Consider the following 72,089-nt stretch of genomic DNA (forward strand, 5'->3'; position numbering starts at 1 on the left):
AGAGCCTTTTCATTCCCTGTCTTTTGTATAGGTTTCTTTTATGAGCAGAGTAATTTGCATTTGTCTTTAATTCTTAATTTGTCTTTGCATTTACTGTGGATGTAACATGCAGCTGAATTTGCATTTTCTTTTCACTTGCATTCTCATGGACTCAGGCTGTCTGAGGTGTAAACCATGGGAAGATTCAGGAGTTTGTGTGCTGAGCCATAAACCCCGCTGCACAGGCTTTATTTCCTCCTCCCCTTACTCTGAGTCGTCTTATTATATTTAGATGCTCTAATCAAACATAGTACATATTTTCCAATCCATTGGTTTCTAATCCTCATTAACAGAATATTGGATCTTTAAATAGCAGTTGTGTTCACTTATCAGAAGAAGCTGTAAGGTGATAATGTTAGATTCTATAGAAATTTTAGGATTTATTTTGTTCTGACCATGAATCAGTTGGGTGTATATTATGTAGCTTTCTAGTTCTCAGCTTCTTTATCTGTAAAAGGGGACTATTAATAATGTCTATGGCTATTTTACAGTTCTGAGGCCCAAACAGTGGGAGGGGCATGGAAACCTTTGAGGAGTGTGCGATTTGCACCAGGGTAAAGTTCAGTGCCCTAGAGACTCAGGCAGTACAACCCTGCTGAGCTCCATCCAGCTTCTGTTTAGCTGTTGATGGAGCTTTGGTTCCATGGAGTTTCACCAACAATGACCACTGTATTTCAAATCATATCAAAGTTTCCCATTAGGAAGGAAAAGGAAAAAAAAAAAAAAAAGACTAGGCTAAAATCCACCCACAGTCGCACACCAGGGGCTTCTCTTCAGCACTCTGAAATAACATTTAAACAGAAGGTTAATGTCTTCCACTAAACCTGGAGTCCTGATGTGCCTACAAAAAAGCATTAGATCTAATTACTCTTCCTAGAATGGCAGAGGCTAGAAGTGGCCCTATATATATATATATATATATATATATATATATATATATATATATATATACCAACATTCAATTACTCTTCCTAGAATGGCAGAGGCTAGAAGTGGCCCTATATATTCCAACATTCAATTACAGGGCTGTTCTGGAGAAATAGTTTTTTTTTTCTTATTGTGTTGTAGAATGTTGAGAAAATTGTTAGTTGCTTCTATTGCCCATTCTGTAGCGATATGTAATTGTAGCCTCTGTGAGAGGGAGGAGAATTTCAAGTCAGTGTGAACTCACCGTAGGGTAAGTAGAGGTGGTTTTCAACAGAGTCCAGTGGTTCCTCCTCACAGCTTCCATTCATTAGTGTTTATTCCTCGGTGGGACTTCTAGATTTCCTATAAAATTTACCTATTCCTGGAGGAAAGCCCATCTCTTTAAACCATAAATTTCCAGTTCATTTTGGATCTAGGTCCTGAGACATGTGGAGTTGATGGATTTCTCTGAATCAGAGGGTGAGTTTGACAATTCAAAGAGTAGAACTATTATTTCTCTTGCTAAGGATTCATTCACCCCAGTTCTTCTTGACACCCTTTCCCACTCAAGGAGCTCTTGTTTCTGGGTTTAGGGCAAGGGCAGATTTTAGATTACTTTATATAGATATCTGCTTTCAGTGGTTCGAGTGTGGGCAATAAGGACTCTGTTGAGAAACTAAGACCATTACTCTAGAGACACATCCTTGAACTTGGAGACCAGCAAATAACAGAAAAAAAGACTCAGGCTGAGGTGTCAGAAATGCAGAGGATATCATAGCCAGGAAAAAGAAAACAGAAATGAAATACAGTTATGGTTGATATACTGAAGAAAACATTTGTTTTTCTTTTTTCCTTTGAAATTTTGTAATGAATGTTAGAACGGTTGGGCTCAGGGGTTACAGTTTATTTTATAATTTAACAACAATATTTTGCTTTGTACAGAGGTTCTTCACTGCAATCTTTGTAAGTGTAAAATATATTGCTGTTTTCCTGGAGTTTACCAGAACTTTTTTTTGACACTGTTAACTATGAATCAGAACTTAGGAAGTAGATTTATTATCCTATTTACCCCTGTCTGTGTAGATGAAATGCAAATTTCCTATCAACTTATTTCTTTGAAGCAGCTGTACAACTTCTGTGGATGGGGACAGGCAATTTGTTCTTTAAAACTTGGCAGGTTTCAACTGGGCAACTCTGATTTCTCTTCTGACCTAATCTCTTACCCTAGGGGAGGGTCTTTTCTTTACAGATTGCTGACTTCCTTCCTGTCGTGCTGAAAAGCCTTGTTCAAAGATCTCAAAGCCTGGCTGCATCTCTTTCCTAATGAAGCACCCTTAGCTCAAAGCTGGGGGAGAAGGTCCATCTGGCTTCTGCCATATGTGTGTATGCTGTCAAACCAGTAAACACGGCAGAGTTTGCTGACAGTGAGGAGTTTCAGTTAGTCAGTCATAAATTAGAGATGAGATATGCTGTGTTCCTGCTGCTGCGGGCTTTCCTACCCCAGAAAGGAATCTCTACTTACCTTTCCTTCAGAAGGAACTGTGGATCAAGAAACAATCTGACAGGAAGCCACACCGAGTCAAATGTACATACACTCTTCAAACAGTGAGAATAGGAGCAGGATTGAAAAACCAAAATTATTTCCTAAGCACCTGATTTGTTTTTGTTTGCTCATGCAGTTGGTACACTGGCTCTTCTGCTTCAACACATATATATATCTAGTCAATCATGTTTTTTTTTCCCATTTGCGGTGGGTGTTGGGAACATTCCACAAAGAATCTTTAAAAATATTCCTGTGCTGGGTGAACATATGTGTATTTTCTTCCCCAAATGTGCTTTTTTCTTGTCTGATAATCAGGTAGGGAGACAATAATTAAATTTTAATGCATCTGTCTTTTTAAAGAGAAAAGTGCTTTCTGACTCTTAATGGCAAATTTCATTATTATGATCGTAATGCTTTTAGACTAAAGGGGAGTTTACATTTGAGCTGCAAGAAGCACAGCTAAGCTATTCCTCTAAGACATCTTTGTTTCATTTATGGGCTTGTGTTGAGGTGTATTTTAATGTATTGCATTTAAAACAGACGGTGATACATTAGGTTATTTAAATATGTTAAACCAGAATTGCTTCAGATAATTTTGCTGTCCATATCTGAAGGTATTGCCACAGGAAGGTTACAGTTTCTAAGATCGAGTCCCATACATTTGACCCTGAACACTCCTCTCACCCAAGAGGTTCTGTGGCCCCACAAATCTTCAAATCCTTCTGCTCTTAAAAAGAGTAAAATGTTAAGATACTTTGAATAATATAAAAAGCAGAAAACTATCACAGCCTTCATTTGATTAGCTCAGAAATGGAGAAGCCCTAACTAGCATTGTGTTTTGCTTCTCTGAGGTTGGAATTAAAACAGAAGAAAGGTGTCAATGGATGAGAAGAGAAGAGTCGTTTTCTAATTTACAAAAAAGGACTAATTTGGAAAAAGGCAGTGTTGTCTCCACTGTGGAAGTAAACTTTGAAATTGGAGGCCCTTTGGAATTCCCAGATTGTTACCTGATATGGAAAGGAATGACATGTATTTAGAAAAACTTTATGCGATGCATATACAGCTGATCTCAGTGTGTAGTAACACCAAAATTTAATATGTTGCCATAGAACATCTCCCACTCCCCCAAATTCAAATTTCAAAATATGCCCTTATTTGGAAATTGGATCTTCTTGCATATAATTAATGAAGGTGATATACTGGATTAGAGTGGGCTCTAAGTTCAGTAACTGATGTTTTATGAAGAGGACCCAAATACTCAGAGAATGTTGCGTAAAGATCTCTAGAGACAGAGACAGTAGGTGCTTGCCTACAAACCAAGGAAGGCCAAGGACTGTGGCAACCACCAGAAGGTAAGGAGAGAGGCCTGAGTCAGATTCTCTCCCAGAGTCTCCAGAAGGAACCAGCACCCATCATAGCGTCTCACCATGATTTTGTACTTTGGGCCATCAACTTTGGGGTAGTTTGTTAGGACAGCCCTAGAAATGAATGCAGTTACTTAACAATGTCATTCTGTGTGTGTGTGTGTGTGTGTGTGTTTGTGTGTGTGTGTGTGGTATTGGGGTTCCTCGAAACCCTTCTACCTCTGGGCTATACTCCCAGACATATTTTATACTTTTTTATTTGGAAACAGGGTCTCTAAGCCAGAGTGCGGCTGGCTCCGAACCTGCGCGATCCTCCTGTCTTCACCTCCCAAGCGCAGGGATTACAAGCATCCGGCATAACAGTGTCATTCGAATAGTTAAGAACCATAGCTTTAAGTGCTTTCCCAAACCAACACAATTATTTTACTGAGTTAAGCCACTATTAATATGGGATTTATGAGGACCTCCACAGAAGGGGTTTTTCAAAGAGGGAGTTTGGAGTTACCTGTGGCTAGGTCAGGGCCCACACTGTTCTCCATCTGCCCAGTACCCTATGTCAGTCTGTTCTCTACAGTGCTCCTAATGGAGAAGAAAGATGGAACCAGAGGGCATTGTCCTGTTCTCTGTACTTGGAGGACCTTTGCCCCTTGTTGAGAAGGATGTGATGTAGAGAATCTGAGGAGAGGGTAGTTCTGGAGATCAGAGGACTTGGTGGGCATCTGTGTGAGGTCTCCAGGTTAGAAGATGTGGAGTGAAGGTAAGTAGTCTAGCTGGGCCTCCCGGAGTCGCACTTCTAGTGAATGCATCCTATTGTCACTCATGCCTGGCTCTGATCCAAGACTCCTTCAGTTTGCACCTAAGAACAACCACAGCCTTATGATCAGAAACAAAGGGGCACATTTTGTGTTTCAAAAGACCAAGTTTTAGAATCAATTTCCCTTTGACTCAAATACATTTATCTTCTATTTAGCTGGCATCCTAGCCCTTCTTCATGATCTCTTCACTCTCAGATCTTTTCAACTGAGGGCTGACTTGGATGTAGATGGCCAGAGGACCTCCTCTTTAGGACCTTGTGGAAGCCAGCTGAAATATTTATCTGCATGGGATAGTTTAGGTGTGGTTTCTTGGGAAGTGGGTAGGCTTTGAAGGACTATAGAACATTATCTTGGTAAATAGAATTACAAGAAACCCAGCTGATCAAGGGAGAACCTGGAAGTTGTTCCTAACTCTTCATTCTCCCGTCACACCCCAGTCAATCACATGTCTTATTGATTCTTGTTTTTTGAAGATGGACCTGCATCTCTCCCTCCCTTTGGTCCACACAATAGTACAATCTGCCATCATCTCCTGAATCAACCATACCTGTTCAAACCTCCTTTCCTTTCCAGATCCCGACTCAGTGGGGTGAACCTTAGGTGTGCATATTCTATAAAAATTACATAGACAATTTTGGTGCATAATTTGCTCCTTTATTTTTTCTAAATGTGTGAAACAACTATTAGGGAAATGAAAGAGAGGAATAGAAACTCATCTGGGTATATATGTTAAGTTGGAGAAGGACCAAAGAAAAAAAATGTCCATCTTTTCTGTCCACCAACTAACTTTTTCCCTTTGTTCCCTTGGCACATTCCAGAATTTGTAAGTGTCTTTCCAGGGATTATGACCCTTTGTTAATTGTCTAATCTATAGGAGTGACCTCACCATGGCTGTCAGTGGCAAACCAAGGAAGGAGACAATTGAAGCTGGTAGAATAGTAAGGCTCTTTAAATTATAAACGGGGCTGACCTCTTTAGGGGTTTATATCACAGCAAAGTTTTCCTTCAAACTGTCTAACTGGGACTGGTGGCTGTCAATTTGCAAGAAAGAGGACCTTGCACTTGGCTGTGGTGTCACTAACTGTTCTACTTTATGTAGCACAGCCTTTAGAACATTGCTCTTAAATATATGTTAGGGTTGGGCTATTTAAAGCTCAAGACTTATGCTGCTCAGACATGAAGCACAACACTCCAACATAGCTTTAAGTTATGCAAATGGCTTCTTCTCAGTTGCTGCAAGAAGCTTTGTTTTGTGATACTGGCTTAGGGCCAAACAGGTAGTGTGAGATGAGTAGGCGGCCCTCCCACTACCTCTCAAGGGGAAAGCTTCAGCCAGGGCTGTTCTCAGACAACCGAATGGGGCAGAAACAAGTCTGCTGAGGGATGTGTTGGAAGGTGGCATGGTTTGGTTATGTGTAGCTGGCACCTGGCCAGCAAGAAGGAGAGCGCAGTTCTGATTGTGGCTGTGGTGCTGGGAGGATGCCCATTCCCTTCTCTGTCTCATAATCTCCTCTTGGTCCAAGAGAAGGGCTGAACTAAACCATCTTTTTCAAACATAAACTCTACTTCTCAAGAGCTTTATCATTTGAACATAAAAGGCCTCACCTCAGTGGACACCACACATTTGTATTCCAATGTCAGGTGAGTCTCTTTCTTCTTCTGAGGCTTAATCTGATTAATTTGGATTCTAGTCAGTCCCAACACATAGAAAATCCAGAGTCCCTTGTGACTTCTGTAATTTCCCAGGCTCATCACCTTGTCTGTCTCACCACTCCCATCTCTCTGGGTGCAAACCCAGCCTAGTTTTCATACAAAAAACCCATAGACTCTGGCACTTTCCAAGCCTTGGTGGTTTTTTTTTTTTATGACTGAGAAGGAAGAATACAGGGAATAATCACATCCTACCCTCTGTGGCCTCTTGCAACCTCCTGGTTCCATTTTACTTCTTCTGAATTTTGATTCAACCTTCTCTGTTTTTTCATGTTCCTTGCCTTCCATCACCCCAAATCACCCCTACTCTGCAGAACACTTTGGTTCTGGGTCGCAGTGGAGGGAGGTGGGGCTCAGACTCTATCTCTGAACTTGCAAGTCCCACCACAAGCCCCTGGCTGCCATTGTGATTCATCCCTTCTTAGAGAACTGTCTTGGTTCTACAGTCTCCTTGCTGCATATTTGATACCTTACCATGTGCTCAGGTGTATCATGCATATGGATACAATGAATGCTATGGAAATTTTAGAATGTACAGGTGGGTCCTCCTGCAGGCAAGCTGTGTGGTGTTATTAGCCCTGAGCTATATAAAACCACCAAGACTTTAAAGCTTGAATCTGCACTATTTTTGTACAAAAAGAGAGAGAGGGAAAAAAAAAAAGAGAGAAGAGAGATCTTGAAGGAGAGTGAAAGAAGAATTGGAGTGTTTAGGTATAGACATACAACTTCCAAAGTAAAAGGTAGAAAATATATAAACCACTCTATGAATATTAATAAGAATACTTTGCAAAGCACTCTCAGTTCTCAGAAGAAAGACGCTACATAAGCACAAACTTCACCTCATTAATCCTAACAGCATCCTTGTGAGAGGAGTGCCAAGGAAGATTCTCCATTTTAAAGATGAGGAAATGGAGAAAGGAAGAGATATAACGTGTCCCTGAAGTCATCATTATCTCTATTGTGAAGGCCCTGCAAAGTTCCCTTTTACAAAGACTCCACTCATCATGGCAGCCTCTCTGCTCCTGAGCATCCTTTACTGCTAGATGCTGTTAACCATTTCACTCGATGACTCCACCAGCCAGTCAGACTGTGAGCTCCTTCAGGTTGGAGCCTGGGTCCTCTATTTCTTTCACCTTGCTCTGTCTTACTTCAACCATCTAATAGACGATAAGGATTTAATAAGTATTCAGTGGACATTTGTTGACTGACAGACAGCATGGTGCGAAAGAGACAATAGTTTAGCTATATTTTTTCCTTTGATTTTAATTTTTAAATTAAAATTTAATGTTTAAATTAAATTTAAAAATTTTAATTTTTAAATTTATTTTAAATTTATTTTTAAATTTTAAATTAAAATTAAAAATTTAAAAGTTCCTTTAGAAATTTTCCCTCTAATTATTTTCTCTTTTTTAGGTATTTTTAAAATTATTACAAGTAATATGAATACCTTATATTTGTAGAAAATAAAAAAATAGACTTCCTTCTATCACTCTTCCCAAGTTTAATCACTGCTTTATGATAAGATTAGAGGAGCTTTAGGAATATACATTTTTTTTTGAGATGGGGTCTTGCTGTGTTGCCTAGGCCAGTCTTAACTCCTGGGCTCAAGTCTCTTGAATAACTGGGACTATAGGTACACATCACACACCTGGCTAATGATGTTTTCAAAAAAGAAACTACATGTGCATAGTGCAAAATTCAAAGGTATTTTCAGATGGTATTGTGTGAGAAGTAACCCTACAAGCTTTCCCAGGACCACCTGTCCATTCTCCCAGAGGTGATTGCCATTACAAGTCCCCTCTGTGTCCTTTCAGGGATGCCCTATGTTTCTATAAGTATATGTGTACATATTATTGTTATTCCAAATGGTAGCATATTATAGACAGTGCTCTGTACATTTTTCTCTTTTCTGAATGACTTACCTTGGAGATTGTTCCAGGAGTATATTTATGGTTTCTTCAATTACAGTATTCCTTTACCTGGACACTACATCATGTGCTTATTCTACTAGTGGACATTAGACTATTTTCTATAATTTGGTATTTCAAACAATGTTATGATGAATGTTTTTTTTATTATTTTTTTATTTTTTATTGGTGCACTGTATTCATACATCATAGTGGGATACAAACATTTGTAGACATACATGCACACATCGCCCAGTCAGCCCCCACCCGATCCCCACCCCATTCTCTCCCCATCTCTCCCTCCCATGCTTGGCTTAGTGGTTGACATCTAGTATTATAGCAATTTATCCAAAATTAAAAATGATAATCTCACATAACAGTTTCATTTGTCTGATACCAAGCTTTTGATGACTTAAAGATAACATTTCAATATTTCTTTTTTCTTTCTCTTTTACCAGAGAATATTTTTTTCTGTTATTTTAGGTGAAACTATCATATATTTATATATTTATTTTTCAGAAAAAAAATCTATCCTAATATGGAAAATGGACTCTAGATACCCAAAACGATCTTGAAAAAGAACAAAGCTAGAAGATATATATTTTCTGATTTCAAACCATATAAAGCTACAATAATTGAAACAGTGTAGTACTATTCTAAAGGCAGATATATAAACCATTGGAGTTAAATAAAAGCCTAGAGCTAAATTCTTCCCTATATTGTCAAGTTATTTTTGACAAGGTTTCCACGAACATTTGGTGGTGGAAATAATAATCTTTTAACTAAATATTGTTGAAACATAATAATTACATGGAAAAGAATAAAGTTGGACCACTACCTAATCCCATATACAAATATTAACTCAAAATAGATAAAAGACCTAAATATAAATCTTAAGACTATAAACTTTTAGGAGAAAATCTGGGTCATAAAACCTCACAACATTGAAATTGGCAGTGATTTCTTGGATATGATTTCAATGGCACAGGCAACAGAAGAGTATACAAACTCCCTAAAAAATAAAAAAAATATTGTATATCCAAAGACAATGTAAACAGAGTTAACAGTTACTAATAGCATGGGATAAAATATTTCCAAATGCTATATCTGAAGGTATATTAATATTCCAACTGGAAATCCTAAAAATTAACAACAATAAAGGCAAACAATACCATTTAGAGATAGGTAAAAGACTAACATAAATAATGAATCTCCACAGATAACCAATCTTAGTTGTCTGTTGGATGGAAACTCTTGTTTCTCTGGTTCTGGTGTGTGTTACCTATTTCTTCTTTGTAGTTAATCTCTTTGAGTATTTTCTCTAGTGCTGGTTTTGAAGACATAAATTCCTTCAGTTTCTGTTCGTCATGGAAGCTTCTTATTTCTCCATCTAATTTGATAGAAAGTTTTGCTGGGTAGGAAATTTTTGGCTGGAAATTGTTTTCTTTTAGAATTGGGAATATGTTACTCCAAGCCCTTCTGGCTCTCATGACTTGGTTTGGGAAGTCTGGAGTGATTCTAATTGGTTTGCCTCTGAATGTCACTTGGCCCTTTGCTTTTGTTGCCTTTAAGATTCTCTGCTTGGCTTCCACATTGGTCATTTTGACAATTATGTGGCGTGGAGATCCTCTTCTCCGATCCTGTCTAAAGGGAGTTCTATAAGTTTCCTGGACCTGTGTATCAACCTCTTGCTCTATGTTTGGAAAATTTTCTGCTATTACTTCCTTGAAGAGATTGTTGATCCCTTTGGTTTCACTTTCTTTCCCCTCCTCTATTCCAATTATTCTTAGGTTAGCTCTCTTAAAATGGGCCCATATTTCTTCAATGTCAGATTCCTGCTGTCGGATATTTTTTCCTAGATTAGAAACTATGCGTTCATTTTTGGAATGATCATCTTCTAAGAGCGAGATTCTGTTCTCCATGTGTTCTAATCGGTTGTTTGTGCTTTGAATTGAGGCCTTTACTTCATTAATTGCATCCTTTATCTCTTTTTAGCTCTCTCTGAGTTCTTTTCGAAGCACCTCTATTATTTCTACAGTTATTTTCCTGATTTGATCTTCTAGAAATCTCTGATTTTCTGTTTTATCGGGTTCTGATGTTGTGGGGTTGTGGGCATTCATTGCTCCAGTATTATTCCTCTTTCCCATGATTTCAGAAGTTTGTGCCTTCTCTGGGTTCTTCCCTTGGGTCACTATGACTTCACTTAAGGTGTTCTGGATCTCAAGTCAGTAGTATCTCAGACCCCACTACTCCTTTACTGGGTTGTATCACAGAGTCTCTGACCCAGAGAGTCAATAGAGGCTGCTTTAGACTGTGGGGGTGCCAGGTTGCAAGTTCTCCTATGGTGTGATATCTCTGCCACCGCCCCTCCCCCACTGGGTCAAGTCCCAGGGAGTACAGTACTGGGATTTCTCCTCTGTGGCCCACAATTTGACTCACTGTTCTTGAGTACGCAGATGTAGCTGTACTGGATTCGGTGAATTCTCTGCTGCTGCCGCCCGTGGCAATATGGCGCCGCTGCTATGCCCTCGTCCGTGAGGCTGGCGTATTTCTTCTTGGTTTTGATTTCCACTCTGAATTCCTGCAGCGTGTGTTGAGCTTAGCCACTGGGAGCTTTAGATTTTACCAGCGGCGAGAAATCCCGCCTGGCTGTTCTGCAGCGGCTCACCTCGGCTTGCTGTAGCCGTCCGGTGAAGTCGCCGCTGCTGCCGGCAGTATGGCGCTGCTGCAGCATCCTTGGGCGTGAGGCCGGTGTATCTCCTCTGTGGCTCTGAGCTCTGTTCTCAGTCCACTTTCTCTCTCTAGCCTGGTGATTTTTTTGTTTCTCTGGTGATGGTGTTTTCTGGCTATGAAAGGCTCTGATTTTGTGGTAATGGAGATTAGTTGTTAGCGGGGCTCTTAAGCCCCGCTTTTCTCAGTCGCCATCTTCCCGGAAGTCTGGTGAATGTTTTTATATATACATTACATTCATATGTGGTAGCATAGCTATAGAATAAATTTCCGCAAGTAAAATTGCTGGCTTAAAGAATTTACTCATTTAAAATTTTCATGAATATTGCTGAATTTTTATATAGGAAAAAAAGAGGTTTTACAATATATATTTTCAATCACAGTGTAAGATAGCCTGATGGATTTTATTTTATTTATTTATTTTTGTAGGGGGCTGGGGAATGAACCCAAGGCCTAGTGAATGCTAAGCAAGCACTCTACCACTGAGCTACATCCTCAGCTCAGCTAGAACATGATACATTTTAGGAAAGCTATATGTATGAGATAAAAACACAGGGAAGGAGCACAGATTAGATTGTAGCACAGTAGTATGTCCCTGTGTCCTGGCTGACGGCCAACATTCATGCTTAGAGCTTATCGTGTGCTGGGCCCCATCATGAGGTCTTACATTCATTAGCTAAAAACAACTCTGGGTTTCTGTGTGATTTTATTTGAAAGGACTTTAAATTTTTTAAACTTTGCTTAATAGTTAAAGTAGCTATTAAAAAGAACAAACATTTATTGAATATCTCCTGTGTGTCAGGAACAGATATAAACACTTCCTATGCTATGTTATTCAATCCTAGGAAGTAGGTATTATTATACTCATCTTTTTGATGAGGAAATTGAAAATCAGGGTAAGTAACTTACCCAAGATATACTATAGAATTAAAGAAGGCTTCTCTAACTCTCCTTCCTGTGCCACACTGGCTTTCTATAATACTTGTGTGATTTGGAAGGTTAAGGAAGCGCTCAGTCAACCAAAACTGTGTTTTTCTAGGGAAGAAGGCTATGAGTCCAGGAGTACTGCAGCAGTGAAGATGTCTGAATATATGCATTTTGAGCTTGTCAGTAGAAAGAGAAATTGCTTGGTAACCAGAGGGTATTTTCTGATGTAAAAATCTCAACTGTATTGCAGTTCTCTCCCACATGGTGAAGGTCTCAGAGACAGATATATCATCAAATATGATGACCCTGTGAAAGAAGGAGCAGATTTTAATCTCAGCATCATTTAAGGATTTGGCAACTTAGGGAAAGGGAGCATAACAGAGCGGAGCACATTATTTTCACATTAGGATAGAAAGCTGAACTGGGATGCTATCAATGGCCAGGATCTGTGCCCTGTGGTTATTGCTGTGTTGAAATCCTGTGGAAAGGGGAGTTTCACTTCCAGACACAAATTGACCACCAACAGAACCAAGAAGGCCTATGCAATCATCTGTTGGTTTTCCCCTACCAAAGAAAACTGTCAGTGAAATTTTACAGGAAGCCAGGGATGCCACTGTGCGTCTCAGATGAGGCTGTGTTCATAAGATGGTGCTGACTCGGATGGTACCTTTTTAATAGGGGCATTTTGCACAATGTACCTGGATGAGCAGCTTCAATCTGACTAATTGGCTTATTTCAACAGTTACTATGTTCTTGCCAATATGTGAATATCTCCATGATGAGTCAGCTGGAAGATACATGGGATATAAATTCGTGTCTTTGAGTACTACACAGAGAAAAAAATAGCCAGTCTTATTGGGCAGATAAAAACACATGTACATGAAAAGCAGCTAAGATACACCTTCAATGCATGTTAGTTCAGTATCTGCCTCATGGAAGGCTCTGAGCTAGGTATTTAGAAGAAAATGAAAAACAAAGTAGATCAGGTCCCTGCCCTACTTGTTTACATGCAGATGAGGGAACAGGTAATTGAGCAGCTATACTAAGTGAGAATTACAGAAATAAGTGCTAGAGGTACTCAGAGAGACTGTATCAGCTTGGCTTGGCAGGAGAACATGTTAGGTAGAATGTAGAAGTCAAAAGTGCATACTTCTTCCTTCTGCACAAAGGAATCTTCTAGTAAAAGGTGCGTGTGGAAGTCTTAAGTGCTACTGACCAAATGATTCCATCTTCCCTCCTTCTGGATTTGTGTAGGATTATAAAAACTTTCTTTGAAGTTAGATCTAGCCCTATAACTTGTTTTGCAAAAACAAGCAACAGTGATATGTATCATTTCTTACTGGCAACCTTAACATGCACATAGAGTTAACCACACCTGGTACTTTCACTACTGGGGAGATTCTCGTGGACACATGTGATAATAGGAAGTCTCTGTCAGCCACTGTCTTCAAAGAACCATGTTGAGCCAAGCCCCTTAGCATTTATAAGATACACTTCATGTGGCTGCAACCCGCTGCAGTTTTGGAGATATGTGTTTCTACAGCCCATCCTGACTCACGAGTGCCTCTCTCATTCATTTAGTTCTTGAAGAATAGTTATTAAGGAATGTTGAGCACTATTTTTAGGAGCTAGGAATAAATCATAGAAAATGATAGATAAGTTTCTTGTTAAAACATCTGTTTTAATTGTGGGGAAATTAGGAAATAAAGCTGGAGACAGAACAAACAAATAAGTAGAATAACTAGATAGACTTTAGACTTTAATAACTCATATCCAGGTATTGAGATTAGAGAATACTTTATTTATTTATTTATTTATTTATTTATTTATTTATTTATTTATTTTATGGTACTGGGGATGGAACCCAGGGGCATTATACCTCTGAGCTATTCCCCTAGCCCTATTTTTTATTCTTTATTTTGAAACAGGGTCTCACTGAGTTGCAAAGGGCCTCACTAAGTAGTAGCTGAGGCTGTCCGCGAACCATGATCCTCCTATCTCAGCCTCCCAAATACTGGGATTACAAGTGTGCGCCACCAGAGTCAGCTAAGAATACCTTTTTAAAGGGGGATATTTTAGACACTCTGGTCGAAAGTTCTCTCTGAGAAGGTGACATTTTTAGGGATCAACCAGATCAAACATAGTAGAGTGTTTCTGAAAGAGGGCATAACAAAATTCCTGAAGTCCAGAATGAGCTTGGCTTGTGTGAAGAATAAAAGGTCAGCATGGCTTGAGGAAGGTGTCTTTAGGGAGATGAATGTGGCACCAAATGAGAGAAGAAAGGGAAGAGATTGAGGTTGCAGGAAGAAGTTTAAATTTTATTTTATCTAAAATGGAAAGTCATGATGGTATTTTCAACAGGGGAGTGATGTGGTGTTAGCTGTGTTTATAAAAGATAACTGCACTTTCTGCAGGAGAAGGCCAACCATGAATTCAGAAAGGCCACTAGGAGACTACTGCAACCTTCTAGAAAAGAAATTCTGGTGGCTTGGTCTAGAATGGCAGTGGTAGAGACAGAATTGGAAACATTCAAGATATATTTTTTCTGATGGATTGAATATGTTTAAATTTTTGGCCTGAGTTAAATGAATAGTGTCATTCACTGAGAAAGAGAAGGTAGGAGTAGAATTAGGAGGGAGATTAGGAGGCAAACAAGAGTTCCGTTTAGATAAACTTAACATTCATATTAGACATCAATGATAACAAGAGTGTCTGAAGATCCAAGTAGATGTTAAGCCTGGAGATAAAGCAAGGAGTCATCAGCAAATAGATGATATTTGAAGCCATGAGACTAAGTGATGTCATCTAGGAAATGTGTGTAGATAAGAGAAGGAGAGCCTAGAACTGAGCCCCTAGGTTCTTCAAAAATTGGAGGCTGGATAAAGGAGAACTTATTGAAAAAGACTGAGAATGAGTGAGCAACAAGATAAGAAAAGAAAAAAAAAGCAGACAAGTGTGCAATGTTGGAAGCCAAGAGAAGGAAGAGAATTAAGAGGGGAAGAATGGTTAAGCATGTTGGCTAATACTGAGAGGCAGATAAGAAGGTGGATGTTTTCATTCATTAGGCTGTTGGATATTTTAATTCATTGGGTGATGGATGTTTTCATTTATTTTATTATTTCATTCATTCATAGAGGAGATTGTTGGTGAACTAAAAAGAGCAAATTAGTGGAGCTAAAGTAAAATATCAAAGTGTAAAGAAGAAATGAATGTGAAGTGGAAAAATAGAGAAGCTATGTTTAGAAGTGGCAAGCAAGAATAAACTGATTGGTAGATGGTCAGAAGATAGTGTAGTGATTCATGTGGGTCAATGGAGATTTTTTTTTTTTTTTTTTTGGTGGTACTGGGGATAGAACCCTTCTACCTCTGGGCTACACTCCCAGACCTATTTTTTATATTTTATTTGGAAACAGAGTCTCTTATGCCAGCAAAGTTGGCTTGTAACCTGCATGATCCTCCTGTCTCTGCCTCCTAAGTGCGGGGATTACAAGCATCCACCACCATGCCTGGTGAGATTTTTCTTTTAATAATAAGAGGTTCTACAACATGTTGTATGATGATAAGGAAAATTAAGGACAGAAAGAACAAGAGAGGGGTAGAAAGGAAGGGAAGAGAAAAATTAAGAGACAAGAAAAAGAGGAGAAGGAAGACTTTACAGAAGACTGTATGAACAAAGTGCTTGAAAGCAATGGAATTGTGAGCATCAGTAGAAAAGAAGGCATTGACTTTGACCTTGATGAGTGATTAAAATTTGTGCATGCTGAAAGCACGGTGAACATTATTAATAAAGGTGCATATGTGGTAGTTAAGATGGTGTCTTGGTGCAAAATGTTGGTAAGATGGATTGGAGAAGCCATACTTTATTAGGGAAATAGCAGAACTGCTTGATACTATTGGAGAATTGGAAGAGAAGTTTCCTCACTGCAGAAGTTCATCTTATCATTGACCCAACAGATGTCCCTCCAGCCTCTGTTCAAAGGTGAGGGTATGTTGCAGAAATCCTAATATCTGGATCAGCTTTTGGAATTCATAAGGCCATGAGAATCAAGATAGATAAACCAGTATTTCAAGCAATTTCACATGTGGAAACATTTAGGATGACTGGCATAGGCAGGGTCTCGAAGCAGAGAAGCCAGGAAGGAGGCCTGTGGGACAGAGGCCAATAAAGGTGGCAATTCTAGGATTGGAGAGAAAGGGAGGTAACATGACAGATGACATTAGCAACCATAAGAAGAAGTACATTTATATTTCAAAAGATGATGTAAGAAGGCTGAGGATAAAACGTGATTATATATGTTGAGCCTAGGAGGGTAATTGTAGCTTGAAAAAAATAGAGAAGCTTTAAACTAAACAGGGTAAGTTAGATAAGGAACTTGAGATTTGGAGGTGATTTTCATGGCTGATTATCCAGCCACTGAGACCAGATGAATCTGCAAAAGGAAAGTTTGAAGAGAGAAGTGTGGGAGAGGGAGGATGGAAAGGAATGAATGAGAGAGATGCAGAAGAGCAATAGACTGGAAAATAGAGTTTCAGTCACTTGGTTCTTGGGATCACATGGCACAGAGAGAGGCAGTTAGGCTGAGAGAGACCAGTCATGCTACATCTGCTTACTTTCCAAAGGGCTCTCACTAGGTTTCACTTTATTTACATGTTATAGATCTTCTAGGTAACTCTGAGATAGGAAGAGTGTATTCTCACTTCCAAGAAGAGACTTGCTCCGGGTCTACAGAGCAGTGGTTCTCAAAGTGAAGATCCATGTCCAGTAGTACCTAGGAATTAGTTGGAAAAATAAATTTTGGGGCCCCACTTTAAAATGTCCAAATCAGTCACACTGGGACCCCAGCAGTCTATCTTATAACAAGCCTTCTGGGTGACTCTAACAATGAATTTGAGAACTACCAGTTGCTAAATAGAAAGCAGGAGAGAGAAGGAAGTCAGATGTCATAGGGTAATGGAGTGAATAAAAATAAAACTACAGGTAGCTGGAGTGATTGCTTTCTGTATTTATCTCTGACTTCATCTCTCCAGGTGGTGGTTGGAGGGTACTCCTTAGAACCTCTGGATTTTTTTTATTTAGTGATATCTTGCTTTATTTCTTTTCACTGTTGTCATTTAGTGATATATTGGCTTCCATTTGCCCATGTATAATTTGTTAATGCCTTTGTTCAGTATTATTATTTGTATTTATTCACTTGTTTTAGGTACTAGGGATTGAACTCAGGGGATTGTTGAGAGTCTTGCTAAATTACTGAGGCTAGTCTTGAACCTGCAATCCTTCTGCCTCAGCCTCCCAAGTACTGAGATAGTAGGCATGTACCACCATGTCTGGCCAGTACTCTCATTTTGGTGGAATATTAACTTTTTATTTAGAACAAAGTAAATTTTATTAGTAGAAGGGAGAACTTCATTTTTTAAATCTCATAGTACCAAACATGGTGATTAGCATTCCATTGTTTCTTTAAGTAAAGGCTCATGATGTATTGATACATTTAGACTATACTCTTAAGGCTTAATCTTTCTGTGTTTATTTAAGAAAAACGTAAGTAAAGTCTGAAGTAACAGGGGCCTAAATGATGGCAAACACTGGCTATGGGACTATTTGGTGGTCAGTCATTAGAAAAGTAGGGCTGCCAAGAGATGACTGATGAGACATTACTGCTAATTTGGTACAGGTTAAGGGATTAACCCAGTTCAAGTTCAAGGAGAGAAATCTAGCAAAGCTTTCTTCTTTTGCTTTTTGGTCTTTATCACTGAAGGGTGCAAGCATGTTTGACCTAAATGCTTCCCATCCTTGCCCCTGTTTATCAACAAGACTTTCCCTCACTCAAATATCAATACAGGCAGACTGTGTTTTGACTTGAATTGCTACCTTCATTCCTTTCAAACTCAAGCTATTGGCCTCAGTTTGATTTCATTTTTAACCTCCTGGCTTTAGGCTGTAGCTGTGAGATTTCCTATTCCTTTTCAGGTCTAAGACAGCTGATTTCTTCTCATGAAGGTCATAGTTCTTCATCACTTAGGCTGTGTGTGTGTGTTTATGTGTGTAGCTAAAGAAAGGAAGTAAATGGATTATGAAGGTCCCACTTTTGTGCATCAGTAATTTTTCTTTTGCTTTGGTCAGCTGTATCTCCCCACGGTCCAAGAGGTCAATCAGGGTAGGAACCAACACATTTCTTAGTCCTCAGATAACTCCCACTTGAAAGAATTTTTGATTGACTAACTTATAGGGGAAAAAAGGAACTGTTGGCAATCTTCAATAAGACAGATGGAAATGTGCCTGGCAGGGTTTGATGTTCTAGGATGAAGTTTCCATCATCTTTTGTCTAATCACAGAAGGTGCTTTAGAGTAAGAAAAGTAAAACTGAGTTTGATGTGAGCTCATTTAGCTAGATAGATTCTAGTCGGACATGAAATCTTTTGGCATGGATATCTAAACTTCTCTGTAGTAAATAGGGATCTTAGTGAACATTTGTGAAGAAGAAAACACGAGACCTCTGCAATAGCAGCAATGAAAGAAAATATTAGAACAGGTAACTACAATCTACATGTGTCCCCAAGTACCTGTGTGTGTAGGCAAAACAAGTATTTATGAACCAGACTAGAGCCACAATTTAAGGAAAGATCTAGGTTAGGTCTACTAAGCACTGAAGCAATGAATTACTGCTGGCAGATTCATCAAGCTTAGATAATGAGCAGAGGTATTCTGCAGTTTGTATTTTTTAATGTGTGTTGCTAATTGATTAAACATGTGCAGCCTTTCTGCAAAGTGACTCACTCTTCCTCATTTCACATATGAGGAAACAAGGGAAGAAAGGATAAATGACTTGTCATTTTTTTCAGCCAGAAGTAGTACCCCAGCCATACCACCAGCATCTCCAGTGAGGCTTCAAAGAAAAATTCTAATTTTAAATTAAATCTGGGTTCATACAAGGCCACAGAGGTATAATTTCCACTTCTCTGAAGTCACTCACTTAGTCCTGCCTGGGAGGTAGATAATGGTCAGTAAGAATCTACTTGGAAGATCTGCATATTTTAAGTGCTTCTCACAATGACTTAAATTAGCATTTATCTTGCTTTCTTAGTATAAACTTTCCATCCCTGAATGCCACTTATGTGCTATATGGCACAAAGAGCAAGCTTGCTAGAATATTAATTAATTCAATAATTGGTGGCAAAGGAACTTGAAAGCTTACCAGACCAACAGCACAGTGTGATTTGTAGCAATGGAACAGAAAAATACCTGAGGAATGAGTTTCACAGGTTGATTTTTTGGGGGGAAGGTAAGGAGAGTTGCTATAATAACTGGTAATAAGGGAAAGGGCCATCGAGAGCCAACATTTGAGATTTAATTTTTCTCTTGCTTAATGGGAACTATCTGCATGGAGAGATCTCTACACATGGTGGAGTACCTGGAGTGTGTTGAAAGATGAGGAAAGTCATGAAAGGGCTATCTGTGCTCAGAAAATCTAGGCCAGTCTACAGAAAGTAGCAATGGTGCATGCTTTCCTTAAGCAGACTGTGCAGAGAGGCACAGAAGGCATACGTCTGCAGATGGCATGATGGTTAGTTTTATGCTTCAGCTTGGCTGGGCTAAGGAGTGCCAAGGTGTTTGGTCAAACATTATATATGGGCACTTTTGTGAGGGTATTTTGGAATGAGATTAATGTTTGAATTGATAGACTGAGTAAAGCAGATTGCCTTCTCCATTGTGGGTGGTCTACATCCTATCAGTTGAGGGTCTAAATAGGATGTAAATAGAATAAAAAAGCTGACCCTCCCTCTTCCTGCATTAATATTCTTCTTGTGTTTCAGGCCTGCTAGTTGGAACTTACACCACTGGCTCTCCTGTTTCTCCAGTTTGCTGATGACCAACTACAGATCTTGGGACAACATCTATAATCAATTTTTCTTTAGATTAAATCTCTCTCTCTCTCTCTCTCTCTCTCTCTCTCTCTCTCCTCTCTTGATATTTTTTCTCTAGATAAACTTAAAATAAGTAGAAAGAGGGTCTTATAAAACATCCAGGATACTGAAGGATAAAATGTCACCCCCAGCCAGGTGTGGTAGTGCACGCTTGTAATCCCTGCACTTGGGAGGCGGAGACAGGAGGATCGCGCAGGTTTGAAGTCAGCCTCGCTGGCTTAAGAGACCCTGTTTCCAAATAAAACTAATATAAAATAGATCTGGGCATGTAGCCCAGAGGTAGAAGGGTTTCCAGGAACCCCAGTACCACACACACAAAAATGTCACCCCTATAGAGTGGCAAGAAATGAGAAAGATGGAAGTCTAGTGTTGGGTCTAGAAGCACACCTAGACAATTGAAAACATAGACCAGTGGAAGATTCCAGCTGTGTGCTTAATTCTGGAATCTGTAAATATAGAGATTTCTACCATTTCATTTTCCAATGGGAAAAGGAACTAATTAATTAAAATAAAGGAGGATCTTACAGTATTGGGGAATTTTGAATTTCAATGGAGAAGTTGTCAGAATGTTTCAGAATGAGTCAGAGGAGCTAAATGTTTAGGGGTGCAGGGTTTGTGAGCATATGATTCATAAGGGGAATTTTATGTGCTAAAAATGTCATTGAGTAAGTTGGTTTTTTTGAAGTTCAAATTTGCCTTATTAGCAACAGAGCTCTAACATGAAGTGAATACGCTTTGAGAATTATGTTTCAAAGATTTTAAACTCTAATAATTTTGTAGATAAATTTAATATGGTAATTTCTTATAATGACCTTTCTAAATGAACCTTGAGACAAACATCAGCAGGTGTTGAATAGCTGAGTGGAGAGTACTGTGTCAAATTCTGAAGGAGGTTAAGAAAGAAATAAAGGAAGATATAGTCATAGTCTGAAATCCTGCTTTCTATCAAAATACTTAAGGGGCTTCTGGAAAGATGGAGACTAAGGGAAGCAGCACATCTCAATCTTGTTGACACCAGATCTCTATTGTTGTGAAAGCATCATCTTGACAAAAGAAAACAAGCAAAAAAAAAAAAAAAAAAAAAGGAAAAAAAGCAACAAAAAATTGAAAAACTGCAGAAACAAAGCCAGAAGACAGAATAGAGGACAACAAAGTACCCTGTGCTCCTCCCTTGAAGAACAGCTGCAGCTCTGGGGCCACAGTGGCACCATCTTGCCTAACTGCCCAGGGACTGCTGGCACTATGTCCTCCAGAGACCCTTACTGAAAAAGTCAACAACTCTATGTGAAGTGACTAGAGCTCATCAGAATTATAAGCAACTGGCACCTTGATCCATGCTCCACAGAGACCCTACTGCCTGGACACCCAGCTAGAACTTGCAGCAGCAGCGGCCAAACCCACCTCATCCACCAGAGAGCCTGAGCAGTGCTCAACAATACCATAAGTGAACTAGTCTTCCCTATGGGAGACCACCCAGTGTGACTGCAGGGACTTGCACAGCAAGTGATAGATTCACAAGGTCTGAGATTTTATGGTTCATCCTAATGAAGGTTGGGGTGGAGTCTACTGTTGGACACAGCAAAGGCACAGATTAGCAGACATCCCCCAGGGCCTACAGTCTGCAGTAATAGCACTCTAATAGGGTCTCTGAAGACCACCATAGAACACCCATTGTGATGACCAGGTAAAGGTCAGACCAACCTGGCTCTATTTGTGGTAAACACAGACCCCTATGTACATATTGAGTCTGGTCCAGTGACACCCAAATATGTAGACGGGGAGAGATTTGTGTTCAGGGTGTGTAGAAAGCATAGAGACCCAAGCTTACACTGCATCCAGCCCCAGGGATACCACCATCTGCATAGACAGAGAGAGACTCAGAGACAGGCCCTGTAGAGAACTCAGAGACCCAGGCTGGCAGTGGGAGAAGCACCAGTGGCAGTTGGTACTTGCACAGACAAAGAAAGAAACCAGGGCATGGTCCCAATCACTGAAGGAGACCAAAATGCAGGGCTACAAACTGACAATATTGCTATAGGTGACAGAGCAAATGAGAGTGCTTGGAACATGCTCGAGAATTTAACAAAGAAATGAACTTTATATAACTGAAAGAAGCCACACAGACCCAGGAGGACTGCAGAGGCCAAGTACTCATATATTTGGTCTGTACTCATATGTTTGTAGGATTGTTTTGTTTTATTTTTGTTGTCTGTTTTATTTATTTTTATATGAGGGTTTGTTTGTTTGCTCTCTTTCCAACTCCTCCCCCCCCTTTTTTTCTTGTGGCATCGGGAATGGAATCCAAGGGCCTTCTACCTCTGGGCTACACTCCCAGACCTATTTTATATTTTTGTTTGGAAACAGGGTCTCATTAAGTTGCTGAGAGCCTCACTAAGTAGCTGATTCAATACACTACAACTTGCCCTTGTATATATACCAGCTGACACCTACAGAATGAGAGAAAGCTACCAAAAGCAACAAAAATACAAACTTAAGAAACCTGAAATAACGAGAACAAAGAAAAATAAAGAAACAATGAGGTCCCACAACCCCATAACAACATAACCTGCCAACACAGAATTCCAGGTTTCCAGAGGGAAAAATCAGAAATTTAATAGTAGAAATGATATAGAATTTCTGAAAAGAATTTAGGGAGAGCCTGAAAGAAATAAAGGAAGAAGTAAAGAATCTGACACCCTGAACAGGAATCAGAAAGAATCTCTGAAGGAAGTGAACGATGTAGTCATTGACCTGAAGGCATCAATACAAACCTTAAAGTCCTTGAAAAACAGAAACAGTCCAATTCCAAAGCCAGCAGGAGACAGAAAATTATTAAAATCAAAGCAGAAATCAATGAAGCTGAGAATAAAAAAATATAAAAATCAACAAAAACAAGAGCTGGTTTCTTGGAAAAATAAAAAGACAAACCATTAGCCAACCTGACCAAAATAAAGAAAGAATCAACCCAAATTACTAAAATAAGAGATAAAAGCCTGCAGCCCCCTCACCCCTCCCACAATGTATGACCCTGGGATCCCAGATAGCAGGTCTCCATGGCCAACAAGGAAGCAGCCTTTGATGACACAGTGGAAGAACATGTGATCAATGAGGAATACAAAATATATAAAAATAACCCTCCTTTTTTGTATGATTTGGTGATGACCCATGCCCTGGAGTGCCTCAGTCTAACTGCACAGTGACTCCAAGATGTAACCAGACCAGAAGGAAAAGATTTCAGCATTCATCGACTTGTCCTGAAGACAAACACTTTGGATAAACAAAACCACCTTGTGATGGCCAGCGTACAGCTCCCTAATGATGATGCTCAGTTTGATGCATCACACGATGACAGTGAGAAAGAATAATTTGGAGGCTTTGGCTTGGTTAGTGGAAAAATTGAAATAGAAATTAAGGTCAACCATGAAGGAGAAGAAAACCGAGCCCACTATATGCCCCAGAATCCTTGCATCATTATGACAAAGACTCTATCAAGTGACATTCTTGTTTTTGATTATACAAAACATTCTTCTAAACCAGACCCTTCTGGAGAGTGCAACCCAGACTTGCATTTCCATGGAGATCAAAAGGAAGGCTATGGGCTTTCTTGGAACCCAAATCTTAGTGGGCACTTATTTAATGCTTCAGATGACCATATCATCTGCCTGCAGGACATTAGTGTCAATCTAAAGGAAGGAAAAGTGGTTGATGCAAAGAACATCTTTACAAGATGTACAGCAGTAGTAGAAAATGTCTCTGTTTGGGTCAGTTGTCAATGATCAGAAACTTATGATTTGGGATACTCATTCAAATAATGTCTACAAACCAAGCCATTCAGTTGATGTTCAAACTGCCTCTCATTCAATCCTTATAGTGAATTCATTCTTGCTACAGGATCAGCTGACAAGATGATTCTTATGGGATTTGAGAATTCTGAAACTTCAGTTGCAATTATTTGAATCACATAAGAATGAAATATTCCAGGTTCAATGGTTGACTCACAATGAGATTATTTTGGCTTCCAGTGGTACTCTTGTAGACTGAATGACTGAGATTTAAGTAAAATTGGAGAGGAATAATCCCAAAAAGATGCAGAAGATGTCCTAACAAAATTGTTGTTTATTAGCTGTGCATGGTGGTACATGCTGACAGAAAGATCACAGTTTGTGGACAACCTCAGCTACTTAGTGAGGCCCACTGCAACTCAGTGAGACCCTGTTTCAAAATAAAGTACAAAAAATAGGGCTGGGGTTGTATGTAGCTCTAAGGTAGAATGCCCCTGGCTTAAATCCCTGGTAATTAAAAAAAAGTTTTTTATTCATGGTGGTCACACTGATAAGATATCTGATTTTCCCTGGAATTCCAATGAACCTTGGGTGATTTGTTCTATATCAGAAGACAATATCATACAAATGTGACAGATGGTAGAGAACATTTATAATAATGAAGATCTTGAAGGAAGCATGAATACAGAAGAACAAAGATTTTAAATATGTCTGACCTTGTGATTTTAGACTTCTCTTTTATTCCTCTCACCCCTGAGATTGATTTTACATTGTTTTTTGAGACATGACTTTGTTCAGTGATCCCTATATTATGAGTACCACCCACAATGCTATTAGCCCAAACAGTGGGTGTTTTCTAAATATTAACTGGGGTACTTGATTCAACAAAGCCAAACTTATATTTAAATTTTCTTCAGGAATTTTATAGTAAAAACCCAGATCTAAAGTAGCTACAGAAAGGAAAATAATATGTGTGGTTATTTTTCTTCTTAAGGTATATCCCCAAGTTTTTCAGACTCATTTAAGTAAAGACTAGATTGTGTAAAGAATAGAGCCAGATGAGATGGGTGTCTGAACCATTAAGTATAAATACTTCAAGATGTCATTCTTATTCAGGAATTAGGGATGATTCAAGTCTAGATTCCTACTCTAAAATAGTCACATCTGACTTTTCAGAACACACATTTTCTTATAAAAATCAGTCTCCTCTTGGTTTCTTCAGTTAAGTCAAAACTACATGTACCTCCTTCCCCATGCATTTTTGCCTGTTAGTATATTTCTGCCATTTTAATATTGATAATTTCCTATCTGTGAAATGGTTCTTGTTGAGATTTTCTTAAAACTTGAGTCCACCAATTTGTAAAGATGTATGTTTTTACATGACAGCTATACTACAGGTGGACTGTCAGTTCGAGAAGGGTGAATTGAATTGATAGCTTGTATTTGTTTTGAAAATTAAATTAATCATTCTAAGAGTTGCAACTTTTTTTAGGAGTTAGTCCTTCACCACTAGGTTCGATATCATATCCATTTTGGGAGACTCATTTTACCAGCAGGCCTGTTACTTGCCTCGACTAACTGTGTAAATGCTTATAATGGAATACATTGCTTTTATGCATAAAAAATAAGAAATAAAAAGAGTTATATTGCCAGTGACAGTGTGGAAATTTAGAGGATTATCAGAAACTATACTCCAACAAAATGAAAAACTTAGAAGAAATTGATAAATTTCTAGACACATAAAAATTTCCAAAATGGAATAAAAAACATACAGAAATTTTAAACCAACTAATAGGAATCAAAGGGATTGAGGCAGAAATGAAGAGCCTGCCATCAAAGAAAAGTCCAGGATCAGATGGTTTCTCAGGTGAATTTTATAAAACCTTCATAGAAGAGATAACCCCAATACTCCCCAATCTATTCCATGAAATAGAAAGAAGTGGGACTCTCCCAAATACATTCTATGATGCCAACATCACATTGATACCAAAACCCAAATAAAAACAGTTCAAGAAAAAAAAAACCCTCAGGCCTATATCATTGATAAAGTTAGCTGCAAAACTGCTAAATAAAATACTAGAAATGCACATTCAAAACCACATCAAGCCGGGCTTGGTGGTGCACCCTTGTAATTCCAGCATTCAGGAGGCCAAGACCTGAGGATTGTGGTTTGTGGACAACCTCAGATACTTAGTGAGGCCCTTTGCAACTCAGTGAGACCCTGTTTCAAAAATGAATAAAAAATTAGGGCTGGGGGTTTCACTCGGAGGTAGAATATCCCTGGGTTCCACTTCAAAACAAAACATCAAAAACCAAAAAACTGCAAAAACAAAACATTATACACCATGATCAAGTTGGGTTCATCCCAGGGATGCAAAGTTGGTTCAACATATGAAAACCAATCCGTGTAATTAATTCACCATGTAAATGGAATTAAAGACAAAAAATCACATGATCATTTCCACAGACTATGAAAAGCATTCAACAAAATCACCCAACATTCATTCATGTTAAAAGCACTGCAAAGAATCAGAATAGAAGGAATATACCTCAACATTGTAAAGGCAATATATAATAGGCTTACAGCCAGCATTATATTAAACAAGGAGAAACTGTGAGAATTCTCCCTAAAAACAGGAATAAGACAAGGATGTCTACTATCATCACTCCTTTTCAAAATAGTACTTGAGACTCTAGCCAGAGCAATAAGATAAGAGAAGAAAATTAAAGGAGTACAAATAGGAAAAGAAGAACTAAAACTATCCCTATTTGAAGATGACATGTTATACTTAGAAAACCCAACAAACTTAACCAAGCCTCATAGAACTGATCAACAAATTTAGCAAAGTATCTGAATAGAAAATCAATAAAAAAAATTAGAAGCTAGGTGGGCATATGTTTGTAATCCTAGTATTTGGGAATCTGAGACAGGAGAATCACAGGTTCACAGCCAGCCTCAGCTACTTAGTGAGGCCCTCTGTGATATAATAAGACCCTGTTTCAAAATAAGGAATAAAAAATAAGGCTGGAAGTGTAGCTAAGAAGCAGAATGCCCCTGGGCTTAATCCCCAGTAACCCCCCCACAAAAAAATCAGAAGCTTTTTGTATGCCATCCACAAATCCACTGAAAAATCCAGCAAAACACTTCAACTCAGGATATCCCTCCCCCAAATAAAATACTTAGGAATAAGCCTAAACAAGGTGGTAAAAGACATCTATAAGGAAAATTATAAAATATTAAAAAAAAGAAGTTGAAGAAGACCTTAGAAGATGGAAAGAACTTTCATGTTCTTGGATTGGTGGAATAAATATCAAAATGGCCATTCATTGGTGTTGACAAAACTGGTTAACCACATGTAGAAAATGGAAATAAACCTCACTGTCTCACCATGCACAAGAATCAATTCAAGATGAATCAAAGATATGGATTTAAATGTATTATCAAAGAACTAAAACATTGCTGGTGAGTTTTCAAATTATTGCAGCCACTTTGAAAAACTATATGGAGAATCCTCAGAAGAATGAGAATGAACCTACCATATTACCAAGCAATACCACTTCTGAGTATCTACCCCCAAAAATGAAAACCAAACTACCAAACTAATGCCTGAATATCTATGTTTATAGCTACACAATTGAAAGTTGCTAAATTATGAAACCAGCCAAGATATTCATCAAGAGATGAATGGATTACAAAACTATAGAATATGTACACAATGGAATTTCACTTAGCCATCAAGAAGAACAAAATTGTGTCATTTGCAGTGAAGGATGAAACTGGAGAACATTATGTTGAGATTTGTCAGTCACAAAAAGTGAAAAGTTGCTATAAAACTAGATGTCAACCACTAAGCCAAGCATGGGAAGGAGGGATGGGGAGGGAACGAGGTGGGGATCGGGTAGGGGCTAACTGGGCGATGTGTGCATGTATGTCTACAAAAGTATCTTCTTTATACCATTATGATGTATGAATAAATTGCACCAATAAAAAATAAATTAAAAAAGTGAAAAGTTGAATGCTTTCCCTAATATGTGGAAGCTAGAGAGAAAATGGGATATAGGAAGGACTTCAGACCAAAAAGAAGACAACTTCAAAGAGAAAAGAAGGTGACCTAACTGAGGGATTTGGAAAGGGGGAATAGGGAAGCACCCTTATGCACATGGTGTATATTCACAAACATATCAAAGTTAGTCACTAAGCTGAACATTAGAAGGAGGGAGAAGGAAGGGAATGGGGTGGGAATTGGGGAAGGGCTAAATGTTTGATGTGTCCATGTATGATTACAAAACTGATCAATCTGAAAAAGATTATAAACTTACCTTAAATGGAAAGTCTAGGATAATAATACATAAAATTTCTTGCCATCTATTAGGTAATATATTTATGTTGTTTAAATAGTTTAACTCATTTAATTATTATAATCTTAATTAGTAGGTATTAGTATTACCTTCATTTTGCAAGTGAAAGAACTGAGACATAAAGCAATTATTTCTCAAGGTTGTACATCTTATAAAGAAAGAAAGCCTAGTAATGATTGGAGTGCAGATCATCTGGCCTCAGAGACAAGATATAAAATTGTATTTATTGTCTGATTAAAACCCTGTATAAAGCATATATGAAGCAAGAATAAGCTAATTTTAAAAAGTGAAAACACTTCCTATGTATAACTATATTTCTACAGGGCTATTATCTTCGACGGTGTGATACTTAACTAGCCACTAAAATAGACACGGTCTTGAGGCCTGCAGGTACTGAATGGATGGGTTCTGTGGCTCCTTTGGAAGAACACCTGTGGTTGTTTTAGTTGCATGGGATGGGTGATGTGCAGTGATTTTAACTGTATTTCATCATTTGTTTTCTCTCCTGTGAATCTGGTCACACACAGCTGGAGACCAGAAAAATGGCTGATATTGGCATAGATGAACCTATATCAAACTGCAAGTTGATATTACCCTTGGAGGACTTGGAGCCCTCAGACTTCGTAAGGCCATCATATAGTGATATTATTGATGGAATATGATTGTTATTTACACCTCACAAATGATTTCCATCGTCATCTCATTTGATCTACACAAAAAGATTATCTGTATTGCAGATAAAGAAATGGAGATTAAAAATCACTTACATTACAAAGCCAGCATTTAAATCCCACTGTTCTATTCTTTCAGCCACTTGATCAAGCTATGTATATGTATGTAGCTGTCTTTCTATCTATCTCTCCACAACTTAACATTCCTCACTCAGCACTATATCATGTACATCTATCTAAGTTACTGTGTAAATATGACACATTTCTTCAGTAGTAAAACAATAACTTGTACCATAAAAATGGATTGCAGTCTAACCTTTCCATTGTTTGTAGATACATAAGTTTCAAGTTTTTGCCATTATAAACACAACCACAATAAACAACTTTGTTATATATATCCTACATACTTGTTCTTTAATTTTTACAGGATTGATTCCCAGAAGTAAATTCGCTGAGTCAAAGGATATGTGCTTTTAAAATTTTAATACATCATGTCAGATTCCTTTCCAAAAGACTGGATCAAAGGCATTCCCACTGATGATGTATGAAAGCGCCTGTTTATCTTTATCTTCACCAGCACTGGAAACGTTCCTTTGTAAATTTGTCTTGGTCTCCTATAGAATGAAGCCTCGTATTCTGATTTCAAATCAAGAAATCTGTCTTCAATCAAGATATCTCAAACAACAGATTCCTGGAAAAAAATAGATAAGTTTATCTTTAAGAGATTTTTTATAGTCTCATAGACATGGGCTTTATTAAGAGGCAGCTTTTGGCCTCAGCCACTGCTTTGTATACATACAACATATCAATAAATAATAACCATTATGGTTGAACATTACAGCTGACAGTATAGTAAGTTATGAACAAACCTCCTCATTAGCAGCACTATTATTTTGGTGTTTGCAGCAATCTAGTATTCACAGCTAAGTTGAAACAAGAGCCATTATGTATGTAAGACATTTTTAGCTCATTTACTCTGAACCCACTTTGCATACAAGAGCACTTGGCCCACATCATATGGCATCATATCCAAACAAGATGCAAACTGAAGTGAAAAGAAATTGGACCTCTTTGATATGAAACTATCCTGTGCTTGGTTGCTTGTGACTTTGGGACTGAGTTCCCAATTGTTTCCAAATGGATTTAGATTTTAATTTCCATCTAACAATGTACATATTTTCTTGTTTTTGAGATGGAAGGAATATCATTCTAATATATTTTGTACGTATGCCTGCATTTGTTGATTAGTCAAGAGTTAGAATTGTAACATTATATCATTGCGCTTGGTTTCTCCTTTTAAAAATTTTCATCATTATTTTATAAACTCAGGTTGGGAAGTCCATTGTCTTGATTACACTTTGGGAATCTGTACTTTCCCTGCTCTTTCAGTCCATGATGTTTAGAGAGACTGAGAGCATAATCTCTCTCCACTCCTGGTTCCAGTATATTCTGTTCCCTTGCTGTATGGTTGGTTGAGGGATGGGCATAAAACCCACTTTTAACAATGACGTGCAACTCTTGGACAGTTGTTATAATTCTAGAGAGAGGACAATCCCTTTCTGAAGGGCTTGCTAGCTATAGCAACCCTGGTTCAGATTTCCCGGTTTTGTTTTGTTTTGTTTTTGAAAATTTAATGATTTCTCCTTTCTTTATTTAACTTAACTATTTTTGAATTGAGCTCCTTTTATTTGTACATGAATCCCAACTGACTTAGGGTTTGAATTATTTTCATTTTTTCTATTGCATTGTTAGTTATATAATATTTCAGTGGCTCAAGTGGTTTATAGTGAAGAACCAAAGTTATTTTAAGCCCATTTCTAATGCAAAGTATTGATTAGATTAATAAAGAAAGAAAGAAAATAAGCTTAATTATTTAAGCTTACCCAGGAATAAGCTTATTATTGTCAGTTCTACAAATTAAAAAGTTAATTTTAGCTGGGTGTGGTGGAGCATGCTTGTTATCTTAGTACTTGGGAGGATGAGACAGGAGGATCTCAGGTTCACAGCCAGCCTCAGCTACTTAGCGAGGTCCTCTGCAACTTAGTGAGATGGTGTTTCAAACTAAAAATTTAAAATATGGCCCTATTTTTTATATTGTATATTTTTTATATTTTTATATTTTATATTTTATATTTTATATTTTTATATATTTTATATTTTATATTTTTTATATTTTATATTGTGTTATTGGCCCTATTTTTTACTATGTGCCAGGAATTGCACAACAATTCCTGGCACATAGTAAGCACTAAATAAATTTTAGTGATGGGTGATTGATGATGATGATGATGATCATCTTTCACTAGAAAAATTGAGCCTGGTCCAATCAGACAGGTCGAGTAGAATGAAATTATTGCTGACACATTTCTCCCAGAAAGGCAATGGACTAGAAATTCACCTTTGACAATAGTTGTTCAAATGGCGTATGTAGTGTGTACTATTTATATTTATGTCAGCTTATTCACATCGTGAAAATTTGCAGTGTTCTTTTTCTTTTCTTTTGTTTTGAAAGCACCCTAGACAATGTGAAGGACACAGATAAACCAAACATTCCCCATGTGGAAGGAGACCCATACATTTGTCACTGAGATTAATAAATATGTTGATGGACATACCATTGCCTGGAAAAATTTGACTGTTACCAGGGAACGTGTCCTAGGAGCTATTAGAGAAACTGACACTTTACCATAGCAACATCTTTTGCTGCTTACAACTTGGGCTTTAAATAGTTCGAGAGATGATATGGCTTGAGATTAAAAGGCCAAACTGAGCATGTGCTCACACGTGCTCAAATCACGCTTTGCAGACAGTGACTAGAGCATTTTTTAATTCCGTTCCTACCTAGATGCTGTTATTTGTTTCCATGACACTGGTTCTGGGAATGGTACAGAACACATTCAGTCATTACAAGTGATGGACCAGATAGTAATTGATGTGTGTTATGAAACTCACATCTGGGCCTTCCACCAGCTGAGAGTCAGTTTGATTTGATCTGGCAAAAGGAGTTTCAAAGCATTTGGTTTCTAAATTATAGTGATTTACAGAAAAGTGCCTCTTAAGATCACTATCTGCTGGGAGCAGGTTGAGTTCCCAGAAAAAGTGTGCTTTCCTTGTCCTGATTTCTCCAAATGGCAAACCCAGTGGGTGCTCCTCATCCACATGGTCCCTTGAAATCACCATTTTTTTTTTTTCTGGTGGCATGTGCTGCCTACAGGTAGATTTCTAGTGCTAAGATTTAGTTCAATGGGTTATAAATTATTTTGAGTAATTGCATAATACCTTGATATTAAGACTATGGCAACAAAACACTTTGATAATAAAGTTAGAATTTTTTTAAAAAATTTTTATTTATTTATTTATTTTATTGGTGTACTGTATTCATACATCATAGTGGGATACAAACTTTTGTAGACATACATGCACACATCGCCCAGTCAGCCCCCACCCGATCCCCACCCCATTCTCTCCCCATCCCTCCCTCCCATGCTTGGCTTAGTGGTTGACATCTAGTATTTTAGCAATTTATCCAAAATTAAAAATGATAATCTCACGTAACAGTTTCATTTGTCTGATACCAAGCTTTTGATGACTTAAAGATAACATTTCAATATTTCTTTTTACTTTCTTTCTTACCAGAGAATATTTTTTTTCTATTTTTTTAGGTGAAACTATCATATATTTATATATTTATTTTTCAGAAAAAAAAATCTATCCTAATATGGAATATGGACTCTAGATACCCAAAACGATCTTGAAAAAGAACAAAGCTAGAAGATATATATTTTCTGATTTCAAACCATATAAAGCTACAATAATTGAAACAGTGTAGTACTATTCTAAAGGCAGATATATAAACCATTGGAGTTAAATAAAAGCCTAGAGCTAAATTCTTCCCTATATTGTCAAGTTATTTTTGACAAGGTTTCCACGAACATTTGGTGGTGGAAATAATAATCTTTTAACTAAATATTGTTGAAACATAATAATTACATGGAAAAGAATAAAATTGGACCCTTACCTAATCCCATATACAAATATTAACTCAAAATAGATAAAAGACCTAAATATAAATCTTAAGACTGTAAACTTTTAGGAGAAAATCTGGGTCATAAAACCTCACAACATTGAAATTGGCAGTGATTTCTTGGATATGATTTCAATGGCACAGGCAACAGAAGAGTATACAAACTCCCTAAAAAATAAAAAAATATTGTATATCCAAAGACAATGTAAACAGAGTTAACAGTTACTAATAGAATGGGATAAAATATTTCCAAATGCTATATCTGAAGGTATATTAATATTCCAACTAGAAATCCTAAAAATTAACAACAATAAAGGCAAATAATACCATTTAGAGATAGGTAAAAGACTAACATAAGTAATGAATTTCCGCAGATAACCAATCTTAGTTGTCTGTTGGATGGAAAATCTTGTTTCTCTGGTTCTGGTGTGTGTTACCTATTTCTTCTTTGTAGTTAATCTCTTTGAGTATTTTCTCTAGTGCTGGTTTTGAAGACATAAATTCCTTCAGTTTCTGTTCGTCATGGAAGCTTCTTATTTCTCCATCTAATTTGATAGGAAGTTTTGCTGGGTAGGAAATTTTTGGCTGGAAATTGTTTTCTTTCAGAATTGGGAATATGTTACTCCAAGCCCTTCTGGCTCTCATGACTTGGTTTGGGAAGTCTGGAGTGATTCTAATTGGTTTGCCTCTGAATATCACTTGGCCCTTTGTTTTTGTTGCCTTTAAGATTCTCTGCTTGGCTTCCACATTGGTCATTTTGACAATTATGTGGCGTGGAGATCCTTTTCTCTGATCCTGTCTAAAGGGAGTTCTATAAGTTTCCTGGACCTGTGTATCAACCTCTTGCTCTATGTCTGGAAAATTTTCTGCTATTACTTCCTTGAAGAGATTGTTGATCCCTTTGGTTTCACCTTCTTTTCCCTCCTCTATTCCAATTATTCTTAGGTTAGCTCTCTTAAAATGGGCCCATATTTCTTCAATATCAGATTCCTGCTGTCGGATATTTTTTCCTAGATTAGAAACTATGCGTTCATTTTTGGAATGATCATCTTCTAAGAGCGAGATTCTGTTCTCCATGTGGTCTAATAGGTTGTTTGTGCTTTGAATTGAGGCCTTTACTTCATTAATTGCATCCTTTATCTCTTTTTGGCTCTCTCTGAGTTCTTTTTGAAGCACCTCTATTATTTCTACAGTTATTTTCCTGATTTGATCGTCTAGAAATCTCTGATTTTCTGTTTTATTGGGTTCTGATGTTGTGGGGTTGTGGGCATTCATTGCTCCAGTATTATTCCTCTTTCCGATGATTTCGAAAGTTTGTGCCTTCTCTGGGTTCTTCCCTTGGGTCACTATGACTTCACTTAAGGTGTCCTGGATCTCGAGTCAGTAGTATCTCAGACCCCACTACTCCTTTACTGGGTTGTATCACAGAGTCTCTGACCCAAAGTGTCGATAGAGGCTGCTTTAGACTGAGGGGGGTACCAGGTTGCACATTCTCCTATGGTGTGATATCTCTGCCACCGCCCCTCCCCCACTGGGTCAAGTCCCAGGGAGTACAGTACTGGGATTTCTCCTCTGTGGCCCGCAATTTGACTCACTGTTCTTGAGTACGCAGATGTAGCTGTACTGGATTCGGTGAATTCTCTGCTGCTGCCGCCGGTGGCAATATGGCGCTGCTGCTATGCCCTCGGCCGTGAGGCTGGCGTATTACTTCTTGGTTTTGATTTCCACTCTGAATACCTGCAGCGTGTGCTGAGCTCAGCCACTGGGAGCTTTAGATTTTACCAGCGGTGAGAAATCCCGCCTGGCTGTTCCGCAGCGGCTCACCTCGGCTTGCTGTAGAGGTCTGGTGAATTTGCCGCTGCCGCCGGCAGTATGGCGCTGCTGCCGCGTCCTCGGATCTCCTCTGTGGCTCTGAGTTCTGTTCTCATTCCGCTTTCTCTCTGGAGCCTGGTGATTTTTTTGTTTCTCTGGTGATGGTGTTTTCTGGCTATGAAAGGCGCTGATTTTGTGGTAATGGAGATTGGTTGTTAGCGGGGCTCTTAAGCCCCGCTTTTCTCGGTCGCCATCTTCCTGGAAGTCCTAATGTTAGAATTTTTAAAATCTTCATAAATTTATGTAAACAAGATTATTTCCTTTCAATTCAAAGTAAGTAGAGTTTTCTATACAATAACTGTCATGACCTTAAATTCTATTTTATGGTTCCTATTTCCCTCCTTTTGTTACATTATTTCACTAGTGAATAACCTATAAGCATTGAATGCCCTCTTTGCTCTCTTAACTCCTCCTTCCTTAGCAGAACTTGCAGAAATCTCATCCTGGTATTTTGTTCTTGGTGCTGGATTTCACCTTAGTATGATTAAGTTTATGTGTGTATTTTGCCTTTTCTGAGAATTTGCACTTTATCCTTTTATTTTGAGTTGGAAAATAAAAGGTTTCCCCTCTTTAGTAAAGGTATTGCAGGTATTGCTAAGCAGGAAGAGACACTTTCTGGAATTGGGTGACTGTCTTCAGGTATTATTCTAGGTCCAAAGGATCGAAAAGAATCATCAAGAGTTACCATCGAATTTGCCACAGCTGCTAGACATCTTTACTAGAGGAGAAAGTCTGCATCAGAGTAAGAAATATTGGTATCTTCAACTAAATACAGATTTTCTGTATAGGTCACTATGGTATACTTCTCAAATTTAATGTGCTCCTGATACTATGTTAAAATATTGATTCTGATTCAGTACATTTTGAGTTAAGGACTAAGATTATACATTTTTTACAATGCTAATGTCAAAATTTTGTGATGTTAATGTTCCTAGACCATACCATTTGAGTAGCAAGGATCTTGAAATCATCAGTCTTCCAAATTTCCTTCCTTTTTTAACTTTCTCTTAGATGAAAATACACACACATCTACATTATTGAACACTGAATATTATCATTATTAATATTTGATAAAATTTTCTACAATAGTCTCTTTAAAATGATAAAATAGTATCATTCAGTCAAAAGTATTTATTAAGCACCCACTGTGCTAGGTATTTTCCTACACACTGGGCATATAATGGTATATGATACAAACACCCTACCCTCATGAAACTTTTATTCTTCTGGGAGAAACAGAGAATTAGCAAATAACAAATAAATATAAAAAAAAAATTCCAGATGAGGGTAAGTGCAACTCAAAAAAAAAAAAAAATAGGCCGATATAAGAGGAGAGAATGATGGGGTGGGTAAGCATAGGTGTTTTGAGAGGGTTATCTCTAATGACAACTCACCCTCTTTTTAAAACCACAACAAAATTTAAATTACCATGTTAATTATTAAATAAGCTAATATTTAATTCACACACTAAAAACCCAAGGAAAGATTTATTGAATGAAAATAGAAAGCTGTCTTTTCTCAGTACCACAAAACCTGAGTTTGCAAATGTAGTGTATACACATTGAATGATATGGTTCTCTCTAGGCACAAACCATTTACCCTCTGATGGCCTAAAACCTTCCAGTTTTTTAGAGCACTATTAGGGTCATATAAAGAATATTCCCTGAAGAACTCAGACTCATCAATAGATAAATTCATTGTAATGGATTTACTGGGTGATAACCCAGGCCAGTGGGTATGGCTAGAGAAGGTAGGTCCATGAGGTGTGGCCTTAGGGATCATGCTTGTCTTTCAACCCCCTTGTTTGCTTGCTCTCTCTGCTTCTGGCATTCATGATGTGAGAAGCAGAGCCCTTGTTTGTCCCATTTTTCTGCTTTTCACCAACATTCCCTGAGATCCAAAGATGTTGGACTCATATGGACGGAATTCAGAATGTCAAAAAAAAAAAAAAAAAAACAACAAAACACCGTGTAGTCACATAAATCTTCTTTCCTCTAAGTTGTGTGGTCAGTTGTTTTGGATCATAGAAGTAAGAATATTGACTGAGACACGTGCCATTAACACATTACCTGTTGGCATATCTATGTAGCCTAGAATGTTAATAACCTCTAAAAAAGCCAGGTGTGGTGGTGTATATTTATAATCCCAGCATTTGGGAGGCTGAGACTGGAGGATCATGGTTCAAAGACAGCCTCAGCTACTACTTAGTAAGGCCCTCTGCAATTCAGTGAGACCCTGCTTCAAAATAAAGAATAAAAAAAAAAATAAAACAAGGCTGGGGCTGTAGCTCAGAGGGAATGTTCCTGGGTTCCATCTCTAGTACTGAAAAAAAAAATCTGAAGAGAATTAACAAACTTTCTCAAAGGAGATTTAACCAATAGCAAGAACCTATCTAGTCACTTACCTTACTTCACTGTGTAATCAGATCCTCTGAGATCCTTCTGTATTCCTAACCACCAAACCTCATTTTATACATGAGGGTCCCAAAAGTGAAGAGGGTGGTAGCTTATCTTAGCCAAGGCAGCACCAGGGCTGGGACCAGAACAGCATAGATATTTACATTAACAGCTTCTTGGGCTCTTTACCCTGCATTATTCTTTCAACAGAAAGAATAATGAGTAGAGTTTTCAATACAATGTTTTTAAGATGTTTCAAGGATAATAATTCAGAACTCTTTCTTTTTTCTTTTCTGAATATAAAGCCTTATGTGATCCAATACTATAGATTACTAGAGCCCCTGGGTGACAGCATCTCTACTTGGTTGGTGGGAAAAATCAGTAAATAAGTACACATTAACACTGACAAGAGACTACCATCATTATTTAAAATAATTTAAAATAATTTTTTTTTCGCTTGTAATTCTAGCACTTGGAAGGCTGAGACACGAGGATCACAGTTTCTTGGACAGCCTTAGCTACTTAGTGAGGCCTTCTGCAACTTGGTGAGAGCCTATTTCAAAATACAAGAATAAAATTTAGTGCTGGGGGTTGTGGCTCAGAGGTAGAATGCCCTTGGTTCAATCCCCAGTGCCACAGAAACATTTGTTATATCCTTTTATTGGTCATTGTAACCATACATCTTTTTGAGGTTTAATGTACTGCACCTAGTACATTTCCCCCAAGATCCACCCTGTTCCCTCCTCTCCTGCTCCCTCCTCTCCCCCATTAATAATATGGAAATTGGTATTGATAGCTTCACCAGTATACATATAATTGTTTGAACTGATTCCTTCACCAATTCTTATTTCTCTCCATCCTACCTCCCTCCCCATACCCCCTTCCACTATTCTACTGATACAGCTCCTCACTTACTTGAATTTTCTTTTGTTTCAGGTTTCTGTCTTTCACATATGAGAGAAACTATCTTTGAAATAAATTCATATCTTAAAAAATAGAATTAGTGCTGGGTGTTGTGGTGCACACTAGTAATCACAGTACTCAAGAGGCTGAGACAGGAGGAGTGCAGGTTTGTGGCCAGCCTCAGGAACTTAGTGAGGTCCCCTGCAACTTAGTGAGACCTTGTTTCAAAACAAAAAATAAAATAGGTTTGGGAGTCTAGCTCAGAGGTAGAATGACCCTGAGTTTAGTCCTCAGTACCACATTAAAAATAATTAAATTGATAATGGAGTAGGAAAACCAGTAAAAACAATACTAGAAAGAGGAAGAAAAAGAAGAGAAAGATGAAGAAGAGAAGAAGAAGGAGGAGGAGGAGGAGGAGGAGAAGAAGAAAAAGAAGAAGAAGAAGAAGAAGAAGAAGAAGAAGAAGAAGAAGAAGAAGAAGAAGAAGAGAAGAAGGAGGAGGTTTCTTCCGAGTAAAGCAGGTATTTTGAGATGCACTTCTGACAAAGAGAAGAATGGAGTAGCTTTTAAGCATTTTGCCATGAAAGGAAAATGCTAAATTTGTATCATTATGCAGAAAACTGGTAAATCAAGAATTTTGTTGAGCCGGGCGGGGTGGTGCATGCTTGTAATCCCAGCATTTGGGAGGCTAAGACAGAAGGATCTGGAGTACAGACAGCTTCAGCTACTTAATGAGGCTCTTTGCAACTTAGTGTGACCCTGTTTCAAAATAAAGAATAAAAAATAGGGCTGGGAGTGTAGCTTGGAGGTAGAATTCCCCTGGGTTCCATCCCCAGTACTAAAAAAAAAAAAAAAAAAAAGAATTTTGTTGACATGAAAAAAGGAGGGAGGGTGAGGGGAGAATTGATGTTTGCTAGCAGCCAGCATTCAACAAGCTCTTTGGTGGCAGGTTTGTTGATGGACAAGCCACTGAAATGCTAGCAGTGCCATTTTGGGGTTCCTTAGCACACGCAGGCAAAAAGCAAGCAAATCCCATCTGGGAAATATGTTCATCTTCACTTAAGATTGGTTTGGGTTTGTTCTGTTTCTTTAACCTCGAGTTTTGCTTCTCCTTGATCCTTCAGTAAGGGAACTTGAACTGGTCTGTATTTGTGTTCTTTTTGGAGTCTATGCATATATAGCTAATAAAATTAATGTAACAAGAATAATGCTTCAACAATCTAAAGTTAAAATTTTTAATGTTAAGACCAGAAAATTCCTGTTGTTACTATTACTGGTCATTTTGAGACCATATGTGAATCATACCAATGATAATTCCTCTAGAAAAATATATTTTTTTAGTTTTTTTGCCAAATGAAGTACTCGGTGTAAAAACAGATTTCTTCAAATGTAGCAAATTGTTGGTTCATTTACTAACCATGTTTGTTTCATGTATTTGCATTTGCCAGGCAAACAGTGAGACTATATATATAAATTTTACTGCAAAACCACCACTTTATGGCTTACCGTGAAATTATAATTTTTATGTTGCTGAGATTTTTGTAGTTCTAGAATGATCATTTCAATTTGTCCTGGGCACCTTATACCATTATGCTAAGAACATTTCCAGTTTAAACATATATAATTTAACAGATTTTGCTTCAGTACATAAATGAAATATAACATATAATAGTCATTATAGAGAGTTCATTTGCTAAACATATCTAAGCCTCGGTTTCCCTATTCTTCCCATGACTTCTTGGCTTGGCTTCTGTTCCCTGCTTTGATGTAGACTGCAGGTTGGAAGAGACTCAGCATGAGATCTCTTTAGAGAGCAGGGTGCAGTCTTGGCAAATGTCATGGGAATGTTATTCAGATATTCTGTATACTTAAAAAACCCAATTTCTAAATTAGTCCTTCCTTCATTCCCAACCCTTACATGGGGAACCTTTCTTTACTTCAAAACCCCCCAAACAGGCTTGATCTTGAGGATGATGGTTTCTTCTTTTGAAGCTATTTTACCTTTGTGCAGAAAAAGTTATTCACAACTCAACTTCTAATTAAAGTCCTCATCCTCTCTCAAGCACAACAGATCAAAGAAATGAAGGTGGAGATTCTGCATATCACAGCCTTGTAAGTTTTCAGCAGGAATTACACAGTGTTGAGCATATGAATTTAAATAATGTAAAAAAAAATGAGTAGTAGGCTCTGTCATAAACCTTTACTCAGCAGGATTTGACTTCCAAATATTTATATTGGGTTTTCATTATCTTTACACACCAAATTTTGTGGTTTGTTACATATCATCAAGCTCACTCTGTGTGGCATATAAAATATTTTCTTTTTAATCCTAATTTAGAATAATGTTTGAGGAAGGTATCACTTTAGAAAGCTGTTTGTTGCTGGGGCAGGATTTATGCCATTTGAAACTGGAATTGTGTGGAGCAATTATCAGTGTATAACAGAGATTTGGGACTCAACACATAGGTGGTGCTCAGAAATTAGGTTTCTTTCTTCAGAGAATAAATCTCTCTAAAGGATTAAGGTAGTAGAGCAGGCTTTTGCAAATTTGCATACATTGTATACTGAGTTTCCATAAGATGCCATAAAGAGTCATATAACTTCCTTGGCAAGAGCCACAGGATAAAGATGCAATTCTGCGAGCATTATGTGCTTAGTTGACTTTGCCTCGGGCCATCAAATAAAAATGGCACATACTGTTAGCCTTACAGAGAGAGGATTTTAAATATCTTTCTTAAAAATTATGTTCTCTTTTGATTTATTTTGTGGGCCCTTTTATTTGTTACTGAAAGAGCCCGGTGATGGTGGAGGTGGTGCCCAGGGGATCATCCCTCTTGGAACATGACATGTTGAGTTCTGTATAACCCACAGTTTGCTTTGATATTGGACACTTTTCACATGTTGAATTAATTTCAGTTAAAAACACAAAATCCCTACAAAACCCAAACTCAAACCCAAACCTAAACCAGTTTTCTTAAGAGAGCAAAGGATTCAAAGAAAGTTGTGTGTCTTTGCAAAACAGAAAGCTGAGCATCATCTTTGAAAACCTAAAAATATTTAGCCCTAGATGAGAGGCTCTGGCCTCCTACTGGATAATCAATGGGGTGTGAGCTTTCTTTCATGCCCAACCCTCTATTATCTCTGAAATAGGCTTCTGAAGAGAGAGGTGAGGTGCATCTTCACAGTGAGGCATGTGAGTGCTCAGAAGGGGCTGCAACTTGGTGGAGAGCAGGGCCTACAGGCTCCCCTTCCATAGAGATTGGAGGGGCGCAATAAAAAGATCAAATCCAGCAGAGATAAACGGCAGACATCATCATCATCTCAGGTGATCGATATCCAGTTACTGAGGGTAACCACTGTTAGCCGAGCTCCTCAGTCCCTCTCTGAGACTCCCAAGAAGTGATGAATACATCTCTTTCAGGCGTGTAAGCCTTCAGAGTAAGCAAACTGAGGGATGCAGACATGTTGCAAGAATTTTCTATAACATCACAAAAGTCTGCTTTACTGATGGAAATAGGATGATTTTACCAATGTGAGCAGTGTGGAATAAAACAAAACTCAAAATTCGTAGATAAATAAATCAAACTCAAGACAATTATGCCATTTTTGCCATGTTTTCCACAGCCACCCTATCAAACACTGACCTTTGAAGAACAGTAAAGGAGGGACACTATTTTCTGTTACAACACTGAACTTGCAGGTTGCCGAATCACATACTTTAGGACAGAGTCTCAGCAAGTTCTGACTAGAACAAAGTCTTAGCAACAGTTTCCAGTCAAGCGTAGCCACATATTTCATCCAGACATTTCGAGAATGAAAACGAGAGGGAAATTTTAAGAGGCCTTAAACCCTATCTCCCCATTCACTCCTTCCAATATAAATTTAGATAAGTGTAATGTACAGAACATAAGCATCCAAATAGACTCATTTGATTATATGGCTTTTCTGTCTAGAATTATGGAAACAAGAAGTTTTATTTGCTCTCGGGATATAGTATTACTGAAAGTTTTTTTGCTAAGGTTAATAAAAAGGAAATTCAATAGATACATTAAAATGTCTGAAATAGGCTCTTGAGTTAGAACACTGAGCTCACTGCACTTAAAGCTTGGAAGTCGGAATTCTGACGCCACTGAACGGTGTGTGTGTGTGTGTGTGTGTGTGTGTGCGCGCATTCGTGTGCGAGTGTGTGAAGTGAGGAAGTTGCTCTAGGAAGACATGTCTTTGGCTCAATATTTGAGAGCGTGTTGCTTCAGAGAAACACTTCTAAGTGGCATTTAAATTCTTCTATTAATACAAGTTGGTATAAGAAGGATAATTTTCTTTTCTAGAGACCATTTACCATCATTCTCATCAATATTTAACCATTGGGAAGCAGGGAGGCCTATTAGGTTATCTCAAGGACTGTTTAAAAATCGGTGATAATTTGAATCAAAATTCAGTCTGAGAGAAGTTGGGTAACCTGTCTGTCTAGAAAGCTTTTCTTCTTTTCTCCTCCCTCTCCTCTTCCTTCTTCAAGTTCTCCTGATTTGTAAGCCCAGGGCAAGTTTAATTATAATTAGTTAATGTTAGTTAATTAGGTAATGTTCATATAGTGCTTTGAAGATGAAAAGTGTTTTAGAAATGCTAAGTGCTATCATTATTAATATCAGCAATGGGGAAAAATTAAGCATGCTGAACACTTTTAGAAACTGCAGAATCTGAACGTGAAGTGCTCGGTGCCACGTGACTCATCACTTTCACCACCACTCTTCCCCATGGAATGTGAAACAGCCTTTTGTGTTCATTGTTTGGGTCCAGAGTTCCCTTCATCCATCCCTGGCATAAGCTGCCACTTCTCAAAGAGGTAAGCCATGAATCTTAGTCTAAACAATGCCCCAGCACGTGGACCAGAGAATGTGGACTCACAAGCATATATGCTCATATACAGGTAGATGAGTCTTCGCTAGGCAGTCACACTTATGTTTGTTTCTGAACTCTGAGACATCTCAAAGGTTCCCACTCTTCATATTTTGTTTAATCTTTCCTCTCCAGAAGAAAATAGTAGAAAATTAACAAGAAAAAAAAAACCCAACTTGGATTATCTAATTTCTTTAAGAAAATGAACCTGCCAAGTAAAAATAGAATTTCTTACTTGCAAACACATGGGACTCTCTTAGTTGTAATGAAGATGCAAACTTTAAGGCATATGGCTCCTAAGCTTTAGAAATGCATGCTGTCCCATGCTACTTGCAGAACATAAAGCATTCATAGGCAATGTTACATCTGGATGGCGCTTCGCACAACTTTTTATTAGCTATGCCAAGGAAAGTAGGTCAATATAATTTCTGATTTACAGGGGAGGAAATGGGGCCCTGGCCAAAGCTAAGTCCATGTGAGGGTAAAGGTTGCCGCTTGGAAAAGAATGCTAATTGGAAGCAGTGCTTTCTTAAACTCATCTTTCAAACAGAAATTTCATTCCTCTAGATCCAATTTTGAAGATGCTTATAATGGACAACAGATTAAGTCTTGTGGTCTTGGAATGGAATGAATCAGTTTATGGTGGTGGAGAGACAAAGGGGCAGAAAGAGAGCTGAGGGCCTTTGTTGCCATCTGGCCATGGATCTAGAAATGAAGTGGGGATGATACTCGAGTGATTCTGACTTACAGAAAGTCAGCTAGGAAATACTTGGCTTACAATTCCAGGCTTCTTTGTTTCGCTTATTAATACCTTGCTGCCTTTCCTTCATATGAATTGTTTAGGTGGGAGGAATACCAGGGAAATGGCATAGAAGTATCTTGGAATTGAGTTAAATTGTTCCCAAGAGTCCAAATTGGTTTCTTACTGTTTGGTGGAGTAATTTCTGCATCATACCGAAGGCCTAATGAATACTTCACTTTGGCACTTGGAAATAGACACATTCAGATCATGTTAATCAAACATAATTAACTTTCAAGGAAGGAGGTTGGGAGAGCGGGCCAAAACAAATGTGCTGAAATAGAATAGGGATAAATATGAGGTCCTGCAGCTAAGAAAAAAAATCAATTGCATGCACATGGAATAGCTATGCAGTTTATTAAAGCAAAACAAATCAAAATAAAGTCAGACAAAGCAGCATCCACCCCAATTTAAAGTCTTTTGTTGACTGAGAGCTCACTTCGTATGCAGCCATGTAACCTGGGCGCAAAGTTTTTTAGCACCTCAGCTTCCTCAAGGCCAGTGTCCAGCTCCGGGACTGAAGGGGGCCTCCTCTGGCCTTCAGAGACCATATCCCATGAACCGAGTGAGATATTTTTTTCTGGGCTTCAAGAAAAAACTTCATTCTCTTATGAGGATGGAAATGTGAGCAATTTAGCCTAGGCGAGGCAAGTTTCTAGAAAAATGATGGTTGATTTAAATTTTAGAAATTTTAAAAGTGTGAAAAATTTTAACATCTGGAGGAGAGATTAGGGCTCAATATGCGTAAATTCGTAGGGCCAAAGAAGAAATGGTCGACAGGACTGTGGTTGTGGACTTCAAAGCCTTCTTTATGTGATCCTTTTCCTTGCTCCTTATCACAATCCCTGCACCCAGGGAGTACCTACTAGTCACCTGGAAGTCCTTCCTTCACTGTTAGGCTGTTCCCTACTGCTTTTTGGTGCAACTGAATCCTTTCAAGTCTTGCCTAGTGGCTTTCAGTTCTAGCTACATATTAGAATTGCCCAGGGAGCTTTTAAAATACTATGCCTGGGCTCCACTTCCCGAGGTTCTAATTTAATTGGTCTGGCATGGGATCCAGGTATCAGTATTATTTTAAAGCTCTCCAGGTGATTTTAATGAAGCTGGACCACCACTTCAGTCCCAACTCAACTTTAGTAATGCATGGCTCAATTTCTGTTGCTCCTTTGACCTTCTGCTGGGACATTTACTTGTGATTAATATAATGTCTGATTTAATTGATTCAATGAGAAACAACTACCAGCTCTATGTTATCAGTCATTTTCCAGAATGCATGTGCCTGATTTCTTTCAGTTGAATCATAATCCTTTGATTATGTTTTATCTTCTATATTTCTTCCTCCCCAATATACACTATATTAACTTCACCTATAGAATTGTGCATGTGTGAGTTTTTCTTTAGATTATTATTGGAAATCAATAAACATTTTTACTTCATGGGCAAATAAATTGTGGATTTTGAGAGTTTATATTAAGCTTATGAAAGTCATTGTATACGGAAATGTCTATTTAAAGGGGGCATGGAAGGTTAGCTAAGTTATTGAGTGAGGAAGCAAGAAAATATAATAACACTTTGTATGCATTCATTTTGCAGTGGATAGTATGAAAGGTAATTGTAATGGTTTGCAGAAGATGCCGCCTGGAAGAAACAGAGTAACTGACTTGGCAGACCCTGCGGTGGCTTGAATAGTGACAGGTAGCTGGGACTTGGGGCTGCAATAGCCTGCAAGGTTAATTAACTGCTTTTAGCTAATGATAATATCTTTGCTTGTTTTATTGCTTGAGAGAGTGTGGCTTTTTGGATTGTTGCACCAAATTTCATTTTAGCCCTACAGGTGGATTCGTGCAAATCAGAACAAAAATTATAACCTAGAAAGTGATGAAGTAACTAAGCTGTTAATAAATTCCAGTGCCACCTAATAATAATACTTTGTGTTTATATAGAGAGTCTTTCTTAGAGGAGCTCAAAGCATTTTATAGGCTCTGAAAGTTAATCAAGTTGGGAATTTTTCAACTATTGTGGGAGTGAGATCCAGAGCTGCACACCTCCAAGCTGTAAAGCTGACTCTCTTTATTTACACATGTGCACCCTGTTAATGAGAGGACTTCAAAAAGGCTGAAGCTCTTTGGCCTTTGAGACATTGTAATATAAAGTGAACCTAAATCCATTTCTGGCCAGCTGGTGAAAAGATCCAAACAATGCTTAAAGTATTTTAACAAATGAAAACAGTAAAAAAATTTCATATGCAGCTGTCTGGCATTACTTTGTCACCATGACAATTGCTGAAATATAATGATCCCCGTGTTTGTGCTTTCAGTTATTATAGGAATAATCGTGAGAAGGGAGAGTGAATTTTACTTTGTTTTGTTTACTGACATTTTTGTGTTTCTCTTTATTCTAATATGTATAATCTTTGAGTAATAAAAGAGACTGAGGAGGTAGCGGATTTTATGGCATGGTAAGGGTAAGAGGCTAAAAATAAGTATCTTGTGATAAGAGTGTTAAGTGGTACCTTGATTATTTTTATGGCAATTAGGATATCATTTCACAGAGGAGCTCTTACAATAAGAGCCTTCAAACAAGAGCAAGAAATGCACCCTGTGATGGAATTTTAGAATATGTATTAATAATGAGAATCATGTAAATGTTCCATGTCCTCAAAGACTGATTAGTCATGTGAACTTAATCTTAGAATCCGTGACTATTGGCTGTTTCCATTTTTGCAGGGATGCCTTTCTTACCACTTGGTTGACAGTTGATGATTTCTTATAGAGCTAGATTTTTGTCTAGGCAACTGCTTTCTTTTTCTGGGGTCCTAGGGACTTGAAATGTGTTACATGTGGCAAGGTTTTATGTATCCTCTAAAGAGGCAGATGGAGTTGACTTGGAGCACCTGCCATATTGTAATGGAGAGAGTCTTCCAAAATTAGAATATCAGCTCTTCATTCAAAGATACTTTGTCATTCCAAGTACAGGCAGTGAAAATTACTGGGCTCTCTAAGCATTTGTTTATTGATTGATTTATTGAATTTAGCACAGGGTTTCTCACAGTGAGAGGAGTAGTCTTGGTGTTGGTCAAGATGATTTTAGCGGGGGCTAGAACCCTTACGTCATATAACTGAATTACAGAGAAAGTTATTCTTTTTTCAGTTTGATTCCAATTGTTCTGATTATGTAAAAGAGACAGGCTCAGCTGGGAACTAGTATGTCTTTCTTGTTTTGTTTTTAGTGTAAATGATACTGATTGTCTGATTTTAGATAATGATATAAGGATTCTTTTAAAATACATTTAGGTAAGAAAAACAAAAATATTTTTAGAAAATAAACAATGGCAGAGGTGAAGTGTGACTATCAAAAATTAGCTGATAAAAATAACTGAATTATCTTACTATTTGGGTTTATTCCTACTTACCTATCACCTATCGATTATCTATCTATCTATCTATCTATCTATCTATCTATCTATCTGTGTGTTATTGGGGATTGAATGTAGGGGTATTGTATCTCTGAACTCTACCTTCAGTCCTATTTTATTTTTTAGTTTGAAACAGGGTCTCACAAAGTTGCTGAGGGCCTTCTAAATTGTTGAAGCTGGCTTCAGACTTGCAATCCTCTTGTCTCAGCCTCCCAAGTACTAGGATTACAGGTGTGTGCTACCATACATGGTGTCTTTTCTGCATTTTTTATTGTAGTTGCCTACTACCTATTTCATGTAAGTTTTACTTTTTACTACCCCCTGAATCAGACGTCACTTATGAATGGGAAAAAATTATTTCTTCTAATTTATAACTGTCTAATAAAGATGATTTTCACTGATTTTCTGTACTATAACTTTTCAGTTATATAAATAGAATAATTTGTCCGGGCGTGGTGGTGCACACTTGTAATCCCTGCACTTGGGAGGCAGAGATAGGAGGATCGCGCAGGTTCGAAGCCAGCTGCGCTGGCTTAAGAAACCCTGTTTCCAAATAAAAATATAAAAATAGGTCTGGGAGTGTAGCCCAGAGGTAGAAGGGTTTCCAGGAACCCCAGTACCACTAAAAATCAATCAATCAATCAATCAATCAATCGAATAATCTAATCTATTATTCTTGGAAGAATTTGGGAAATAATTCTCATTTGTTTGGAGGTTCCGATGAGGAACCCTAGTTGAGAAAAGTTTTTGAAGTTTTTGTCAAGTGAAACCAATTGGCTTAATTATCTCTGCTTTTGTAACATTCAGATTAAATAGCACTTGGTTGTTCTGGGAAGACAGGAACTCTATTATAACACAACTAAACAAGTGCATTGCAGAGTTGATACCAATAACTCTCAACACAAAATGGGAAAAGTGGTCTCTAAAAAATCCTACATATGTTTTCTGCATTCTCCCTGGTTGTGGGACACACAACCTAATGCTGCTGTGAGCTCATTGTACCAGGCTCCAGAATCTAATTCTGCCCCTCATCCAGGAGGTTGATTGCAGGCCTAAGCCAACCAGAGTAGGGGCATGGCTGTTCCTTATTTGTGAGTAGTGAGATGTAAAAGTGAGCCAGAGACACAAGTTCTTTCCTGGGATAAACGGTAATAAGAGGTTCTTTCAGATATTCCTTTTTGTTGTTATTTCCTCCCTCCACTTGACCGTTCCTTTTCAGGTACTTAAGATCCTTGTGTTATTCCTCCCCCTCCCTCTGGTCCCTTAGTCCTCACCTTCAAAGGAACACTCTTCTCAAGAAAGCAGCTATTTAAACTGAGTGTTGTGGCATACACCTATAATCCAAGTAGTTGGCAAGCTGAGGCAGGAAGATCACAGATATGAGGCCAGTCTCAGCAGCTTAGTGAGGCCTAAGCAACCTACTGAAGCCCTCCTGTTTCAAAATAAAATAGGTTTGGGGGTGTGGCTTGGAGGGAGAATGTCCCTGGGTTCAGTACACACACACACACACACACACACACACACACACACACACACAGAGAGAGAGAGAGAGAGAGAGAGAGAGAGAGAGAGAGAGGCTATTTAGACCTTGTGCTAAACCAAGTTAGCTTTATTACCTTTCCCAGGTGTGTTTGCAATTTGAATTTCTGAGTGCCAGTTGTGGAACTCTGACCCAGTTAAAGGGGTTTCAGAAAAATGTTGATTTTTTTTTTTAAAAAAAGGCCCATGTGGGGAGGGTCTTGCAGGCAGAATTGTGGAATTGTGGAAGGGAGCTCTGCTCTTAGGTCCTGCAGGCCCTCTTGGCTTGTTCTCAGGCCTCAGGCCTGATGCTTCTAGGCAGTGCTCATTTTCCAGTGTTCTGTCTGTGTATCAAACCTTTTTTTGGAGGGGGTGGTTCCTGGGTTTGGTTTGGAAATACAATAATGTATTATCTCAATGGATTTGCTGGATGGCAGTGTGAACAATGCCTCTATCTACAGTGCTAAGCTGTCCCTCTGTCCTGCTTGGGGTTAGCATCAGCCCCCAGCCCTCTTCAGTGCTTCACAGGTTCTGTAGTTGACAAAGCGCACTCCCAGCAGGCTCAGCTCTGAGCAGCAATTCATTCTATACAGCACCCATCTATTATCTACCTAACTACACATTATGAAAAGAATAAAGAGGAAGCATTGGAGAGGTTTTCTATGTTTTCTTTGGCCAGTTCAAGATTTGGGCTAACTCTGCTTTTCGCGTGTGAAGCGCTGCCTCTTTCAACAGGGCGGCACAGTGGAAGGGCCCCTTGAGATTTGCTGTTGCAGGCTGCTTGCGTTTAGTCTTGATGTTATTACTGCTGTTCTGGGTTTTAAATATTTTAATGAAAATTTTTATTGTGTTTGTGGACTGGCTTTTAGCAAAGGCTGCAATTTTAAACATTCTAATAAATGAATGGAAGATGTGTGTGGAGAGAATTAAAAGTGGAACCTAGCTAGCTCACACTTACAGATGATTTCTTAGAGCGCAATACGAGTCTGATGTTGTTTTCAAAGGTAAAGGGGTGGTGTTTCTCTTTCAGAACCAGCAAAACCGCCAAAGCTCTGCATACGCTTAGTTGGTTTGGTAAGTATTTGATTGCCTCCTTCTTTCAAGTGGATTATTGTTGTTGTAATGGAATTGCCATGTTTCAGAGCTTTGCCTGGTTGCACAAAGAAAAAGGGGATGATGAAGAAAGCAATGACTACCCTAGAAAACCTGGTCTCCTGTAACTACCTTCTCCCTCTCGCAAGTTAGCGATGAAAGGCTATTGGCTTATGGATTTGATAAATAGGCCTAAATATCTAACCCTGTGTCTAAAGCTTTCCCATCAAGCAATGTTGCTCATCTGGTGAATTGTACGTTCTTCCCACTTCTGGTTTTGAAGCTTTAGGGCCCTTCCATATAAAATGAACTCATGCAATCTGGCTAGGTGGTTTTCACAGTGTTTTGAAAATGCACTCTCTTTTTGGTGTGGTGTTAGCTGGAGTTCTGTAGGAGAGTATGGGTCTCTCTCTCTCTCTCTCTCTCTCTCTCTCTCTCTCTCTGTTCCCAAACATCAAAACATAAAATGGAAAATGCTTTTGAAATGTGATGATAATGGCCAAGTTCCTGTTTGCTTCCAGACAAGTTCTTCATCTTTCTGAGGCTCTGCCCTGCAGAGCCAGGGTTAGACAAAAAGAAGCATGGGTAGAAATGGGGGGGAGGGGAGAAGAAAAGAGATTCTGTCTCCTCTATGCCTGAAGTTGCATTGTCTTATGCTCCCAAATGTGCCCTGCCTTGTGGTCACAACCCTGCAGGCTTCCTTAGACACAGCTACCTCTGGGGTCTGGTACTACCACCTCTTGCCCATCCCCAATTCGTAATTAAAAAAAATCTCTAGCACATTATTTTCTGATTATGCACAGTACATAATCATGGTAAAAATGGAAACAACATAAAACTACAGAAAGTGTTGAATTCTGTGAAGTTCTACTATCCAGCAATAACCATAATCAACATAATAGTGTGTTTCCTTCTTATGTGTTTTTGCTATGAATAGATATCAACTGGGAATGTTTTTGGAAACATCTACTGGCTGCTGCTAGTGACTTCTCACCTATAATTTATGGACACACTTCTGTGATAAGAACACATGCTATCAGAATATCAGTCCAGTTTCCAGGATAAAAGGCATCAAGGCCAAGATCTAGAAAGCAATGTATACTAGCCTCTGACCTTCTACTAAAGAGGCACTCCCTTTAAACATGGTTATCTTGAGGGCCACTTCCAGAGCAAATGTCTTTGGACGAAGACCCATTCTGCATGTTGTCCACTGCAGATGGATACTGATCAGCTTCAAAGATTCCCCCCACCCCAAGATCAGCAGACTTTTGCAGCAACTCTAGGAAGCCTACACATAAGTTCCTTGAGCAGAACAATAATAATGACAAACCCTGTGCTTACGTGGTAATTTATGCTGATAAGTGTTCTGGCACTGTCTAACTCATTGTGTCTTCATTCTTGTGAATATGTGGGGAATTTTATTCTTTCTCTCCTTACAGATATGGAATTTGGGGCCAGCAAGGTATCCATATGACCAAAACAACTAATCCAATACCATCTGACTTAGTCTTTTTGACTCTGAGAAGTTTGATTTCTCAACTGTGTCCCTGGGCCCCACTTTCGAAAACTCTGATTTCATAGGTTCTGGGATGGGACTAAGTCATTTGCATTTCCCCAAAGCTCCTGTGGTAAGGGGTTATAGCTAAGAGTAGGAACTGCCGCTGGAGGAGCCCAGTTCTAGTTACGCTGACTACCCTGGTTGTTTAAATCCCCAGGGTTCATGTCCCTGCTAATCTTCATGGCATTTTGGGGTCCTTGAACTGTTGGTCCTTAATTTTACGGGACTCAAATTGGGAATATTCAGGCCTTTCCTGGCTGCGGTTGTTTTTCTTGCCTCTGATTTTCTGTTTACATGGTATTCGGTGCTGGTTCTCCTCTTCTACTGGATGCGGTCTAGTGTCATCATTTGATAGCAGAAGGTAGCCTAGGCCTGTGATGATGAGACATGGGTAACATGGGGGAAAGACGGCAGATCCTAGGTCCCTGTGCACTCCTCTTGGGCTCTGCTGGTTCCAGTGCCCCAAGAATTACTATTGCAATCTACCCTGATTTGTCTTCTGTCAACCCGAATTAATGATATAAAATATCTGACACCTCCCCCATCTTTAAAATACTTTTGTCCTAGGCCTGATTTCTTGAGTGCTTAGCTAATTGAATTAATATGTTACTGGAGGAAAGTGGGTGTGTTAGATATCTAATCCTGCAAAACAAACCTAACACCAAAATGGAAAGGGTTTAGTCAGATGTTCGACTTGGGTCTTTCATGAGAGCGCAGTCAAGATATTGGCTGGGATTTGTCATCCTCAAGGCTTGCTAGCCCCTGGTACTTCCACTTACAAAATTCTTACTCACGTGGCTGCTGGCTGGAGGTTTTAGCTCCCAGGCACTATTCTCAGGGATCCTCAGTTTCTCCCCCTGTAGGATTCTCCACAGGGCTGCTCGCATGTTCTCATGGCATGACTTATTCCAGAGTAGGTGATATGAAAGAGAATATCAGAAGAGGTCACACATGGTGACTTCCTAACCTCATGACAGTGTTGCTGTCACTCTCTCATATTCTTTTAGCCATAAGTGATTCACTAAACATGTTCTACATGTAAGGAAAGAAGAATTGGGTTCCACTGTTGAAGGGAAAGTATCAAACACTTTGTGGATATGTTTAGAAATACACTAGTGGAGCTGAGTGTCATGGCGCATGACTATAATCCCAGTGCTTGGGAGGATGAGACAGGAGGATCACAGGTTTCATGACAGCTTTATCAATGTAATGAGACTCTCAGAAGCCTAGTTTTTTTTAAAAAACAAAACAAAGCTGGGTGTGGTGGTGCATGCTTGTAATCATACTACTTGGAAGGCTGAGATAGGAAGATCACAAGTTTGCAGCCAGCCTCAGCTGTTTTGTTAGGACCTCTGCAACCTAGGGAGACCTTGTTTCAAAAATAAAGAATAAAAATAGGGCTGGAGATATAGCTCGGAGGCAGAATGCCCCTGGTTGCAATCCCCAGTACCACAAAATAAACAAATAAATAAAAATGAATAAAAATACTCTAGTGGAATGTCCTTTAACATGCTAACTTTTTTACATATTATCTTTACATCATATTAGTATACAGTCTCAAGTTCAATATTTAATAAATTCTAGAGCCCTCTTTTCTGTCTTGACATTAGACAGAAATGAAGGGAGACATTTCAGTCTTTGATATGTGTGTGTGTGTTTGTGTGTGTGTGTGTGTGTGTGTGTGTGTGTGTGTGTGTGTGTGGTACTAGGGATTAAACTCAGGTCTCAGGTATGTTCTACCTCTGAGTTATACCCCAACCCTTTTTCTTTTTCCTTTTAAAACTGGGTCTTGCTAAATTGCTGGGAGCCTCGCTAAGTTGCTAAGGCTGGCCTCGAACCTGTGATCCTCCTGTCTTAGCCTTCCAAGAACTGGGATTATAGTCATGTGTCACCATGCCTGGCTCAATCTCTGATTTTTTAATATTCCCCGTCTTTGATGTGAATGCTTGTTAATACATACACACACGCACTCACACACACACACACACACACACACACCCTTCCTTATTCCAGATATGATCCACATAGCAGTCACCTAACTACTGTCATAAATAAAGCTTTCTGTCACATAGGACCTTTCCCACCTCCGTTCCCAATCAGGCATTGCTCTCTCTCTTTTTTTAACTTTAACTTTGAATTCTTCATCTTGATAATTCCATTCTTCATCCTCAGTTCAGCCTTGAAGAAAAGCAGAGCAAGAATTGCAGTGACATTTGTAAGGAAGAAGAAAATCTTTCCCTTCTGCCTGTGTATTCAGGAGTTGTGATATCCCCCATATCCTAGCAACAGTCTCGGAGGTGAGGCAACGCTCCGGGAGAATCAAAGCAAGTCTGACAGCAGCATCACGACGATTGAAAAGGCCTTTGAAAGATGAAAAAACTGCCAATTATATGTCTTTGAATTGGATTCCATGCAAGCCCTCCCTGAAGGAGTTCCATTTGCTTGGCATCTGGGCAGGGACAGTCAGGGAGGAAGGAAGCCTGGAACACGGGCTGCCCAAGTGCAAGAAGCAGTTCCTCTGGCAGAGAAGGACTGTTTCTCAGGCTGGGTTACTGAAATGTGGAGACAAGATGAGCCAAGCATCATGGTTCTGTGGGTATTCTCAGGACATTGTGCCTTAAAGACTTGTAAAGCACCTGTGAAAACTGCCACTAATCAATGGTAAAGGGGAATCAGAAGGCTTCTGTGCATAGGTCAAAGATGGCAAAGGAAATTGCTGCAGAAGGAGGGTTTTCTCTAAGCTTTTGTATCTTTTCCAAGAAGGATTTCCTTCTGTAAGCCCCTTGCAACAGAGACCTAATTGTTCCAAAGATATAGGTAAAGTGGTTTTGTTTTTTTTTTTTGGTGGTACTGGGGTTCCTGGAAGCCCTTCTACCTCTGGGCTACACTCCCAGACCTATTTTTACATTTTTATTTGGAAACAGGGTCTCTTAAGCCAGCTCGCGGGGCTGGCTTCGAACCTGCGCGATCCTCCTGTTTCTGCCTCCCAAGCGCGGGGATTACAAGCATGCGCCACCACGCCCGGCTGGTAAAGTGTTATTGATTGTGAAGGCACATGTTTTTGTCTCCCTTGGCACATGTATGGAGTTTTTCTTCGTTTGTTATTTGGTTTGGGTGTTTGTGAGGGACAATAATTAGGAAGAGTAGGTGGCGCTGTGCAGTTTTATCATAAAGCATTTTTTTTTTCCTGAGTGGTTATGAATGACAAGCATCAAAGCAAGGCCTATTGCTTGCCTTATTTTATTAAACCATCATAATGGCCTGGAGAGGTGGGTCTGTTTTCATAGTTGAAAACTTTGAGATTCAGGGTATTAGGCACCTTACCCAAGGTCAGGTAGTTAATAAGTGGTAGAACCAGAGCTGAGATTCAGATCTGTCAGCGTTCAATGTTCTATCTTCTCTTCATTTCCTTGTCATTATGAATGCTGCTTGCAGTGGGGCAGTTACAAAAATCTCCCAGTTCTCATTTGGAATAGTTTTGTGCTTTTCTGAAAAGCAGTGAAGTGACCTCTTGCCTTTGCTCAGCATCTTCATCTATAAAATGGTCTAATGGTTGGATTAATGTGGGGATCAAATGAGAAATGTTAAAACATTTCTTAAACTGGAAAGTGCAATTTGTATACGAGGCATTATGCTCTCACCTCATTTAGAACTTGCTTCAAGAGTGATGCGACGGCCTGAATGTTTGCTCTGGCTCTGCCCTCCTGAATGGGGTCAGTGTCCTAGTAAAAGAGGCCTGAGGGACAATCTTACCCTTCTGCCTCGTGACCATGCAGCAGTAAGGGACCACAGATGAGGTAGAGAACGAGTCTTCACCACACTCGGTGTCTGCCTGCACCTTGGTCTTGGATGACCCAGCCTCCAGAACAGTGAGCAATAAATTTCTGTTGTTTATAGGCCATTCAGTAGAAGACATTTTGTCTTAGCAGATTAAGACAAGTGTTTAGATTAGCTAATGAACATGTGGCTAGCTATGGTAGTATTTGATGCATTCCATTAAGACAGAATGTTTGCTGAGTTTAGGTGATGATGAAATTTCTACCCACTGCCCTTGTGTTAATCCTGGGGTTGGGAGGGCAGTGACTGTCAGAGCTGGCTGAAATTGGCACAGCCAAAAATGTCATTATCTGTGCGAGTTCTATGCTGTCTCACACCTTGGGACTTGAGTTGTATGAGTAGTGAGCCATCACTTTTTAAAAGGTAAACAGTTGCTCATTTTCAGATATTAAAATCTGAGACAAAAAACAAACCCACAAAAGAAGTGTTAGATGATTATTTAGTAAAAATGCAAGAATGACCCAGGGTTTCAAGTATAAAGGAGAAAACAACCTGGGCATTTATCCCCATATAAATTCAGGTGGGAAAGAACAGTAAACAATGAAGTAATTGAATAAATAACATGAGATATTTATAAGATGAAATTTCTCTTTGTAGAGAGAAGGTCTTGAATGTAAATGTGAAATATTTATCTTCCTGCTACTCACCATCGTCTATTTTAAATAAGGTTTTCTTGTTCATTAATAATGAAGAAGACAGCAGAACACCATCATTCTTGAGATGATTGTGCAAATTTATAATAATTTATCACTTCGAGCTGCTTACTCTTGTTTATTAGTTCTCTACACGTCAATATCTGTAAAATGGAGGCTATCAAAATTGTTCTCATTTAATGGATTCGGGAATTCTGCAGTGCATAAAGGTTAGCTTTAGATGATATTGTGCTTTGAGGATGGAGAAGGCAAAGGACTTGGATCATCAGTTTATTTAAGGTGTCAAATATGTAAATGCCCTTAGTCTACTGCCTTCTATGGTCCTTGTTTAGGAAGAAGGCAGTCGAGTCTAGATGAACACTGGTGGTAAAGGACTGTGCGAGGATCCAGCCAGCCTGTTTCTTGAAGCTGGGTTTCATTCAACCCTAATTGCCTCCCGCTGAGCCACCAAGAGCTGCATTGTCTGGAAGCTGCTTTTTCCTGCCTCTGCTTTGTCTTCTGGATAGAGGTGGGGATAAGGGGCAGGCGGAAGTCAGGACACCAGGGGAACCGGCCTTGTAATAGATTTCAAAGCTCCTTAAGCATTACTTTCCAGCCCACAACATTTGCATTGGCTTTATTCCCTGACCATCTAATCATCTCATTCCATATCAGACATTACAAATACCCACAGCCACAGCCTCAATCTTCCCAAAGCCACTAGTTTCTGTAAAGCCAAAAAAGAAGCAGAGAGGAGGGCTGAGCACGGTTTTATCTTGGAAGGTGGCCCAAGTTTCTTCTCTCTCCTCCAGATTGCTTGTAGTCTGCAGTCACCTGAGCCTATTTTTGAAGCTGGTGTGGGGGGTGGAAGGCAGAGCCATGTGCTCATGTACACCTGCAGGGGCCAAGATGGTGACATACAGGAGCTGGATGCTCCCAGAACTAGTTGTAAATGAAGTGCAAAGTGAGGCTGAAAAAGGATCTGAACAGAAAAAAGAACAGCGCAGAGAGAACACAGGACCAGTCCAATCTCTGCTCATGTCTCTAATGCTCCCGCTTTAGTTGAATTCCACACTGGTTTAGCCCTGGCTGCTTTCACATCAGACCAACACACATGTACCATACATTGTGCTAGATCCTGGAAGAAACAGGCAAGGATTCTACTCATCCCTGTGTCCTCCAAAGAGAGTACCACTTTCATCTGTATCACCTGGATATTTGATAAAAATCTAGATACCTGAGCTCTATTCCACACCTGTTGAGTTATCATCCCTTGGAGGGCTGCCCCCCAAGGGATTTACTACTGAATTAAATCTTCTGGATTAATCTCCTTAAAGATTGAATAAAGACAAGTAAGTGAATATTGGCTGCTCCCTGATTTGAAGTGGAGTGTGACCTGGCTTGGGAACAACCCCAGATGAATCCTTAAAACCTAAGGGACAGACGCTTTGACTTTGGACCCCTGGTGCTTGTAGGCAATTGGGCTTTAGGTGTGAGAAATGAGTAGCTCAGGCCACTTAGGTCAATTTTATTAACTGAAATACCAAAATCAATCTAAAGTCTGAATAAGAAATATTTATGATGGCCGGGCGTGGTGGCATATGCTTGTAATCCCCGTGCTTGGGAGGCAGAGACAGGAGGATCACGCAGGTTTGAAGCCAGCCGCGCTGGCTTAAGAGACCCTGTTTCCAAATAAAAATAGGTCTGGGAGTGTAGCCGGGAGGTAGAAGGGCTTCCAGGAACCCCTGTACCCCCCCCCCAAAAAAAGAAATATTTATGATGGATGGTCATGGTCATTTGGGGGATGAAGGAAGAGTCTAAGGCAAGCTCTTGCCTCCCATTTAGCAATGAACACAAGACTTACTGATGTAAAGATGATATAGAGACCATCTGTCCTCGGACAGGAGGGAGTGTGGGAATCTTACATGGGAAGGTGTTTAAATGTGCAACTAAAGATTCTGGGAGAGAGGGTAGAGAGTGGAGGTAGATCCTCACTGAGAGAGACACAGCTTTTCTGAAGTGGTCCTCTCCATTGTTAAACATAATTAGTATTTATTGCTCACTTTCCATTGGTACCATAACAGCTTCAATTCTTACAGCAACATGGTGAATGACTCTCCCCATTTTCCAGATGAGATAATCAAGGCATAGAGAAGCCAATTGCTCAAATGTCATATGGCAAATGAGCAGCATACGGGCCCAGGATTGAACCTCAAGAGCTGCTGCACTGTGTAGTTCTGCCCCTCAGCTTAGGGAGCCTGTTGGGTGGATGAGTACTGTTCACACCCTTGAGCTCTCTCTTCCCTCCAGGCTTCTTTAGAAAGAGCTCCTGCTGGTGTCCTTCAGAGGGGAACTGAGAGCTGTAACCCTCAGAGGAGTATAGGTCAGGGAGTGGGGAGGAGATGAGCGAGCCTAAAGGAGCTGTGAACCCGGAGCCCCTTCTCAGAGAAGGCAGTATGGCCCTATAGAGCATTTCCTTTCTCCCAGGCAGGAAGGCAACCTGTGACCTACTGGCTGGGACTCAGGTATGCATTTGTAATAGAAGCCAGTTGGCCCTGGCTCCTGGGTTTGCTTGCCAATGCCAGCAGCTCAGGGCAGGGACAGAGAGCCATGGCCTACCTTACTCAGGATCAGGATGCAACACAAGTTGTACAGATGGAAAAGGTAGACATTTTGAGGAAATCCAGAGCCCTGGGAAGAATGGAGGTGCAATGCTTGGTCTTGAGGTTGGATATGAAGAATGATGAAGTGGACAGACCTAGGAATTCTGACACCTGCAGGGTTGGTGTTGGAGGAAGACACAATATCAGAATGATGAGTTTGGAAGCTGGAGGAGCTGGCTGCAGCCAGACTTGGGAGGACTCACAGTGGCCCAGGCAAATGCGTGGAGGAACTGTGAGAAGAGGATGTTGAGGAAACCCCGTATGTCTGCAGTGCTGGCAGAAACCTGGTGCAAGGCTTCTCAGAAGGGTCCTTGAGCGGGCAGAGGGTAGCGTGACCTGAGGTGTTCTCAATCCAATCAAACCTCTCACAAAGCAAGCCACCGGTTAGAAAAGCATTTGTAGGTATCATCTTTGAGCTAAGCCTGAAAGGAGGAGAGAAGTTTGATGGACAGGGCTATGAGGAAAGGGGTAAGTTGCAGGAGTAGAAGAATTGATAAGACAAAGCACAAGGCAGGCCACGAAGGGCCTTAGATCTCTGATTCCTAACCAGCATCTTTGTGATTTCCAGTTGGACACATGTGTTTATGACTTATTCATACCAATGGCACTGAGAGACTTGCTTTGATGGTGCATATGCTTTAACCCCAAGAACCTTTGGAGGACATGCATTATGTCAGCACAAGCTTTTTATTTCATAAAGAAGCCATTTCTTTTTTTTTAATCCACCTCTGAATTTCTGACAGACACATGTTCTAAAATACAGATATAGGTAAGCATTTATATATTCTTGTCTCTCTTAGTGTCTTATTGCCAATACTTTTTTTTGAGAGAGAAAAAGAGAGAGAGAGAGAGAGAGAGAGAGAGAGAGAGAGAGAGAGAGAGAGAGGGAGAGAGAGAGAACATGTCTTTTGAAGTTCAGTGATCCAGACACTGGCTTTTCTACCACGATCAATAACTCTGGGCAAACACCTACATCTCAGAACCTACTGGAGACCATTGCTGATATACCCTGAGTTGGGCATGGGACAGAGCGTGTGGATTCAGAATGTCTTCTTGGAATATATCTTGAAATCTTTATCAGTCTTAAGGCATTTCCTAATGAATCCCTAGAAGCCACTATTAAAAACTATTAGGGGATTTGGTGATAACCAAGCTGATTAGATAGGAGAAAGAGCCTCTGAATGTCAAGTTCCCTTTTCCTAGAATTGGCCCTGTCCCTGTTCAGAAACAATTTGTCTCACTCCATTCCAACTGTTATAAGAAAATACCATAAATTGGCTTAGAAACAATAGAAACATATTTCTCATACTTCTGGAGGCCAGGAAGTCCAACGCCAAGGAGCCAGAAGATCTAGTGTCTGGTAAGAGCCTGGTTTTTGTCTCACAGATGGTGCCGTCTCATTGTGTCTTCACATGGTGGGAGAGGCAGGGAGTCAGTAAGGGCACTGATACTATTCAGGAAGGCACGGAGTCTTTCTGGGCTTTCTTCTGGAAGAGCACTGATACTATTTAGGAGGGCTCTAATCATCTCCCAAAGATACCCTTCCTAATTTCCTCATGGTGGGGGGGGTACAATTCAAGCTATAAATTCTGGAAAGATACCTGGATTCGGACCCAAGCACCACTTTTCATGAAATGATGATGGGAGAAATAACTGTACCAGATATTATAACAGTTACTGGGACCTACTGTTTCATGATATGTGCATCAGCAACTTGGCTTAGATAACTTGTTTAAAAAGGTCTTTAAATACAGAATAAAAAGACTTTCATGTTTTGGGGAGAAAAGAAAAGGTGACTTTTGTATGGTTCTTAATGCATATGTACAGCTTTGAATGGATTTATTATAGAACTTGGGAACAGAAGATTAAGAAATTAAGGATATGATGCTTAAAATAGATACCAATACTTTTTTTTTTCTTCACTTTAAGCAAAGCAATCTGCCAGGCAGGTGAGATTTCTGAAATGGTGACAATGAAGTATCCAAACTCCTGGGATGCTATTCCTCTGCCAGTAAATATTTCCAAATGCACTTTTGATGAATATTTAAAGTTTTTTTCCTAGCAACATATAGATAAGCAGAACTAGGGAACTAATCTTTTGATGCCCTGCCCTGTTCAGACTGCTCCTGGTACATAAGTATAAAGGATTTCCATGCACTTAACAGCATTTTTAATCTACAAAATCAAATCAGCATCCAACTCTATGCTTTTTTTTCAGGTTGTAGATTTTCTTTTGTTTTTGAAATAAGTGACAGCTAGGAAGGAAAAAATCATCTTGGATATTTTTTATAACCTTGTAATTGCTTTTCCTCCCTTATAAGATTATTATTATTTTTTTATTTCAGTACTGAGGATTAAACCCAGGGGCATTCTACCTCTGAGCTACACCTCCTAGCCCTATTTTTTATTCTTTGTTTTGAAACAGGGTCTCACTGAGTTGCAGAGGACCTCACTAAGTAGCTGAGGCTGGCTAAGAATCTGTGATCCTCCTGTCTCAGCCTTCCAAGTACTGGGATAACAAGTGTGCGCCACCACCACACCTTAGCTATGATTTTTTTTTCTTCCATTGGCTATTAATACCATTTGAAGAAGAATAAAATCTAGCTGGGGTTTCTGTGCAACCAGTATGGACAGTTAAAAATGTATGACAAATGTATGTCTATTGTTCAGAAATTGACCCTACATATATGCAGCTGTCATATTTCTTAGGAGGAAATGGCATTTGCTTCCTAGAAATCCTGTAATACTCTGTTTACATATCTGTGCCTCAAGTTGATTTTACTTAGGTCTATTTATTATCTACCTTATATAAACTCCATAAAGGCAACAGCTCTTTCTTTTCTCAACATCTTTATCTATCCTTTGCTACTTACTACCAGTGGTTAATATTTATTTAATAAATTAAAGATATAGAAGGAAAAATATGTAGTCCTGCCTAATAAACTACCTATGTGGTTTGATTTAAGAGATATTTAACTCATTTTCCTTTTCTCAAACACATTTTTTTTTTTTACTTTTTTACTGAAAATTGAACCCAGGGGCATTCTGCTTCTAAGCTACATCCCCAGCCCTTTTTATTTTGAAACAGGGTATCACTGGGTTGCTGAGGGTCCCTCTAAATTGTCAAGACTGGTCTTGAACCCATGATCTTTCTGTCTCAGCCTCCAAATTACTGGGATTACAGGTGTACAACACCATGCCCAGTATCAAGTATATTTTTTCTGAGTTGATATTTATTTACTGTTTTATTGTTAATTGTTTATTTTCAGGGTGCATCTGTTAAAACAAAGTTTCACCTGGAAATTGAGACTTCAGGGCATGGGATACAGAGAGATACATTCCAAGCAGGGAAGGCTGGTGGGAAGGGTGTGGAGTTGGGTGGGATGTGGACGGTAGGGATGGTACTACCCTGAGAGCACATGGGGGAAGAATGCTGCTGAAAGGCATAAGATCGGATCGAAAGAGGCATGTTTTGCATCTTTCCTAAGGTTCCTAAGATGAGCTATGCAGATTTCAAGAGTATTGGGCAACTAGAATACCTTGCTTGTTTGGTTTTGCAGTTCAATCTGAGGCCTCTGTGCAGAGTTACAGGTGCACAAAGTAACCCCCTAAGTGCCCACCTACTTCTGTGGGCAAACTGAATGACAGTGTTCTGCAAAGCTGTAGACACCGTGGTCTTGCTAGATGAGAACCTGTGAGGGCCTTTATCTCCTCCCAGGTCAGCAAGAGTCGTCCATTCTGCACATAGAAGAGAAATTTCCAGAAAGCATTCACTTCCTTTAAAATTCTCCAAAGACTTCAGCAGAATATAAACCCAGAGTGTGATCCCAGGGGACCAGGACAGTTGTAGCTCTTTCTAAAGAGGAAGGAAGCTCTGGTAACATTCAGAGACGATGTATACCAAGACACCTCCCACCTCCCCATGTGTCCTCCACCACCTTTGCCATTCTTCAGAATTCCTAGCAATGGACTCCGGTAAAAGAGTTGGCAGCGTTTTGCTTCTGTTTTTGCCCTTCAAAATCCCTAATTGGGAGTGTCTGGAGTTATACAAAGTAGGCGATGTCAGACAACATGTTCCAGGACAGACATGCCAATCAAAGACACCATGGCTTTTGGCAAATATATAATAATATTTTTATGAGTTTTTTATATAAAGCAGGATTTTCTTTGAGTACAGAAATCAAAAGCTGGTCAAAAAATAGCTCAGTTCTCTCTTGGTGGTGGAAACAGGAGTAGCGATGAGGCAGGTAGGGGACATCCAGGAAGAGAGGGAAGCGGAGCCCCTGGGCCTGGCTGCTGTTTCAGGGTCCATCAGCATTTCCATTACTGAGACCGCAGGGGCTGTAATTCAGTGTAACTGTAAAAATTCACCCTCTGAATTTAAAGTTATCATTTTGCAATTTACTTTGCTGGTATTTTGCATTTTCTAAAGGGAGAAAAGGATGCATTTTCTTCCTGTGTTAAAATTAGAAGACAAACATAGAAATCCTACTTCATTTGGCTGTTTTTTGAGAGACCTTTGGAATTAGATAATATAATATGGGCGTTGAGTTAAATCTTTTTCTATTTCCACAGATCTTTTATTTTAAAGTATTGTCTTAACCCATATCCTCTCCTGTGCTTTCCAGAATATGTGTGTATATAAAATATATTATTCTTTATATTATCCCTCTCTCTTTCTCTCCTCTCCACTAAACAAACATTTGCTTTTAACTACAAGCACTGTGCTTTGGGCTCAGAAGAACAAAGAAGAACAAAATATTCTCAACTTACTAACAATCTCTTCTCTTAGAGAAACATTTGGTTTATTTTATTTTTCTATGTTCGGCTTTAACATCTTTAAGACTGAAAACTGGCATCATAGGAATAAATATACTTGAAAGCAAAACATAGCACAGTGTCATGAAAGTTTGTTAGTCTCCAAAAATGGTGACTTGCTTTGGTTTCATTAGTTTTCTCCCATCAACATTCTTTCCCTTACACCTAATTGGCAGAGATTCAGACAGCAACCAGTACCAAAGTGTGGTGGGCAATAAGATGCTCGTTTAAAGGATGTCCATGTTCTAAAATTTGGAATCTGTAACTGTGTTACCTTATATGGAAAAGGGGCATGAAGGTTTCCCATTTTTCGACCAGCTGCTAATCAGCTGAGCTTGTAATAAGGAGAGTATCCTGATTGTCTAGGTGAGCCCAATGTAACCAAAAGGTGCTTAAAACAGAAGTGGGAGACAAAAGAGGAGGCCAGAGGGAGGTGGTGGAAGGACTTAACTCTTCACTGCTGGCTTTGAAAATGGAAGAAAGAACTACAAGAATGATTGGCTTTCCAGAATGAGAAAAATCAAGGAAATGGATTCTTTTTCAGTGCCTCTGACATCAATTTTGACCCAGTGACACTCATCTTGCAATTTTGACCCAGTGACACTCATCTTGGGCTTCAGACTTTCAGAGAATTTGTGTGTGTGTGTGTGTGTGTGTGTGTGTGTGTGTGTGTGTGAGAGAGAGAGAGAGAGAGAGAGAGAGAGAGAGAGAGAGACACTGGGAATTGAACCCAGGGGCATTCTACCTCTGATCTATACCCCCAGGCCACTTTTATTTTTTATGCTGAAACAAGGTCTCCCTAAGTTGAACCTGCAATCTTCCTGTCTCAGCCTCCTAAGTACTGGAATTATTAGCCTGTGGCATCATGCTTGGCTAACCTTCAGAATTTTAAAATCTTGTGTTTTTTTGTTTGTTTGAAACTGCTAAGTTTGTGGTAATATGTTACAGCAGCAGTAGAAAACTAATATAAAAAATGAACACAGATTTTCTAATAGATTATTTAATTCATTTTCTTCCTGGCAGATCAGAGCAATCCAAAACTATGAACTTCCTGAGACCATTTTCATTCTAAATCATCATTCATCTCTTCACTATTTCAAGCTCTATGCCATGGATTTCCCATTTCCCTACATCTTCTATATTCCTCTCCAAAACTTGCAAATTTGGTGTCTTTTATTGTTGAGGGCTTGGTTTCAAAATTATGGTTTTTATTTATATATATATATGTACATATATAATATATATAATTAAAATACTATATATATATATATATATGGTGCTGGGGATTGAACACAGGGGCATTCTACCTCTGAGCTACATCCTTACCCCAATTTTTTATTCTTTATTTTGAAATGGGGTCTTATTAAGTTGTGGAGTGCCTCACTAAGTAGCTGAGGTTGACCTTGAACCTGGTTCCTCCTGTCTCACCCTTTTCTCAAGAACTGGGATTACAAGCATGGTACAAGAGGGGTGTTAATGCCCGGCTTCAAGATTATGTTTTTGAAGTGAGAAAATTAGGTTTTGTTTCTTATAACCTGTTAGTCATGATCCAATCAGAAAACAGAAAACACAAAGTTCTTTGAACAAGAAAAGTTGAATATGATGAATTACTAACTATAACCATAATACTCTCCACTCTATTCTCCCAACAAACAAACAAGCAGAGACTCTCCTGATGAAAGAAATTACTAACTTTGTGAAATTTCAAACCTTGTTTACACATCTCTTCAATATCCCCTCTGACAAAATACAAAGAACACATTAAATAATCTCGTTGCATATAAGATTGCTCTGAGGGAAAGCCAGTGTGCAATTGTCTGAGGTACAAGTTGGTCTAGCTGCCTTTTTCATAGGGTGGCATTTTAAATTGAATCAATGATTGACAGACTGTGGTTATGCAGACGTAGGTATTTGGTAGACATTTTCTTAAAAATTAACAACAAAATGAGCTTGTCACTCCAGGAGAAAAAAGTGAACATTTGTTACCAGTGATAAAATTCAAGCTTTCAAGTAGATTTCAAGAGATTAGAATTTTGGAAAACTGTGTCTGCTTCCATGAGCTTGACAGCTTCCAAATCTTTAAATTCTCTAATGAGATTGGTGGTGATACAACAAACATGACATTTTTTTTTTTTTTTTTTTTTTTTGCAGTACCGGAGATGGAACTCAGGGACATTCTACCTCCAAGCTAAACCCTCAGCCCTATTTTTTTATTCTTTATTTTGAAACAGGGTCTCACTGAGTTGCAAAGGGCCTCACTAAGTAGCTAAGGCTGTCCTTGAACCGTGATCCTAATGTCTCAGCCTCCTGAATGCTGGGATTACAAGAGTGCAACACACCACTGAATTCACCTTCCTTCCTTCCTTCCTTCCTTCCTTCCTTCCTTCCTTCCTTCCTTCCTTCCTTCTTTCTTTCTTTCTTTCTTTCTTTCTTTCTTTTTTTTTTTTTTTGCAGTACCGGAGATGGAACTCAGGGACATTCTACCTCCAAGCTAAACCCTAAGCCCTATTTTTTTATTCTTTATTTTGAAACAGGGTCTCACTAAGTTGCGGAGAGCCTCACTAAGTAGCTGAGGCTGTCTGCGAACCGCAATCCTCTGGTCTCAGCCTCCTGAATGCTGGGATTACAAGCGTGAGCCACCATGCTCAGCTGAATTCACATTTTCTAAATGGCCAATGTAGGCTGTCCACAAATCATTTCCTAGGTCAAAGATTCTTTTAAACTGTGAAATAGACCAACACATTTTAATACAACAGAAATCAAAGCATGCGTTCATATTATTTCAGATCCCAGATAGCAGCTAATCTTTAAGACATTGCCACTTGCGAGTTTTATGTAATATCAAAAAATTTCTGAAGGTATTTGCAAAGTCTGTTAAAATTCTCTTTTTTTTTCTAAGGACATACTCTATGTGAATCTAGATTTCCTTCATATACTTCTGCCAACTTATCAAAACAGATTGAGTGCAGAAACAGGTAGGAGAATCCAGGCGTCTTCCATGAATTGAGACATTAAAGCAAATTGAAAAGATACAAAGCAGTTCCAATCTTCTCATTCAATTGTTTCAGAAAAAATTGTTATCTTAACAAGAGTTTTATTTATGGTAATGCATAATCAGTATATTAAATATTTTAATTTAAATTGAAAATTTTAATACAGAAAATATTAATGAATAAAAATCACATACACAAAAACTCCTTAGGGATTGATAATTTTTAAAGATTATAAAGGGATCTTCTAAGTATCATGTTATCTGCAAACAGATAATTTTACTTTTTTTTCCAAATATGTCCCTTCAATTTTTTTCTCTTGCTTAATTGATCTGGCTAAAATTTCAAGAACTATATTGGTAGGAGTGGTAATAGTGAACATCCTAGTTTTGTTCCTGATTTTAGAGAAAATGCTTTCATTTTTTTCCCCTATTCAGTATAATGTTGGCTGTGTGTTCCATTTCACTCCAAAATGAATGGCAATTATCAAGAATGCAAACAATAACAAATGCTAGTGAGGAAGTGTGGGGAAAAAATAACTCTCACACATTGTTGGTGGGGTTATAAATGAGTATAGCCACTATGGAGACCAGTATGAAAGTTCTTCAAAGGTTTAGGAATGGAACTACCATAGGACCAACTATACCACTTCTTGGTATTTTCACAAAAGAATAAAAGTCAGAATACTATAGTGATACACAAATACCCATGTTTATAGCAGCACAATCACCAAATCATAGAACTAAAGTAGGTGTCTATCAACAGAGGAACAAATAAAGAAAATATTGCATATATACACAGTGGAGATTTACTCAGCCATAAAGAAGAACAAAATTCTGTTATATGCAGGAAAATGGATGGAACTCGAGAACATTATGCTAAGTGAGATCAGCCAGACTCAGAAAATCAAGGGCCACGTGTTTCTCTTATATATGGAAGCTAGAGAGTAAATAGGAAAGAAAAGCAATCTCATGAAATGAGAAGAGAGATCAGAAGGGTGGTGGAAAGGGTCTTGGGGAGGGAGAAAGGATAAAAGAGGGGAGGTTTGGGGAAAAAACAGATGAAATAATGAGTTATATGCGTGAATATATGAATCGATCACTATGAACCTCACTATAATGTACAATTACAATGTAACTATAAAAGGTTATCCCCCCAAAAAAGCAGATCATAAAAGGGTCCTGAGGGACAAAAGGTTGAGAACTTCTGACATAGGAATAAATGGGCAGAAGCTGCGGATTTTGGCTTATGATAGAAAGTGTGATGTGAAGACTGCCACTATCATGACCCTACTAGTAATTATAAAAATGAATATTAAAATACCAGATATAGACAATTTCTTACCCTTCAAAGTGGCAAAAATGTAAAAGTCTGATAGTGTCAAGAATGAGGCAAGTGGAAGAAAAGAGGCACTCTCAGTAGACATTTGAATATGATCACTGGTAACAGAAAACTGGCAATATCTTGTTTCATTAAAAATGTATCTCATAGCCCAGAAGTTATACTTCTAATATTCTTGAGAACCTCTCATTCATATGTTTAAGAATGAACGTTAATCTTCTTTTTAATTGGAAAACAAACAAGCCAAGCCCTGGACAATGAATGAATAAATATATGATGTGTCTTTTATATAATATTTTTATAAATGTATAAATGCACTGGCCCTCTAAATGTGTATGGACTTGAAAAGCATAATATTGGGTAAAAACAATTTCAGAGTGATATGTATGGTATAATATCACTTACATAAATTTTAAAATCCAATTCATAAAACATCTGTGTTAGGCTGAAATACACAAAATTGTATTCTTTAGGTGAAGAAACAGAGATCAGCAAATTCATATTATTCAAACTAAATATAGAGAAGTTTCTTTTCTTTTCTTTTTGAGGTACTAGTAATTGAACCCAGGGACATTACACCTCTGAGCTACACCCCCAGCCCTATTTTTTTATTCTTTATTTTGAAACAGAGTCTAAGTTGCAGATGGGCTCACTAAGTAGTTGAGGCTGGCTGTGAGCCTGCGATCCTCCTGTCTCAGCCTCCCGAGTACTGGGATTACAAGGGTGCACCACCATGCCTGACTAAATATAGAGAAGTTTCAGAAATAACTTTGAAGTGCTCACACTAAATCCTTTTGGGGGAAGGAAGTGTGTCCTTATAGGAAGGAATCAACTTCATCTATAATATTTAAATTTTTTATAAAAATACAAAAAGAAAAACATGTCAAAATTGTAAGTTCTGAATGGTGAACACTTGAGTGTCCATTTTACTATTATATGTGCAAGACTTACAAAACAAAAACAAAAGCAGAAAAAAACCACCCCAAACCTAGAAGCCAAGTATGGTGTTGCACACCTGTAATCCCAGTACTGTGGAGGCTGAGATAGAAGAATGACAGATTTGAGGCCAGCCTTAGCAATTTAGCAAGACCCTTAGAAATTTAAAAATACCCTGTTTAAAAAAAAAAAAAGGCTAGGGGTGTAGCTCAGAGGTAGAATACCCCTGGGTTCAATCCCCAACACTCAAACCAAACAAATCAAACCAACCAAACAAGAAAACAACAACAACAACAACAACAACAACAACAACAACAACAACAACAACAACAAAAATAGAGAATTGTCCAAAAGATGATAAGATGACTCAGAAGGCCCGTGCTTCCCTTTACTTGCAGCATCCAGGGTACTGGGAAAGGCATCACAGCTCCCCAGGGGCCTTTCAGGAAACCCAGTGTCTTCACCTAAAGGAGTAAGTATGCTCCGAGCAGCTTCAGATCCCATGGCAACCTGCTACTGTGAGGGAGAGACACAGGGACCATGGATTTCTTTAGAGTCCTATAAATCCCAGTACATAATCAGTTCCGTTATAGGCTGACTTTTCATACTTGGTAAAAGAAGATTTCTGTCTAATAAAATCTTTACCTCAAGCAGAATAAAAAAGACTGACCTCCATCCAACCACTCTTAAGAGGATCCATTTGGATATTTTTCACCATCCCTGGGAAATGAGACAAATACAGAATGGAATTAAAATGTGCAAATTATAGTTAAAAGGCAGCATATAACCTAGTGTATAACAAGCATCATTTTTTAGTTTTATTCTTATTTTTGTCTATCTTGAATTGCTTTCAAAGTCTATTTATTAATTAATTATTTATTTATTTACTTACTTATTTTGGTGGTAAAGGGGATGGAACCATTCTACCTCTGGGCTACACTCCCAGACCTATTTTATATTTTTATTTGGAAACAGGGTCTCTTAAGCCAGTGAGGTTGGCTTCGAACCTGTGCGATCCTCCTGTCTCCGCCTCCCAAGCGCGGGGATTACAAGCGTGCGCCACCACACCCGGCTTTATTAATTTATTTTGCAGCACTGGGGATGGATTCCAGGAACATTCTATCTCTGAGATACACCCCCAGTCCTACTTTTTTTAGATGTTCTTATTTTTTGAAACAGGGTCTCACTGAGTTGCAGAGGGCCTCACTAAGTAGTTGAGGGTCTCTGCGAACTGCAATCCTCCTGTCTCACCCTCCTGAATGCTAGGGTTACAAGCATGCACAACCATGCCTGGTCATCAAAGTCAAATTTTTAGTGGTAACATCAGAAGATAGAATGATACAGTGGGCCGTGGTGATGGGGGCCTGTAATCCCAGTACTTGGGAGGCAGGGACAGAGGAGGATCACAGGTTTGAGGTCCTGAGCAACTTAGACCCTGTTTCAAAATAAAAAGGCTGGGAGGCAAAGCTTGGAGATGGAATGCCTCTGGGTTTAATCCCTAGAACCAATAAAAATAAAATAAAAATGAAGGGTATTATACATAAGCAGATATTATTTGCAGAGCTCTGGTGTGGAAGGTAAAAGGACAATCTGATTAGGCTTAAGAAAATCCCAGTGCACATAGTTAGTCAGGGCCCAACACCTGAAATTCTCACTTAGACAATGACAAGTTTGAGCCTTGGCAGTGGCTAAAGTCAACCGAGAAACCCTGAAAGGGGCTGGCTGGTGAGGCACTGGGTAGGGAAGGGCTTCCCAGGGGTCGGGGAGACATGTTACCCAGAGGAACTAAAAGGGAGATAGTCCGATTTCTTCTGTGAGGGATGGCTTACTCTGGGACTTGTGGCTTTCTGCTGAAGCTGGAGGTTAATTCCGGAAGGGTGGATTGAGCTAGTGACAGGGTGATTCACGACACAGGCCCGACTCTTGCAAGGAGTTGGGAAATAGGAGGAGTGTGAAATGTAGCAGGCGATGGCTAAATAGTTGGCGGATAGTTATTGTTATTAGATTGTGTGAGGCAGTCTTCTCCTATTTATAGCCTGCCGTTCTGAGCATTCGCTTAACTCCCACCTCCACCCAAAGAGCTCGCTGTGACATCAGGCTGAAGAGCTGCTCGTCTAGGTGAAATTACTTAGGGGATTCCAGTGGAGCTTCAAATTATTCACATTTCAATGACATTTTCTCATGAAAGATATAGGACTGCTTATAGCCAGCTGTTAGACAGATAGTGACATTGAAATATGCTCTGGGGAAGGCCCTGAATTCTCTGGGGTCTTATTTCTGTAGGTTATGGCCAGGTCAAGGTAGAGTCTTTGGCAAGTCTCTGTCCGCTTTTTACTCTTGCCCCATTGTCCTATGTCTACTCAGCCCCATGTGTTGTCTTTTGTAACATACAGGCTCTTTTCTTTTCTTTGTTCTTTTTTTTTGTGGTGCTAGGGGTTGAACCCAAGGGCACTCTACCTCCTAGATACACCATCAGTCATATTTTTTATTCTTCGTTTTGAAACAGGGTCTCAATACGTTGCAAAGGGCCACACTAAGTAGCTGAGGCTGACCGCACACCCAGATCCTGTCTCAGCCTCCCAGGTACTGGGATTACAAGTGTGTGCCACCACGCCTGACTCCTATAGGATATTTTCTTATTCTTAATTAATTTCTGTTTTCTTGGTTTAGCATTGAGATGGTTTCCTTGTTCTCTAATTTGTTCAGTCATTCACTTATTTAATGTGTTGAGTAGCAGGCCAGATGTAGTTGAACATAAATCTCGTCCTCAAGAAGTTTTTCATCTAGTGAAGGAGGAAGCACACCTCTTCAAATAGGCTTAAAATAGAATGAATGAGAAGTGCCCCATCAACCAAGAACAAGAAGCTTCTGGAAGGGGGACATTCAGATGGTGGCATGTGAGAGGGATGAGAAGGAATGGGAAGGAGACACTGAGAATCTTGTTGTAAAAGTTGTGTTTACAGGATGCTACTGTGAACACTCTGGGCAGATGCGTGATCTGGTGGCCCTTTAGACTGATGGTCTGAAATATTTGCTCCGTATGTGTTTAGTGGAGAGAATGCGGCCCTCATAGTCCTCTTCTGTGTTGCCCCAGTGAGTCTCTCAGCTCTGGCCCTGAGCTTGTCTACCCTCATTAGCAGGGTAAGAGCTCTGTGGGTATCTGTATCCACTCTCCTTGGAAGGCAGTCTAGCTCCCCACCATCTGTGGTTATTCACACTTCCCCCTGCCAACCCTCCCCACTCCTAAGTGGCTTTATTAAATGATTACTCCCTAACACCTACAATGCTGCTTCTGAATGGAGTCCTAGTAAACAGGGTTTGCTCCATTTCATTATTCTTTGAAGCTCTGCTCGGGTAGTTGCCATCTGGCCCTCGGCTTACCCTAGCTCTGGGAAGAAGCAATAGCCTAAGCAGCAGTGTGGAGGTGGGAGAGCTTGGAGGTGACATCTCAGAATGTGCCTGCAGTAGAGAAATGGGAGAAATGCTGCAAAGGAAAAGGGGTCAGCCTGAAGAGACCTTTGAAGGCCCATCTAATTAATCTAAGAAAACTGGCATCAGTAAGGCACTTAAGGATTAGGAGCCAGGATTGTGACTTATATAATCAGATTTATATTCTGGAAATTCCTCTTTGGTTAATAAAGGGAATTAATGAATTTCTAAATAAATAAAGGTGCTGCATTTTCAGTATAATTTTTCTTTGTAAATTTCTACATTTTCAAAATT

The 72,089-nt window shown here is 39.0% G+C and overlaps 1 pseudogene across 1 annotated transcript; it reads left to right on the top strand.

Annotated features, from left to right (window-relative positions):
* The first annotated feature begins 23,022 nt into the window (after positions 1 to 23,022).
* On the top strand, positions 23,023 to 50,874 carry LOC308258753 (histone-binding protein RBBP4-like; annotated as a pseudogene). Its single transcript has 2 exons — positions 23,023 to 24,023; positions 50,808 to 50,874. The product of its transcript is annotated as a histone-binding protein RBBP4-like (transcript).
* The last annotated feature ends 21,215 nt before the right edge of the window (positions 50,875 to 72,089 follow it).

The sequence above is a fragment of the Muscardinus avellanarius genome, assembly GCF_963383645.1.
Source record: "Muscardinus avellanarius genome assembly, chromosome: 2".
NCBI lineage: Eukaryota > Metazoa > Chordata > Mammalia > Rodentia > Gliridae > Muscardinus > Muscardinus avellanarius.